This window comes from Azolla caroliniana, unplaced genomic scaffold (genome assembly GCF_043228905.1).
Source record: "Azolla caroliniana isolate FFs.n. ecotype wild unplaced genomic scaffold, voAzoCaro1.0.p SCAF_11, whole genome shotgun sequence".
Classification (NCBI taxonomy): Eukaryota; Viridiplantae; Streptophyta; class Polypodiopsida; order Salviniales; family Salviniaceae; genus Azolla; species Azolla caroliniana.
Genome location: NW_028230446.1, coordinates 13,022,183 through 13,093,111, shown reverse-complemented (window position 1 = coordinate 13,093,111; position 70,929 = coordinate 13,022,183). Strand labels below are relative to the sequence as shown.

Sequence of the window (70,929 nt, the reverse complement as noted above, 5' to 3'; positions counted from 1 at the left end):
CGGCCTAAAGCTTCTCCGATAGGGTAAATGCCGTCGTCTCTTTGGTCGTACTGAAGTAGATGTTCTTGACCAGATGCATTCAAATGGTCGACCTGGCTATTTCCTCCAGTGAACAGCATTGGTCTGTTGCCATCGAGGTTGACTTGTTATTGTGTCGTATTGCCTCAATTTGACGTCGGATTATCAGTACATCTTGCATCATCTCCTTCCATAGGGAAAAGTTTTTGCCGTCGAACTTTTGGATTTCTACTCGAGTGCCGGATGTAGAGGCCATGTTCTTTGGGAATGGGGATTTGTTGACATGGTCCTTCCCTTCAAACGTTTCTTCTCTTCTCAGGTTTGTGCTACTGTTGTTGTTGGATTGCAAGTCACTCTGATACCACTTGATGGAGATAATATGTAGAGATGTTGGTGTGGAAGATGATTAAGGACTTGTCAATGAATCTAGCAAACAACGCAACTAGAGATATGCACAATTACATTGAGAGATAGTGAGAAAGAGAGATGTGCTCAAAAGAAGACTTTGTTACATTAGGTGAGCTTATATAGTCAACCCCTATCTCAAGAACATGTTCACACTTAGGATACAAGCTAGAAGGAGTCAGCCTTTTATGCCAACAGATAGTTGGCAAAGGATGAAGGGAGTAGTGGTTGATCCTAGTTTACGAGAAGCATTGGGCACATCTTCATTGACGAAACACAAGGGAAGCTCCAAATCAAAGGAGGTGTTTTCCTATTGCCCAAATAGGACTCTGAGTTTGGAAGGATGATCAAAAGCCATAGAAAGGATTTTATCTTCTCACCAAAGGAGATAGGGTATGCTAACCATAAAATTGTGGAGCCAATGGTGATTTTCAATATGTTGCACATGCCATGGAACATTAAGTTGATCCTTGTGTAAAGAGCTCACATTCTAAAGTTGATAGAGTATTGGAAGAGAAGATAAACATGGGTATACTTTAGCCATCAAGTGTATCTTACTCTAATCACTGGTTTAGTGCCAAAGAAGAATGGGACTTTGCACTTCATTGAGGATGTGCAACCTTCACGATGCAAGGTGGCACTAACTTTGTACCCCACATGCAATGAACAAGATGCTAAGAGATTGTATCGCACACATCATCGTGCCTTTCCTTGACAATATGCTAATCAAGGGGTGTTCTAAAGAAGACAAAAACGAGACCGTGATCACATTGATGATTGCAACAAAGTTTTACAACAATTAGAAGAAGTTGCAGGAGGACGACCCAAACATAGAGAGCCTAATGAATTGATGTGGGGGGGACAACCACATAAATTCATACAAATGAGTAAATATAAAAAAAGGAGTAAAAAGTTAATGGCCTAATGATTAAGGTTATTGATTACATCAAAAAAGTATAATTGTGGTCAATCTGGATTTAGTAATGCCACTTATATGAACCAATAAGAGAAATAATTACGATAAATGTTAGCAATTACCTATTAATTGATGATAGTGAAAATCATTCTACCTCTCGTGGATCAATTAACTATTGACAATAGGACAATTTTATCAAGAAAGTGAAAATCATTGAACCTCGTGTGGATTAGTTGTTGATCCTTCCTTGAAATTTAATAGGTACATTAATTAATTATCTATAAAGAAACTTCCCATCAAACCACAAAATGTAAGAGCCTCAGGGCTTTGAATACAAGTTGTCTAGACACTACATTACTAAAGACTTAACGTGCACTTTTGTATAGTCAACTTTTGATGATAGAGCTATTCAACCCCACTCTCACACACATGGTATTCCACAGTAGCACCAATAAATAAAAGGAAGGCGCAATTGTAGTTTAATAATGCATCAACCTATCTAGACCATAATTGCAGTCGAATAATGCATCAACCTAGCTAGACGATATTATCGTTGATTGTCTTTCATGAAATGTTTCTTGATCTTCTAAGTCGTTTGAGTGCACCATCCTCACAATTAATGAACTAATCATGAACCCATTTGAAAATCACTAGTTGCACATACAGTAGACATTCGGTTAAGTGTGTGCCCACTTAACTGCACCATTCTATTAAGTGCGTTTTTTATAGAGGTCAAAATCCAAATCAAAAAATTTACATTGTTTCATGACGAAATTACATTAAACCAAATTGAAATTATGTTCAAACATTCAAAAAAAACAAAAGGAGTTTATGTGTGTATGTCTATGTATATGTCTTTGTGTGTGTCATGTGTTCTACGTGTGTGTGTGTGTGTGTGTGTGTGTGTGTGTGTGTGTGTGTGTGTGTGTGTGTGTGTGTGTGTGTGTGTGTGTGTGTGTGTGTGTGTGTGTGTGTGTGTGTTACTATTACAAGTCTATGATTTTGATTCCTGATTAAAGAACATAAGCAAAGAAGGGCAAACAATTCTTGATGATTGTGAATAGTCAAGTTTGTGTAGTGATCGTTCGTGAACGCGAGCTCTCCTTCTCCATGTGCAACAAAACTTCCGTCTATTGTCCTCTTTCTGTGTGTGCTTGTGCCACGTGCATGCGTGCTCTTTTCCTACATGAAGAAAGCCTCTCTCTCTCTCTCTCTCTCTCTCTCTCTCTCTCTCTCTCTTTATGTGCATCTTGTTTGTTGAGAGACAAGCTCAACATCGGCTGGATCGGCTGAAGAAGCCGAGGACCGGATCGGTTAGGCCGAGTGCGTAAACCGGGAGGCCGTTAGGAAAGATATTCCGTGAGGAATATATTTGGGAGTTAGTGTAGGAGCTCTTAATGAGCATTGAAGTACTGTCAGTACTTCGGTCAGTCCTTCTAGGACTTGTATAAAAGTGTTCACTGAAGCACGTCTTATGTACAGATCGAGTATTATTGTTGAACATAGTTTTCTTGTGTTTCTCTCTGTCTCTCCTGCGTATACCGTGTAAGCTCAAGCTCTCCATTAAACCTGAGTTTCCTCTCTTCTATTTGGTCTTCATACTTGCTTCCGCACGCTACTTTCGACATGGTATCAGAGCGCGACGGTTGAGAACCTCTCTACAGTCGGCACAGCTTGACGAAGAAGAACAAGAAGAACGATGGATAGAGGCATGGCGAGCTCGCTTCCAACAGAGAAGCTCGACAGAACCAACTACGCCTCTTGGTCCTACAAGATGCACTAGTACCTGCTCGAGCACGGCTACTGGATTTATGTCGAAGGAGCTAATGACACGGCACCCGAATCGACACACAGAGACTTCCCGTCGTGGGAGCAATCGGCGAGCAGGGTATTATACTACTTCGCGTCGTGTGTGGGCGAACAGCTATTGACCTATATTCGGGATGCAAAGACGCCGAAGGGTGCGTGGGAAAATCTGAAGAAGATTTTCGCCGTGAGCACCACAGCTAGGAAGCTTCAGCTCCGACAGGAGTTGAGCAACCTACGACAACGCGACTTGTCAGTGGCGAACTGTAGAAAATAACGTGCGGAAGCAAGTATGAAGACCGAACAGAAGGAAGAACACTCAGGTTTAATGGAGAGCTTGAGCTTACGCATTATACACAGGAGAGACAGAGAGAGTGAGAGAGAGAGAGAGAGAAAACACAAGAACTATATTCAACAACAACTCAAATCTCTATTCACCACTCTATACACATGTGTGTTCCGTGAACACTTTTATACAAGTCCTCGAAGGGCTGACCGAAGTACTGACGGTACTTCAATGCTCATTAAGAGCTCCTACACTAACTCCCAAACATATTCCTCACGGAATATCTTCCCTAACGGCCTCCCGGTTTACGCACTCGGCCTAACCGATCGGTCCCAACCGATCCGGTCCTCGGCTTCTTCAGCCAATCCGGCCGATGTTGAGCTTGTCTCTCAACACTCCCCCTCAAGCTCAACTCGAGGCTCTTCGGGATCCTTGGGCTCACAGCTCCGGTTCCTCCTGGCTCCACGCCTCGCTCGCGCTCCTCGACCTGTTCGACTCCGTGCGCTTCGACCCTTCCGGTCGGCTTGTCTACACATGTGGCCCTTATCAGTTCTTCTGTTGTTGCGGTGTTGACGCTTCTCCTGCTGCCTTTTCTTCCGCTTGGGCCTCGGTTGATTCAGCGTGTCTGAATCAAACATCTGAACCGACTCGGCTACCTCCGATCGGTTTTCGCTCTCGTTCGAGTTGGCTGTCTCCAACTCGTCTTCGGTCTTCTCGCCCTCGGTGGCGTCATCTTCCCCATGCGTGGTTGGCTTCGGCTCTCTCCTTCGGTTGCTCCCCTTCTGTCCTCTTCCGAACTTTTCCGCGGGTCCACCCTCGGCTTCTTCAGCCGATCCGAAGTCGAACTCGACAACCGAGTCAACCGACTCGGACTCGATGTCGCGGTCTCTGCTCCTTTCCTACTGCCTTGCTTAGTCATTCGGGACTTTCCTCCCCCTCAAGTTTGGCACGTCGAGGTGACGCAATCCGAGCGAACCTGAGAATTGCTGCAACTTGTCCAGACCAAGAGGCTTGGTGAAGATGTCGGCAGTCTGCCGATCCGTCGGAACGTACTGAAGTTCGACTTCACCGGAAAGGACACGCTCACGGACGAAATGGTAATGCACCTCAATGTGCTTGGTCCGTGCGTGGAAAACGGGGTTTTTCGCGAGTTGGATGCTGCTGAGGTTGTCGCAGTAGATCGTCGTCGGATCTAACACCTCCTCCTGCAGGTCCTAAAGTAGCCGCTTCAACCATATGGCTTCGCATGTCACGACAGCCGCTCCTCGGTACTCAGCTTCGGTGCTCGACAGTGCAACTGTCGGCTGCTTCTTACTGCTCCACGCGATCGCGGCACTCCCGAGGGAGAACGCGTATCCGGACGTGGATCGGCGATTGGCAGCGTTGCCAGCCCAATCAACATCGGTGTAGCCGACTAACTGCGCGGCTGCACCGGTCCGATATAGCAATCCCCGGTCCTTAGTGCCGTTGACATACCGAAGTATGCGTTGCGCACACTGAAGGTGCTCCTCGGTAGGTCGCGCCATGAACTGACTGATCACTCCGACCGGATAACTGAGGTCGGGTCGGGTGATGGTCAAGTATATGAGGCTTCCGACAATTTGTCGGAACCTCGTCGGGTCGCATACCTTTCCCGTATCGGGACGAAGCTTGATGGTTCTGTCCAGAGGAGTCGAGACGGACTTACAGTCGGCCATCCCGAATTTGAAGAGCATACTCAACACGTAATGACGTTGGCTGATCAATATGCCTTCGGGGGTACGGATTACTTCGATCCCGAGGAAGTAATGAAGGTCCCCCATATCCTTCATGTCGAACGATGCCGCAAGCTGGAGCTTCACGCGGTCGATTTCACCTAGGTCGGCACCGGTGATGACCAAGTCATCAACATATAGTAGAATACTAACCGGTCCGAGTCAATCTTTCCGGATGAACAGGGAAGAGTCCGATTTTGACGTGACGAAGCCCAACCGACGCAGTTGTTGCGTGATCTTCGCATTCCAGGCACGCGGGGCTTGCTTCAGTCCGTAAAGGGACATCTTGAGTCGGCATACTACCAAGGAGTTCGTTCCGGAGTGAAATCCGGGGGGTTGTACCATGTACACCTGTTCCTCAAGGTCACCTTGCAGGAACGCATTCTTTACATCCATCTGATGTAAGTGCCACCCCTTCACCACAGCTACTGCGAGCAAAACACGGACGATCGTCATCTTCGCGACCAGCGCAAACGTCTCATCGTAGTCGATGCCGTGTTTCTGCGCGTAGCCCTTTGCCACTAGCCGAGCCTTGTACCGGTTGACCGAGCCATCGGTGTTGTACTTGACTTTGTATACCCACCTACACCCGATCAGTTTTACCCCTCTTGGGGCGTCAACCAGGTCCCAGGTCTTGTTCTCCGCCAATGCGTGCATCTCTTCCTCCATCGCGGCACGCCAATTCGCGTCTTTAGCCGCATCTGCGTAGCTCTCCGGCTCACACACTTCCGCTACACGGGTCATGTACGCATAATGATGCGCCATGTACTCGTTGTATCCGAACCGCAAAACAAGATTCTTCTGGCGGGTAGATCGGTGTAATCTCACATTAGCCGATGTCGAGGCCTTCTCGGTCGACGCGGTCTTTATCTTTAAAGACCCGTCACCGGTTCCCTCGGAGTCGAACTCGCGTCGGTCTGACTCGTTCCTATCCGTGCCGGAATCCGACACCTTCTTCTTCCCTTTCTCTTTGCGCGTAAGCCGTCTCCTCGGCTTTCTGCGCAGGGAATGCACGGCCAAGTCTCCACTACTCGCCGGCTCTTCATCGGACTGGTCGTACCGACTCAGTCGTCCAATCGGTCCACTTAACCGGAGTGAAATCGGACTCTCTTCGTGGGTCTCGATTTCGGGCTCATCCGGAGGCATCTCGGCCTCGCTGACCCCATCGTCAGAGCTCGGATTGGAGGCGAGGTTCGTAGTCGGGGGCAGGTACCAGGACGCGGACTCGTCAAACACAACGTCGCGGCTGACATGCGCTTGTTTGGTGTGAGGGTTATAGCACTTATAACCCTTCTGCTCGTCCGAGTAACCGACCAAGATGCATTTCTCGGCCTTTGCGTCCAGCTTCCTCCTTTTCTCCTTCGGTATATGCACATACACAATGCTACCGAACACCCTCAAGTGTCGCAAGTTCGGCTTCGTTCCGAAATATAGCTCGTGCGCCGACACTTTGTCTCCGATCCGGTTCTGGATGTATACCGCGGTCCTTACCGCCTCGGCCCAATAGAACTTGGGCAAGCTCTTCTCCTCCAGCATTGCCCGTGCCGCTTCCACAACTGACCGATTCTTCCTCTCGGCCACGTCATTCTGCTCTGGCGTGTATCTACAACTTAATTCGCGCCGAATTCCCATTTGTTGTAGATAACTGTTGAATTGACCAGAAAAGTACTCTTTCCCGCCATCTGACCGCAGGCACTTGATCTTCCGTCCCGTTTCCGTTTCCACGAACCCTTTGAGGTCACGGAAACAGTCGAAGACTTCGCTCTTCCTCTCAATGAGGTAGATCCACGTGTGCCGCGTGTGGTCGTCGATGAAGGAGACGAAATATCGGCTCCCGCCAAGACTAACGTTTTGTGCCGGCCCCCACACATCGGAGTGTATAAGGTCGAGCTTGTTCCGGCTCCGATTTCGCTCGTTGGGGAAAGGAAGTCGGTGTTGCTTCCTGAGCTGGCAGGCTTCACAAATTTGTGCCTTTCAGCCTCTAAATTTGGGCAATCCGAACACTACCTGTTTCGATTGCAGATCTTGAAGCCGCTAGTAGTTGACGTGGCCTATCCGCTTGTGCCACAAGTCGATGTCCGACTCGGGTTTTTGTCCCTTCGTGAACATTGTGGTGCCACCGTCAGTGGAGTCGAGGATGAACATCCTCCCGTCTCTGCGCCCTTGCGCAATCACACGGCCTTCTTCCTCAATGAAGCACCCGAGGTGTGTAAACCGAACCTCCATCCCTTGGTCGACGATCTGTCCGACCGAGACCAAGTTTTTCGTGATTGTCGAAACGTGCAGCATGTTCATGAGTTTCCCTTTCTGCCCGACATGGCTAAGGGGAACTTCTCCGACATTCGCGATCAGATGCGGAGTGTCGTCTCTTGTTGCGACTACTCCAGGTTGTATCGGTTTTTCCAGGTACGAGAACCACCCCTTATGGCTCGTCATGTGGTTTGACGCGCCGGAGTCTACGTACCACACCTCGTCCGATCTCGGGGTGGTCCGTTTCATTGAGTTTGCTTCGTGTCTCGTCACGAAAGCAGACCCTTCTCCGGCTCTCCCGGAGTCTTCGGCGTAGTGCGATCGCTGTCGATTTCCCTTATCGGTATGTCTGGAGCCGTTTCCGGAACCGGTTCTCTCCGAATCGGCACGCTTCTTCCAGCACTCACTTTCCCTGTGGCCTTTCTTGCCACAGTACCAGCACTCTGCGATGGCCTTCCCTTGCCGGTTCTCATCGCTTCGACTCCCCCTGTTTCCGAAGGGTCCGGAGTTGCTGTCGGCATCACTTCGGTGCCTTCTTCCTTGATCTCGTCGGTCGCCTCCATTGCGTACCGACTCGCCTCGTCCGCCACAACCACGGGGCCTTTCTCCCTCCGTGTACAACATCTTGCTGTCGGTGTGCGTGCTCGTCGATGCACCCGCGTGGTTCTCCTCTACCAGGAGCATCGACTGTAAGTCGAAAAAGGACGGCGTATTCTCCCGGGTACACACAGCCGTTCGGAACGCTCCGAACTTCGACGCCAAACCTCCGAGACAGATCTGGACCATCTCGCTCTCCTCGATATTCACCTCTATGGAGGCGAGGGAGTCGCAGATATCCTTGATCTTCGAGGTATAGTCCGCCACCGACAAGTCGCGTTGTCGTAGGTTGCTCAACTCCTGTCGGAGCTGGAGCTTCCTAGATGTGGTGCTCGCGGCGAAAATCTTCTTCAGATTTTCCCACGCACCCTTCGGCGTCTTTGCATCCTGAACATAGCTCAATAGTTGTTCGCCCACACATGATGCGAAGAAGTATAGTACCCTGCTCGCCGATTGCTCCCACGACGGGAAGTCTCTATGTGTCAATTCGGGTGCCGCGTCATTAGCTCCTTCGACATAACTCCAGTAGTCGTGCCCGAGCAGGTACTGGTGCATCTTGTAGGACCAAGAGGCGTAGTTGGTTCTGTCGAGCTTCTCTGTTGGAAGCGAGCTCGCCATGCCTCTATCCATTGTTCTTCTTGTTCTTCTTCGTCAAACTGTGTCGGCTGCAGAGAGGTTCTCAACCCTCGCGCTCTGATACCTTGTAGAAAATAGCGTGCAGAAGCAAGTATGAAGAGCGAACAGAAGGAAGAACACTCAGGTTTAATGGAGAGCTTGAGCTTACACAGTATACGCAGGAGAGACAGAGAGAGTGAGAGAGAGAGAGAGAGAAAACACAAGAACTATATTCAACAACAACTCAAATCTCTATTCACCACTCTATACACATGTGTGTTCCGTGAACACTTTTATACAAGTCCTCAAAGGACTGACCGAAGTACTGACGGTACTTCAATGCTCATTAAGAGCTCCTACACTAACTCCCAAACATATTCCTCACGGAATATCTTCCCTAACGGCCTCCCGGTTTACGCACTCGGCCTAACCGATCGGTCCCAATTGATCCGGTCCTCGGCTTCTTCAGCCGATACGGCCGATGTTGAGCTTGTCTCTCAACACAGACTATACCTCGAAGATCAAGGAGGCGAGTTGGCGCGCAATGGAGGCGGCCGACGAGATCAAGGAAGAAGGCACCGAAGTGATGCCGACAGCAACTCCGGACCCTCCGGAAACAGGGGGAGTCGAAGCGATGAGAACCGGCAAGGGAAGACCATCGCAGAGTGCTAGTACTATGGCAAGAAAGGCCACAGGGAAAGTGAGTGCTGGAAGAAGCGCGCCGATTCGGAGAGAACCGGTTCCGAAAACGGCTCCGGACATACCGACAAGGGAAATCGGCAGCGATCGCACTACGCCGAAGACTCCGAGAGAGCCGGAGAAGGGTCTGCTTTTGTGATGAGACATGAAGCAAACTCAATGAAACGGACCATGTGCAACAAAACTTCCGTCTATTGTCCTCTTTCTGTGTGTGCTTGTGCCACGTGCATGCGTGCTCTTTTCCTGCATGAAGAAAGACTCTCTCTCTCTCTCTCTCTCTCTTTATGTGCATCTTGTTTGTTGAGAGACAAGCTCAACATCGGCTGGATCGGCTGAAGAAGCCGAGGACCGGATTGGTTAGGCCGAGTGCGTAAACCGGGAGGCCGTTAGGAAAGATATTCCGTGAGGAATATATTTGGGAGTTAGTGTAGGAGCTCTTAATGAGCATTGAAGTACTGTCAGTACGTCGGTCAGTCCTTCTAGGACTTGTATAAAAGTGTTCACTGAAGCACGTCTTATGTACAGATCGAGTATTATTGTTGAACATAGTTTTTTTGTGTTTCTCTCTGTCTCTCCTGCGTATACCGTGTAAGCTCAAGCTCTCCATTAAACCTGAGTTTCCTCTCTTCTATTCGGTCTTCATACTTGCTTCTGCACGCTACTTTCTACATTGTTTATTCTCAAGATGATAGAAGTTGCAGCCTGTGATTTGTCCATTGCTCCTCCACTCTCTTTTCCTATCTCCTCCATCTGCACTTCGATTCCTCAAACCTACCGCCACTAGGAAGAAAACGCAAGAAAAAACTCATCACATCCAAGGAAGTTCATTAGTTTTGATGCGTAATGGATGTATTCCTCAAACGTAGCAAAAAGGCGAAAACTAAAGGTAATCTAGAATCGAGAAAGAAAGTAAAGAGTATGTATGCTGAAACCAGAAACGTTTCAGGTCAATTATATCACGTAAATTGATCACTTTTCTTATCAAGAATTGTATGATTAGAGCACAGAAGGAAAATATTTCAAAAAACCCTAAAAATTTCCAAAAAACCCTAAAATGTTTTAGAAAACCCCTAAGTGCGCAACTCGGTTAAGTGCACACTTCTTCCTTGTGTTCAAAGTGCGCACTTAACAAAATGTCTATTGTATATGCCATTAACATACCTATACATATATACAAGAACTTTTCTAACTAATCTTGCCATTGACAAATGAGGCTAATGTTTTATATACCTTACTTGTTTTTCAGTTTGTTTGTAATGTGCAACACATGTTTTGGCCTACCACAACTTGTTGCAAGTAACCTACTGCAACTTGCAAGTAACCTTCTACAACTTGTTGCATGCAAATGTGAAGTTATGTTTATCACTAGAAAAATCTTTGATGTGCCATATCACAATCGAGCAAGACAAATGTCTCATTAAATTAATTTTATGAATTCCAAGGTTGTGCCGTTTGGATGTATTTTTATGTCAACATGCTTGGTCTATGTTTTATTATATAATGAACTTTATTTAATAAACAATGGATATCTAAAAAATGAACAAAGTATTTGCGTTGAACACCCGAATATGATATAATGGCCTAACTAACCATTTTCAGAAGTAACAATAGATTTTGTATGACAATTTATCAAATATTGGAAGAATATGATATGATTAGAATGATCATCATAGACTTTCATAGTGATCACTGATGAATAAGCATCATCCTAAGAAACACATGGCTCCCGTTATTTTTACACAATAGATGACATAAGCATTGACCAAAGAAATGGAAGGAATTGATATTGATATTGAAAACTAGAAAATCATTTGTTAATTCAATAATGTTTTAGTTTTGCACAAGTATATCCTCTTTATGGAAAAAATCTATGATTCGTAAACGCCTTCTAAAATTGAGACTTTAAATGCACGTGTTTTTCGGTTTATACATAAATGGAATTGTAACCGTGCTAGGAAAAAACACCACCAATTGAGAAAACATGAGGATAGAAAGTCAAATATTATTTTATATGCAATTGAAGGTATCTAAGCATAAAGTTGACTTACAAGTTGTAGAATTCAGTCAAACAAGGAAACACAAAAAGTCCTTCGCAAAAACTAAGCCTTCAATGTCATATGTGCAAACACGTACACAAGTACGCGGAAACATACACACAATAGATATTAGAGACCTCTCTCTCTCTAATCTCACGTGGTAAGTTGACTATATTATATCAGTGAGCAAACTATGTTAAATACATGCACTTGAAACAAATTATACAATTCAAATATAGTTTTACATGCAATCTATTATTTCGCACAGTATTCTCTTATGTGAGACACTCTCTCTTGTATTTCTAAAATGATGCTTATGTTTCAATTTCATCTATTTTAAGTTCATTGCTTTAATGACATAATTAATAATACAATCACTTTATGAATTAATCTTAAGAGGGAGGTAGGCATTTTAACATAATACAATCTCTAGGATGGAACCAAGCCCATGTGGGAATCACATGTGGGTTCTCTCTTGATCACCAAAGACTACCACTATAAACTACTACGCTAACAAATAGATTTTACTATCATCCTCAAATATCAAATATCATCTATAGACCAAAAATGAAACTTTTCATACAATATATGGCACCTCATACTTGGACCCCATAGAGAGAAGCATTGTTGTTACCAATGAGCCAAAGAGGTATTTCTCGAGAACCTAACATTTGATTTCTCCACCATTGTGTATGCTTTCCAATGCATTGTAAGACCCATTTCTCGCTTCTAACATTAATCAATGCATTATTGGACAAAGCTTCAAGCATAAGATCATTGAAGCTTTCAGTGGTTTTAACTATCTAATTTTTGTACACAATGCATGATTATAGAGCTATTGACATTTAGCTTACTATGCATACAAAAGCTTCACAACGCACTCTTAACCTTTTCGACATCCTCTAAAGAACATATAACTATATTCCCAATGGTAACTTTTTTGCCGTCGTCTTTCTTTATAAATGTGTTAACCATTTGTTCTAATTTACCAATGCATAAATGAAACACAGTTAATGATAGTGGGGATCCTTGATTAACTCTAATATTTCCATCGAAGAAATATGAAGTTCCATCTCCTATACATACATGGCAAATTGTCTTCTCATAGTTTCGAGAAATTGCAAGCATATACTCACTCAGTGCCTTGAATTCTTTCATGTGTCTACAAATATGTTCACACAACAGCATATCAAAAACTTTCTTGAAGTCTATCTAAACTGTAATATAATTAGGTTGCCTTTCAAATAACATTCTTGTTGTAATACTTGCTTGAATAGTAACAAGGTGATTGATAATAGTGTGTTAGTGTTTGTAAGCCCTCATAACATTCTTTTCAACCTATTCTATTAACTTAGCTTCCATGATACATCCAAATAGCTTTGCCATAAGAGAGCTAACTATGGTTGTGTAATACTTGTTTACATTTATTTAAATCACCCCCTTTATGTACAAGTTTGTTCCTATTTGTACTCTAATCATGAGGCATACCATGTTGCAATGCACAATTAAACATATTACTTATCCTTAGATTTGCTTCTTTTATAATCCATTTGAGCATTTTGGTGTTTATACTTTAAGGACGCCTACCTTGTGAAAGACCAATGTCTTAAGCCTTGTGCATGCATCCTCCATAATAAAGTAGAAAGGTACGTGTGAAAGAACCATAATACAATATTTTGCCCCCATTTGGTTCATACAAGTTCTTATAGTAGATATAAATGCATACTTAAATTAACGTAATTTTTAAGATGTTTCCTTTGAGGATTTCTCTAATATTTACCACATGTATCTATTATATCTTGGGTGTGGAGAAATTGCCAATGGACTTTCCATATTCTTCTCTTTCATTGAATAAGTCTTTTGTATGTATGTAGTCTTGTGGATACTTTTGGTGGGCTTTCTTATCTAATGGTACCATCGCAAGACTTCTTCTTAACTAAAAAGATATTTGTTCTGTACTAGAAAATGACTTTCTTGAAAGCTTCCTATTTACATTTTATATTGCACTATTTTGAAAAAAAAAAATTTATAACATATACTACACCATCTTGCCATATATGTGTGCTCTTTTAAGGTTTGCGCACAAATATACTTGTCTTGGATGGTGGTTTAACTCCATGGACTCAAATCCTTCCATGCATTTAAGATTAGTTAAGTCCCATGATCTCATTCTATGTTCATGTGAAAATTTATGTGTGTGGTCCAATAACATATATTCATTCAATCACAATGTCTTCGTTATGTTTTCTACATATAAAATCATGTAACAAGCATTTGTAACTATTGGACATTTGCAAAAGTAACTTCAACATTGATCGTAATCGCTTTCACCCATAGAAAAATGACCATAAATGTAATTTTGTGTTATTATTTTAAGCCATATCTAATTTATACTCATCATTTTTCACATATAGAGATGAAGTCTTCCGATCCTCTCTCGATCAAACATGTCAACCTTTTTTGCCTCTTTGTTCTCTCTGATTGTTTCCCCTTATCAAGGAGTGTAGTATATTTCTCCAAACATTAAATGATTTGACTATCATATTCCCAAGTTTCAAGAAGTGTAAAATCTTATTCATATGTTGCAATTCTAAAAACATATTCATAGAACATGAATTAGTCTATAAGTCATGCATCCCTACTTGTTCAAGGACCTTCTTCCCATTTGTCCACAAGAGTTCAAATAAGATCTACGAAATGGGTTTAAGCAAATTCTAGAGGGAGCGATTTTACTCTTGTTCTCGGAATGTGAAATATTTTCACTTAGTATGTGGCACTTGATGCTCAAGAATTTTACTAACTAATGTTGCAATTGAGAGTGCACATTGTGATTGAGAAAAAAATGTGTAGGGTGTGGGCGAATTGGACAACGTGTGGAAAGCAAACTTGAATATGGTTGAAGGAGCATTGTATCAGAGTATGATGCTCAAACTCAAGACTCATTTGGGATAGCAATTTGCATTATCAATGAGTGGTCTCATAAATTCCCCAAATTTTTGCTTTTATATGCCTTTTTAATCTTTTTATTCTCTTCCCATGTGATTCTAAGAAGTCAAAATGAGGGTTCATTTTACCCTTAAGCATGTACTCAACAACCCACTCCATGGCCATGATCTAATGAGAAGTGATCCACTCTTAAGAAGTAGGGGCAAATATCGAGCCCATAGCTACTTGAAAAAACTTGATAAGAAAGTGCTTTTGGATATTTTCAAAGTCTTTCTACGTGGACTTATGTTTTTGCCCATCCATAGAGCATTCAAAGTTTTTATGTTCTCAAAATAAATAGCAAGCCCTAAAAACAAGGATATAACACATTCAATCCTTCTATAGTTGGTGAGGGCCCCAAGGCCAAGTTATTCAAAGTTTCATTGGAACCCCAAGTCATTCCACGTTTCATTCTGTTCCAAAACGGCCCATTATTTTACATAATGCATGCTTTACCCTTTTGAGCCTCCACAAGCATAATGGAAAATTTATCTAATACACTCATAAGTAGAGAGAAATAGAATTTTTATCGTCCATAAAGAGGCCAATTTTGACCTATGGGACCAGAGAGAGAGTGAGAGAGAGAGAGAGAGAGAGAGAGAGAGAGAGAGAGATTTTATCATCATCTTTGGAGGTCAAATATGACAAATGAGACAAAAAAGATAACATTTTCACATAACACATGAAAGTGAGTAGCAATTCTCAATGCTCAAGAACTTCAATAATGAATGTCGCAACCAAGAGTGTACACTGTGATTGTGAGAGAAAATTGTACAAGGATGCAACAACAAGTGTACCTTGTGATTGTGGGAGAAATTTGTGCAAGGATTGGGTTTGGTGGTAGATGTGTGGAAAGCATAGTCTAATGTTATCAAATGCAAGGCCTTGTATCAAAGTGCGATACTCAATATTGTAAACTTGTTTAGGGCAAAACATGCATAGTCAAGTATTCTCATCACTCTTCCTTAATGCCTTGTCTTACATCATAGTGAGTGTGAGCTAAGTCATATAAAAGTAATGGTTTGGATGGCAAACAATGGGATGAGCTCTAACATGTATTAATGTATGTGGTTTCTGCAACATGTGTAATATAATGTGTGAAGCACAAGCCTCCACATTATTTACTCATGATACATTAGCGTTGCAAAAAAGGCTTGTGTGTGTGTGTGTGTGTGTATGAGAGAGAGAGAGAGAGAGAGAGTTCTCATCATTGCGAGTCAAATATGATCTATGGAACCAAAGTGAAACATTGTCACGTAAGATGTGTAGAATATATAATTGATCAAGAATTTCAATAAGTGTTGCAATTAAGAGTGCATTATAACTAAGCAAAGCAAGAAAGGTGTGATCTGGTTGTAAATGCAAAGAAAATAAGCCCACATGTGGTTTGAAGGTGGAGTACGACAATAGTGTGTTTGTGTGAATACGCGGCCTTGCAATCTAGACTTGTAAAAGCTTTTTATAATATGTGCAATAACTTGAGGTAATGCGTACATCTTATTGTAATAGATGTTACATGCAATGCTTGGATATTAAAAAGGTCCAATAAGACACGGCTTTGAAGTATCTATGCAATAGAGAATAATGAGGTAATGATTATATCTAGGTGCGTAGGCATGACATGTTGTCTTTATTCATCGCACTACACGTTATGATTAAGGACTCGTTAATGATTTCCACAAAGGTTGGATTGTGGTGATTTTATTTTTTAGTGGTCGAGAAAAGCCTTACACTCATGGTTTAGTTTTTTGAGTGGTCAGAAAACAAGCATTGCTCGACATGTGTTCCAACAGATACTAAACAATCCGAATTATCTATAATTCCAAGACACAACAAAATGGGCCATGTGTCGAGAGAGAGAGAGAGAGAGAGAGCGCAGATTCCAAATATGTGCGACAAAAGGAATATCGTATTGATATACTCCAATCCTCTAGCAAAAGGAGAACAAGGGTTGTGTGGGCTGCATGGACGCGTCCACACTACACTTTCCCGATTTTCTGCATAACATACTGGTACAAGTATATGTATCAATGGATGGGGTGTAGACCCACCATATACGCATTGCACAAATGGATTTTGCACGCCACGCTCAGGAAACGTAAAAACCCCTTGGTACACGTACCTTGTCCACAACAAAGAGCCCGAGAGGGGGAGGGACAATTTCCAACACCTGAGAGAAACAAAGTATCATGCGTTGTCCAAGGAACACCACAATTTACCGGGATGGCCGGGGTCCGCCAAATGTAGCGGAGGGGCGGGGGCCCTGGGTGTGGAAGTGGAGGAGATGTGTGAGAAGAAGAAGAAGAAGAAGAAGATGGGGCCAGCCATATCATGCAAGGAAGCAACTTCCTCGTCTTCTTCTTCTTCTTCTTCTTCTTCTTGTAGAGGTTGGCAATTATTAGAGTAGGAAGGAAATCTATTCTAACTAACCATTTTTTACTTTTTTGTTAATAATGTGTGTGTGGTGATGATCACTTCCCCTGTTTCCTGTTCATATGATAGATATTATGATATGAATCAGCATCTGCATACGTACATAATACATATACATATACTGTATACATATACATATGCATGTATAATGTATATTCATGGACGGTGGAGGTCCAATCAGGAGTAAGAGGAGGTCCCTTTTCTGTACAATATATGTATATATATATATACAGATGTATATATGTATAAGGAGAGAGAGAGGGAGAAGGAGAACCAGTCAGTCTGGAAAAAAAAAGACAAAAGACAAAACAAATCTCTATATATTTTCAAAGATTTCTGGTTTTTTCTTCCAGACAGAGTCTTAGGGTTTCATGATTCCTTGACGATTAATGAATGGTTCATGATTTTTCTTGTACACCTCTCCATCGAACATTATATACATAGCCATACTAAATTAAGACCAAGAAACCCTTCATCTCTTCTCTCTCTCTCTCTCTCAGAGTTCTCATGATTACAGATTAATCTTCTCTGACCCAAATCCTTAATAGACTAATTAAGCAAGAACATTAAACCAAGCTGCCCTAAAAAACACACATCTCTCTCTGTCTCTCTCTCCGAGTTTTGAAGATTGCGTGAAACCCATTGGTTTCAATTATTTCGGCTCATCATAATATTGATAGATTTGATTCATCCATTCTGATCATACTAAAGTCAATAGAATTATTTCGTTCGAATCAGGTCATCGTAGATTCCATCGATTTGGGGTACTCCTATAGTCAATCGTAGATTTGATCGCCCAAAATTGAAGATTTGAAGCCTGCTCATTTTTCATTCGGTAACGTGGTGCCATCATTTCTTCTTGATGGCGTCTCAAACTATGGCTAACAGTGCAGAGATTGGGAGTTTCATAGACATTATCCCCACCTATGTAAAAGAGCTTATTGCAGGAGGGGCAGCAGGAGGATTTGCAAAAACTGTGGTAGCCCCTCTTGAACGCACAAAAATACTCTATCAGGTTCTCTCTCTCTCTCTCTCTCTCTCTCTCTCTCTCTCTCTCTCTCTCTCTCTCTCTCTCTCTCTCTCTCTCTCTCTGTGTTTCCCTCTGTATCTGTATGTGTATGTGTATGTGTTTCTGTCTAGGTGTGTGTCTGTGTATATGTATTTAATGGCTTATGTCTAACCATGTAGATTAGCCATATTCCTCCATTTAAGGAGGGTGTAACATATCTAATCTATCAGTTTATGTTATGAATGAATGCACAAACACTTTGTTTTTGGGATCTGATATGCCATTTTTGAAATGAATGCATCACATCACCATTATGTCGTTGAAGAAATCTGGTAGCTCTTTTGCACTCCACCATTCACCTTGATAGCAGTTTTACTTGGGAGTTTTTTTCGTATGTTATTGTTTGAAGATGGTCTCGTGTTTGCACACTGGTATTCACCTTTGGTAGCAGTTTTACTAATAGATTTTTTGTATATTATTGTTTAAAGAATATGATCTCATGTCTAATTTGACTCAGAGGCATGTATGCCAGTTAGATTTTTTGGGCTAGTCTCATAACATGCCTGATTTGAAATCTTTGTTTTGCAGACTCAATATGCAAATTTTCGATCGTTGGGACTCATGGAATCAGTGCGCTTAATTTTCCGAAAGGAGGGACTGATTGGCTTTTACAAGTAAAGCATACTTCTGTTTACAGTTTAACGATGAGATTTATCATTTATGTATAATATATATTCTTATATCATTATATCACCGTTTAACATTCTTTGGGATTATTCTCTGAACTTTGACAGAGGGAATGGAGCTAGTGTGATCAGAGTGGTACCATATGCGGCTCTGCATTTCATGACATATGAGCAATATCGAAGATATATCATAGATCATTATCCATCCTCGGCTGCTCCTGGCCCTGTGGTGGATTTGCTTGCCGGATCATTGGCTGGAGGAACTGCTGTTTTAAGCACGTATCCTTTGGATCTTGCTCGAACGACATTAGCATACCAGGTGATAGCATCTCCTCATTGAATAAGACCTTTTGACTCCCTTAGATCTATGAAGGATCAGAGATTAAGGAATACATCATGATGAGACTTGCACTGAACATAACATACTAAGAATGTGTGAAGGCACAAGAGGAAAGCCATGCATATTGATGAATTTAGGAAACATGTGTTAGTCACAAGAATTCCTTGTTAAGATTGTTCACACTTCTTCTTAGACATTGGAGTCAGGGCTTTATTTATTGAGGTTATGTAGAAAAAAGTTGATTGATTATCATATGAAGAGAGTGAGATTTTGTTCTCTTCTGAAGTTTCATTATCATTCATTTTCTTTTTATTTATCAGGTGAAGGATCCAAAGACTGCCATTGTGCCCTACAAAGGCATAGGAGATGTGTTCTCTAAAGTTGTGAAGGCAAGTGGTGTCAGAGGCTTATATCGCGGCCTTGGTATACGATCAACCTCTTATTTTTGAAAGATGGCAATCCAAAATATGCGTTCTGGTGTTAAAGCATTGCGCTGAATAACGTACTGTTTGTGAAATTTTACTAGGTCCTACCCTTTATGGGATGTTGCCTTATGCTGGGCTTAAATTCTATATCTACGAGAGATTGAAAGAATCAATACCGCAAGAGCACCAGAATTCTATTTCAGTAAAGCTTACTTGTGGAGCTACTGCAGGAATAGTTGCACAAACCTTCACTTATCCTCTGGATGTGGTGAGGAGGCAGATGCAGGTAAAACCTTTCGTATTTAACAATCTAAGATCTTGAACTTCTTTCACGCAACAAAGTTAGTAACGTTGGAATTGTTTTCATTAGGTGCAAGCTATCGAGTCTCCCAAGCAGATCTACACAAGCACAATGAATGGGCTTGTTTCTATAGCCCAAACACATGGAACGAGACATTTGTTTGCGGGCTTAAGTATAAACTATATCAAGGTAAAAATTTCAGGTTATCTGATTGAATGAGAAAATACTTCTCCACAAAAATCATATTAAAGTAAAACAAGTCCACCCAATGGTTAGTTGTCATCTCTTGGTCAACTCACAAAGTAACTTTGAAATGTTACATATGTGCAGTTAGTGCCTTCAGTAGCTATTGGATTCGCCACCTACGATGGTTTGAAGACCTTATTGAGAGTTCCACCTCGTCGGAAAAGTACAGAATAGAGGTATATTGAGAAAGCTTTCCAGGAAAATGTTATCAAGAGACTGTTCACTTGATATACAGAATAATGGAATAATGGGTAACAACATTATCTGTAGTATGCCATATACTCTTCCTCTGATCTCTTGATTTGTTACGGCTATGTGATGACAAGCACTTCGATTAGACGAGAGATTTCTCAAAGACCCTGACATTGTTACTGGTCTAACATTTTTTACAGCCCTTTAGAGCATCAAACAGTTTTCTGCGATATTATACACCGCTTTGTATGATCAAATATGATTGATAATTCAGTACACATCCATACAACCCAAATTGATTATTACATCAGGGATACATTTTCTTCCTCCCATCACAGAAAAATTTGAGTTCCTTTGCAGAAATCAGGTTTGGGAAGATGGAGAAGAATAAATTTGAAGAGATACATATTCCCCCTCCACCTTAACAAGACATACATTTTCTCCTTCATGTTAGAGAGAAAGTTGAGTTCCTTTGCAGGAATCAGGTTTGAGAAGATGGACAATGACAAATTTGAAGGGACTCCCTTATAAGGCATGTTTAACATGCACTTGCGAGATTTCATGTTCAGTATCTTGCTAGTTACTTGTTCCGTATCTTGTTACTCCACTTACACTTACATGTTCAGTATCCAGAGAGCCTTAAGATGGCTATACATTCAGTGCTCAGTAAGCATATAATATGCTATATATTCAGTAACCATTCAAGGCATGCTATAACATGCTATGTAATCATATTCGATGACAAACAAAGGAGAGTCCAATTCTGTAATTTGTGCATCCAATGGCAATTAAAAATTCATATTATATTTGTCCATGTTCCTTGAAAAACCTGTTCTTTATGTAATACCCAAATCATTTATGAAGTAGGTTATGCGTGCCCAAATCATTACAATGTTATGCATGTATACCCAAATCATTTACGGAGTATGTATGTATACCCAAATCATTTACGGAGTATGTATGTATACCCAAATCATTTACGGAGTATGTATGTATACCCAAATCATTTACAGAGTATGTATGTATACCCAAATCATTTACGAAGTATGTTATGTAGACCCAAATCATTCAGGGAATAACTTATGCCAAGTTTAAACTTTTCTTATTGTTTTCACATCTCTGTATGTGAATCCATGAACTCCATTGTAAAGAATTCGAATTTTGGGTAAATGCTGCACCATTCACTTTAATCATTAGTGAAGTCATTACTAGGGTAAAAATTATTTTAAACACTGAGATAAATTCATAGCATTTCAAGTACAACTTTTAATCATTCCACTTAATGGCTTCATGGAAAAGCAGTAGGTAAGCACAGATTAAATCATATCACAAGGAAAGTAGGAGATTTATAGTTGATCTGATTCATAAACCATTCAAATATTGAGCAGATTTTAGAACAGCAAAACAAATAATGAATTCACTGTGTGCCACACGCTTCCTCGAAAAGAATTCGAATTTTATCGACGTGTTCCACAGTTTGCTCTAATCATTAATGAAGTTGGACTTGAATAAAAAAATATTTTAAGTATTGAGATAAATTCACAGCAACTGAGATAACTATTCTTCATTCCAACTAATACTCTTAGATGAATCCTATGCACTACCTGTTTAATGTCCAATCATATTCCAACTCAGCAAAACATTGAATTAAATATTTCTAACTATTTAAATTTAATATTCCCTACATTTTATCTAAAGTACAAATGCTAATGAACTATACAGTAAAATATCATATTGTTAAACCCCACAATGGACAAATTTACAAGATTTGACAAGACAAAATTACTTTGATGTAACATTAAAACCACAATATGGAGAAAAATTCTATTTATTTTTAATGATCCTTTGCAACAATGTCTTTCTACTAAGAAAACCAAGATCTGAGATTCTGCCATAACTTGTGTTGCCTTCATAATGCACTTCTTTTTATCAAAAACTCCTTGCTTAGTGTCATCTAAAAGCATCAGAGTGTGCTCTGAATCGTTCTATTCAAGGAGCAATTCAAACTATACAGGATGCTAGTTATCCTGCATTGAGTAATATAGATAAATTTGTGACCAGAAACAACTAGCAGAGTACAGATACCAATTGTCCTGTTTTCAGTGTATTAATCACTTCTTGACCCATCTCTGCACACCCAAGGCACGTCTGCATGAACCACAACAATTGCATGCATAAGCTGAAGGGTTATTGGTATGGGACAAACATTACAAAACAATTATGGAGGTGAACTATCCACAAAAAACTGGTACATGATATTTTGGGGAAACTTTTCGCTATATTTGTCATAAATGATGTTTTTGAACAATTTGCCCACTAAATCTACAAACTTAATTTGTCAAAAACAAGCAAAATCTACGCAAAATTGAAAAACATAATAATTTTGCAAATTACCTTGCCAGTAGACATAATATCCCCTGTACGGAAACCTTTCTCTAAGGTATCCAATACTGCTTTCTCAATCTGCTCTGCAGCTTTTATTTCTCCAAGGCCATATTTCAAAAGCATGGCTACACTTAGAATCATCGCAAGCGGATTTGCCTTATTCTACAATAAAGAAAAAGATAGCATATTCTTAACACTTGGAATTGTTGCGAAGGAAAAACTAGCAGAAACTACTATTATGAACCAGAAGACCAATCATACTTGACCAGCGATATCTGGAGCTGAACCATGAATGGGTTCAAACAATCCTGGTCCCTGCATGTATAAAAATATCAAAATGATCAATATCAAACCTCTGTATATCAACTAAGTGAACAACTAACAACTGTTTCTAAAATGGATTACCGAATCACTTATACTCGCAGAAGGAAGCATCCCAATACTACCAGTCAACATAGATGCTTCATCGGAAAGAATGTCACCAAATATATTGTTGGTCACCATAGTATCAAACTAAAATATATTTAAATAATGAGTTTCTTCATCTTTATAATTTGAAAACCTGTAGAGTTTCTTGAAACATAGGCAACTCTTAAAAACTGCTGTCGTTCTTAAATCACCTGCTTGGGGTTACGGATAAGTTGCATCGCCGCATTATCAACATACATGTGTGAGAGTTCAACGTCTGGATAATCTTTAGACACTTGAATGACCGTCTGTCGCCACAGTTGGGAGGCCTATTAATATTCCAAAGATTAGAACATATTATAATTGGTTCATGTCACATTTGTGGCATAAAGAAAGAAAACAACTTTGTTAACAACTTTGTTTAACAACAATAGACAATTCAGTTATGTCTTGGTGGAATATTAACCATCAAAAAGTATTTTAAGCACCACCCAAAAATCGCACCAAAGATTGAGATAAGCATGAAATGTGTAAAAGGTATAAAATCATAAAGAAGACTAACAAAACCTCAAGAACATTGGCCTTATCAATTGAGCAAAGCTTGCCTCGCCTTTTCCTTGCCACTTCGAAGGCCACACGTGCTATTCGATCAATCTGACACCAAATGCCATATGAGGATCTCTCTCTCTCTCTCTCTCTCTCTCTCTCTCTCTCTCCAGTAAACGATTGTAATCTCCTCAGTATATAGAAATAAACACAGCACAAAATCCCTTTGCAAAGGGGTTACAATAGATCAGACAATAGCAATTTGTCATGCACGTAGGCCCCGTCCTCGTGGACCACAATCTTGCCACCCTTGTCATCGACTGATAAAGCTCATTATATCCCGTAATCGCAGGTGCTTCCCTCACTTTGGAGATCTCTGCATTCTGGATCAACGTAACCACATGTAGTACATGTTGCCCCACAAAATCATTTCATTTCTTCTGTTATTCTCATACATGTTGTAGCTGCTTGCTGGTCTCATACGTCATTTTGTCATGTCGAATACATTAACACCTCTCCCTCTCCCTCTCCCTCTCTAAACACAAATAGAATTTCCTATATCACTTGATGGATGATGAAATGTGGTGTATATATATAAATAAATAAACTAATTACACTATAGCAAAAAAGACAGTGTTGCCTTTGGTATAAAAGATAAACTGCAAATATGGTATCCATTTCATCACACTGATTAAACCATTCTTTTCAAGTATTCATATGAGGCCTCTTGGCTTCCAAAACATTGATGATCTAATCTAGGTGCTGCCATACTCATAACTGAATCTCCAGGTGCGTCTCAGAGTCATATTTATGATAAATCACGATGGTAACATAATACGGCAGTAGTGTTGCACTTAAAATAGTTGATAAAGCTAACACGATGAACACTATCACCAACAATTCCTACAGCACTCACAGCCACACATCCTTCCATGCATCAATTGATCCAAGCTAGATTATTGCTTTCTTTAAAACAAGCACTCAAAAGAGAGCAGAAGTATATGCAAATATCTATACATATGCACGAGATACATCAAACTCAGCTCATTCATGCACCTTCTCAACCTCCTGAAAGCAAACACCTCAATGACACAATGTCGACAGATTTAAAAATTGTGTGAATTATATTGCACATAAAAAATAGACCACCAAAATCACACCACAAACCTCGCTGGTAGAATACACTTCTGTATTGAAAGCTATTTGTTCCCCTTTGCTATTTTTTCCAAATCCTTTTGGTTCCCCAAAGTATATGCCTGAACCATTTCAAGTGAGGAGGTTAAAGATGATTTCACTTTTTCTCTTTCTTTATTTGTCACAACTCCTTACCTCCTGTAAGCTCTCGTACCACCATAATGTCTACTCCCTCAGCCACTTCCGTCTTCAAAGTGGAGGCATCTACAAGCTTGTAGTTTGCAATTCCAAGTTAGATTCAGCTGCATGGTCACTTCTTTAATTCTGTAATAATCCCTCCCCCTTGCATTCCTGTTTTTTCTTTTATTAAAGTTATGGTACCTGTGGGAGCACTACAGCTGGTCTCAAATTTGCGAATACCCCCATTCCTGCTCTGAGCCCGAGAAGACCACGCTCCGGCCGCAAATGTGGTTCATTGTTATCCCATTTGTAACTGCAAAAAGAATCATTCTTCTAATCACATTATGAATAGATATCCCACTCATGAGGCTAGCACCAACTCATCATTCAGATGCATGCTCACTGCAAATCTAGTGGACCAATGTACAAAAAATACTACCCAAAATCTGACACATTTTAGAATAATAAAAAATTTCATTTGAACAAATATGAGTATCAGATTTTGTATTGTTTGCTATATAAAAAAACGTTGAACACTGGAAAACGGAAGGAACCAAAAAGAAAGCATACCCTCCGATAGCAGCAAGAAGTACTGCATCAGACGCCTTGCACGCCTCGAGTGTGTCATCGGGAAGTGGAGTTCCGACAGCATCAATGGCAGCACCACCTACAAGCTTCTCTTGGAATTGAAATTCGATCCCTGATAATAGGAAAAGCTATTTGGTTTTGTGATAAAATCACTTCTAAAATGATGAGATTAACAAGAATTTTACATAAACCAAAATCAATTTTGATGAAATCACCACATGGGCACTGTTGAGGTGATGAAATCAACAAAAAAATAATGAGATAGATTTTTATTTCATTACAAAATAATTTAGCATTAACACATAAAGTTTTAAGGCCCAATTAACATGACGGGGCAAACAGTTCTCAATGTAGCACCAAAAATTCAGCCTTGAATCTTTCATATCAGCTTCCGTTCCTGATATATGTTCACATGCATTTTATATTGACTACAAATTGCTGGTGTGTTAATTCTACGCTTGCACTTTTAAATGCACACCACTAACTCAATGAAATAATTAACAAGTTAAAAAAAAACAATGAGAGTGAAGAATGCAAAAACGTTATTAAAATCATCATAACGCAATGTGCAAGCATTGTGGGGTCAGGTGGCATTCACCTACATGTGCACACAATCTCAAGGTGGTCTCCTAGCTACCCTAGATTGTCCTAGACCAAGGAAACTCTTCAGTGTATGCCAGGTTATGAAAGCTCTCCTCACAAATGCAGCAGCATTCCCTTACTCTGATCAAAGATCTCTTTTCCCAAATGAGGCTATGCCCTTACTTATATAAATCTCAAATAAAGGCGGAATCATAGGATGAGATTACATTATTCAGGGTCTATTCATGAATTCACAACTATCTTGCTAGTTCCCTTCATATTGATTTATTTAAGGTAAAATATCCTGATAATCACTTTACAAAAATGTCTAAGAAAAAATATGAGAAATCTAAAAGTCAGGGCTTGGGCTTGACGAAGTGTATGTTACAGGTTCGACTCTTGTCACCAGCTCTTTCCTTCTTACAAACAAAGACTTTAAGTAGGTTGCAAAACCTTTGGCCCAAAACTGGGTTGTGTCTCCTTGATGTTCATATGATAGCACCATTATGCATATTTTCAGAGGGCAGCAATTTCATTTGTTATGATGATCATGTATACAACTCAAGACACTTAGGTTTAGGAAGCCAGAGTAGGGCAATTGTTTTTATTTTTGACTTTTGCTACTCACATTAATGAGTTAACATAAACAGGTGTAACCTTTGTGAGGTCACATAGAACATTAGGGATTTTTGGTTCCTTTTTCCCATTACGTCCTCTCTACCTTCTTAATGTTCATATGACGCTAGTAGATGTGTTAGGAATTGAACTAAGAAGCAACGTGTGCATCACAATTTGACTTCCTCTCTCAGAAGCTTTCACTCAAGTGCCATGGAAAAAAAAAAAAGTGTTTTGACACATACACTCTGCTTTGACTACAAGATTACCTTCATAGGATTTTACTTTTTTCTCTTCTTCCAATTACCTTCTTGGGAAGAGACATGGTGAAGAACATCAATGGCGACTTTAGTGATCTCCGGACCGATTCCATCCCCAGGAAGAATGGTGAGCTTGTAGCTACGGGGTCGAGGCGGAGGCGGAGACGATGAGAGCGCTCTCACAAGAGGTTTCCTCATCGAGCAGCTCTTCTTGTGGATGTTGGTGGAGAAGAAGGAGGAGGAGGAAGAGGAGCCGTTGGCGCCAGTAGTAGGGGTGGCTTTGGAAGCTGCTGCCAAGGAAGAAGCGTCCATGGCCACACGGAGGGTGCGCAAGGGGAAGGATAAAAGGGAAGGAAAGGGAGGGGGATGATGGCAATCAGGAGCTACAAAGGCGAAACCTGACACAGACACAGACACAATTAGGGTTTTGATTCAGCCTTTTCTTAAGGATAACAAGAAAGAGAAGTGTACCCCATCATCATTATCATCAATCATCCAAGAAAAGATAGAGAAAGAGACACAGAGAATATGTATGAAGGATGGGTAGAGAGAGAGAGAGAGAGAGAGAGAGAGGTCATGGGTTCAAGCCCTACATTCCGCACTGGCTATCTAATAAATCAATTAAGAGATATTATGTATGGAGTACATACATCTACTAGAGAGGTGAGATAATTGGGTTTCGAAACCAAGACAATTGTCCATAATATAGAGACTTCTAGTCTAACAACTTATTTTACTAGGGTAAACTAATTGCGAACAGATGGGCTCGACTGCTTGCCCATCTGTTGGCGTTTCAGACCCCGACATCTGTCTAGCTGCCCACTTTTCGAACCTCAGATCTCGCCAAACTCTAATTACGAACCACTATTGAAATATAAAATCAGATGCCCCTTATCTCAAGTATGAAGCCATGACACTTGAGGATCTTATTGAATCAAATTATGCAATGTTCATATGAGTTTTACACAAAGATACGCCAATCAAACTATAGTTGAGATGGTCGTGTCAATAGATTAGTGCAGACCATGAGAACACTAATTGGATAAATTGGCATCTCATGTAGAGTAGGAGAAGTGTCTAATAGTTCATTTTGATGAATTTAAGGTGTAGGATAAGAGAGTAATTGGTTATGCTAGGACTTGGGAGAACCTATAAGAACATATCATGTAGAAACAATTTTGAGAACCGAAGGAATTCAACTATATAAAGGGGACTACCTATCCCCTTCTACAAAGCATCTCATAGATGTTGTTGAGACAATATTATTAAGGCAAAGTTGTCATATTTCAAATCCATCGTTGGCTAAATTTCAAGGTACACCACAAGGCCATATTGGATGCTATGGGACATCAATAGGATCTTGTATTCATCTCTGGTCCTTTGCTCAAGTGTGGTTGGTGTGGTTAAGCACCTTAATCCACACTTCTTTTCCATCTTTAAATTAATTGCCACAAATAGATGTTAAGGTAACAAATTATTTGAATATACAACGTTTGGGTTCTAAGCCTGATAGGTTACCACTAGTGACTAGACAAACAATTATGAAAAAGAGGAGAGACATATAATCCAAGTGTTTGATCCCCCATTAATTCAAACTCAACAATTGAGAGTGAAGTGCCAACATGCAAATCAGATTGAATCAACAATTTATTGATCATTGGTTGCATTGCAGATTGAAAAAAGAAGCTAAATGTGGTCGATTTTGGGACCAATACATCATAATATAACTAGTGATCAAGGAACCTGTCATGAGGGATACATAGGAGCAATAACATCATAAAATCTTGTACGTTTTTCTCCAAGCCTTAGTAAATATTGCAACCTAATGCGTCAAGATTGCCAAGATATGTCCAGTTTAAGTGCAGTTACATCTGATTCTTACATGATACATAGGCAAATTCAATTGTCAAGGAATAGATTATGGTTTAATTAAGAAATTTCTCTATGCAAATTCACCTTGCTCATGTGCCTCATTTCACATGCTCGAAATAACCATGGAATTGATCGATTACAGTAGAACACACCTTTGTGTCCATAAATGGGGTCTAACATCTGATCCGCAGAGTGTATTGATTAGATTGCAATGTAAATGTGCTTTCTACAACCCGAATATTACAATGTCAAAGGCAAACATAGCAATGCGAAGAGGCATGAGAAACTCTGAATTTTATGCCTCCTTTCTACATATTGAATATTGGAGAATTGAAGTAATCATCAAGACCGGCACAAGCCATGCAAAACCTGGTGAAGCCAGGACTATCAGAGCACCATGTGCACCTACAAGTGCACGAACTTGCTGCAAAACACAAAGAAAAACACTATTATGTATATATTTATCTTAAAAACAAACAATAACGTAGCAAATAAGAACAAATTATCGAGCATGAAAAAAGGTGACAAATTATTTTTACCCTAAAGTGTATAAGTGCAATTAATGCACACAATGCCAGTAGAAGCATGTGAATCCTGTTGCCACTTGTAATCTTCTGGTCATTCTCTAATCGAACTTTGATCGAGCCACCAATGGGTGGGTGTCTCTTGCCACCTAAAACATCGTCAAGTAACATGAGATTCTTCCTTTCATCATCATCATCAACATTGCCATTTTTTTCTCTTTTCTTATATTCACGCGCATCTCTTTGATAGAATTTGCGAACAGCAGCTTCAGCTGATAATGCAAAGATGACGGTATACAAGGGGAGAATAACAAAGAAGAGATATGGAAGAACTACCACCATCAGATCTGGCCAACCTAGACCAGATTGAGGAGTAAACTGTCCGCCCAAATGGATGGTCCAACCCCAAATGGACATGGATCCTTTCGGATGTCCTTCTGGAAGCACTTCACCCCAAAACCAAGGGAAGAAGATCATCCATACTATAGCCATTAGTTGTACACACCACACTGCATTGTTAGCACATCCTTGTACGAAAAACCATATGAATAATCCAATGGCTTTACGAGCAGTTAGTTGTCCTTGGAATAGAGAAAACATCCATCGATTATAGTTTCCGTTCTTGAGGAAATGGAAGATAGCCTTTGGGAAGATGAAAAAGACGAATAGGATTGTAAAGGCTAAACATAAGAGGAAGATGTATGCATGCTCGAATACAATGTCCATTACAATGAACTCTTTCCATGTTTTCTTTAATTCACCGACTCTCTGATTGATAGAAAATGGCCTCAAACTGCTATTGGTATATATGCCTGATGAATCCACAACTGAAATTTGGTATGCATATCGTGTTCCAGATGGATCGATATACTTACCACCATTCCACTCCGAAACATACATATAGGCAGTTTCACCAGCCTTGGATAATACATGCATGTTCATCTCTTCCAAAAGTAGCATTTCACCATTTAATGTATCGAACATTCTGGCAGTAACTGAAATTAGGGGCTGATTAGAAAGAACTAAAGCCCGAATAGAATTCAGTGTTAAGGATGAACTAGGTGGCCTCAAGTGATTCATCTTTTGTGAATCTAGAGGGTAGGTTGGAATCACAAGAGTTGGAAGCCATGTTTTGCTATCTTCATGAGAGCCATTGAGGTTTGAAAGATCAAAATCTGAATAAGATGTGTGGCCCTGGTCAATTGCAATTACACGAATCATTCTGGAGGTTCTCCAATCTCCCATTTCCCATTCCCAGAATTCTCCATCTCGTGATGTCAACTTTGAATGTGGATAAACATGATGCTTAACAAGATTTCGTCCAAAAATCGTATGCAAATGACCACAGATATAAGCTGAGATAGAGTGTTTTGCAAGTAACGGTTCCAATCTCTCTTTTTTCAGAGTACTTGCAGTGAACGACATTGGATAGTGTCCGAACACAACCTTTGTAACCTTCTGAGCACTATGGCTATCCCACTGGCTCAACTCCGAATCTATCTTTGTAAGTAGTTCATCAGTTGGATGGCCAAATAGATGACAAGGCCCTCTTAAACCAACATCCATGGAAGTATCCACTCCCAAAAACAAGTGCTTCCAGCCTCCGTTCTAAACATGATCAGACAAAAACTGGAGATTAATTGCACATCAACAACTGTAATGATATATATATATATATATACTAGAGAAAAAATTCTCATAAAACTATACTAGGTTGAACCTTCTTGAGCACTCTCCTTGTGTTCACGAGGCCATACAAAATTCATTATTACTTTTTACACTCAATATTAAAGATAGATTCATGTGGAGATAAATGATAAAACTAGAGTTTACCGTCAAAGTGACACTCTGGATGGCATTAGTTCTATTTCTTAATGAGCTAATGCTATACTTGGAGAAGTAATCCAAACTGCTTCCGGCCTTTGGCACACCAAATTTGTCATGATTACCACGTAGATCATAGAACACATAAGATGGAAGTCTGCTTTCTTCCATCACTTTATGCATAGTTTGCCTATACTCAACCCACTCAGCTTCATCTTGTCTTCGGCTTAGACGGTCTTTGCTTTTTGCATCTGAGGTTTCGCCACACTGTAAGGATCTTAAGCATCTCTACATCATAATTTTACAAAAAGCTAAAAGTTTCATATGTAGAACGTTTGAATAAAATGTTCCCACAATCTAAACATGATTTATATTTATTTATTTGAATTATAAGACTATTTTGGGATAGAAGCAACATAGTTCTACTCTGCTGCGTCTTCAAGAAAGATCCATACCCTGGTTACAATAGAGAGGGGAAATAGCATGAAGAATTTCAAAAAAAATAAACAATTTAAAAAATGGTCAAATCATAGCTATTAATACTAAATTATGATCAGCAAAAATGACCATCAGCTAATGGCCATGTCTCTGACCCGAATTGACTACATGGGAACCCTATATAAAGAGATTAAACCTAGTTCTGTGTCCAAAAATAGCCAGTGAGACCTATGCAGTATGTTCAGATTGTAACATGGCCAACGAAAATGGCCATCCATGAGCTAATGGACATATCTCTGGCTTCAATTGACTTCATGATTACATGGAGAAGCCTATGTATAGGAGTAGCCATATGTCCAGAAATAGCCATCGATGCTTAGGTAGTATCTCCAAGTCATAGCCAAACAAGATTTACTGCTCACCAAATGCCCTTCCATGAGGTAATGGGCATAGCCTAACTCACTCCATTGATGGATGATTACATAATATCATATATAATAACCCAAAAGAAGGATTTACTGTAAAGTGCAAGAACGCAAAAGAGAGAATTTCACTTATTTATTCCAAAAATCGAAACATGGCACCCATTGAATGTAAAGAACAAAACAAAATTAAAGGAATTCAAAACCTGTAAGGTCCCCTGTAATAAGAACCAGAGAAGGATTGATGAAATTGAGGAGAGGGCCCATAAGCTTCTGCAATGAGATAGATCGATCCATGTGATAGGAACTTATATGAAGGTCAGATATTTGAACTGCCCAAATGACCTCATCAGTGTCGCCGAGTTCGATCATTTCTCTGCCATCTTGCAAAACAGAATGTTTTCTGCAAGAGCAAGAAGAAGCCATAGCCACAGCCACGAGAAACAGAGCGAATGATACACGAACGATCTGCATAGCGATTGGCATCTTCTTTCTTCCGTCTTCTTGCTTCGTTCTTCTTCGATTTCATTCACGTTTGGTCTCTGGGGAGAAGAAAACTACATAAATAAGAGAAAACCCATTTCAACAAAAGGCAGGCAGACATTTTGAAAGTAGTAAGGAACTTATTTTGATGGGCGATTTTGATTATTAGATTAATTAAGCTTGGGGATTGTCCGGTCTATGGTGTCATTGTCTAACTCATTGATCCCTTCATCGAAATACAACGACTTTTTCCTTACATTTCAGATGTCGCTTCAGACCAACGCCCAGTAGATTTCCATGGGCCACAATCGATTCGTAGTCAACAGTTCACAAAGGTTCTTCATACAGCCATATCTCCAAGGCCCATGAGCTTTATCCGAGGTTTATATGCATCTCAGATGCATGTTTCTATGCCCACCGACTGCAAGCCCCATCCCTCGTATGTTTTAAAAGAGTTTTGATTTATTTTCAGTGGTTTACTTCAACATTTCTGTGTGTTTTATTCGTCGTGTGAATTGCTTATTGCTTCTACGTGATCCTACATTATTCCGAACAAACCAAGCCTTAAAGACATTATTTGCTGTATTATATAAAGATCGATTAAATCCCGAACAAGTGATTGATATGCAAATAGATGGATTTCAATCGCACACTAATTCATGGCTCTAATAGAAAATTAGATAACGTAATGTTTTGTTCAATCTTATGTGCATGAAATTACAAGGTTCGATTCATTTCCTTTCGATGGAAATATCTTCTCGCTACAATCATAACAGTGCTACCATTCGTGCCATATTTGCATCGAGATTTGAACTTTCACCAAGCTAACAGCATTATCATGAAGAATAACTTTCACCACCAACAAAGATCTCATAGAGAACTTTGAATCAGACACATAGAGACAGATCATTACTCATAAAATGGTGAATCCAACAGATGCGACGATGACTACAAATGATGAAACAAAAATGGTCCAGCGAAGATGATAATTAAAAATTTTAGATGTGTTCAATGCAAACACTTCCTATGTTGTACTATCTTTTATATTGTAGAATAAACAGTCTTCAGGAAATAGGTATAGAGCCAAAGTTCCTCACTTTGAGGTCACATTTGTTCAATTAAAGAAGTATATCTACATCATCAAAGTCCAAATTTCCTATTTCAGGAAGTATAGATCATCCAAAAGAGGACCAAAGTTCATCTCTTTTGCCCTCTTTTGCAGTCATATTCCATATAACAAGCATAGATCATCAGGAAGAGTTCCAAATTTTGTCTATTTTATGGTTATATTTGATCCAAACAAGTATAGATCATCACAATGAGTAAGGACTAAATCGCCTCTCTTGGGATCATATTCCATCTCAAAAAGGAAAAGATCATCGGGAAGCGGATGAAACATCCATTCTTCTGAGGTCATTTTCCGAATAAAAAAGTATAGATCATTGGGAAGACAACCAAAGCTCATCATCTCTCTTGCAGTCGTATTCCATCTCAACAAGCATAGTTCATCAGGATGAGGACCACAGTTTCTCTTTTGTGGTTATATAATATATTCCATCTCAACAATTATAGATCATCAGAGAAAGGACTGAAGTTGGCCTCTTTTGTGGTCATATTCTATCTTGAGGAAGCATAAATCATCTAGAAAAGAAGCAAAGTTAGTCTCTTTTGCGGATATAGAAGTATAAGATATTGAGGTTGTTTCTGACTTCTATTGTCAATCACAGCATCCAAGATCAGAGGCAAGAGTTGAACTATAGCTTCTATAGAATTAACATGCCTAGCATATCATGCGACTGATGGATAAAGAACGTGTTATGCTTCTCACCTCTTCAACATCTTTGCATTCTCAGAAGCCCGATTGGCAAGTCTCATATCACCCCATTTCTGACAAGCATTGAGCATTGTATTTAGCATGACTGAATCCAAATCAAATGGCATCGCTTCCATTATTTCAAATGCCTCATTTAGCTGGCCAGCACGACCTAAAAGGTCTATTGTACAATTATAGTGCTCGATGCTTAGGTTTACGAAACGATCTAAACTCATAAATTTGAAACATTTGTGACCTTGCATCACTTTTCCTTCATGACTACATACATTAAGGACACCAAGAAATGTAATATCATTTGCTTCTAGGCCTTCATGTTCCATCCTCTCAAGCAAAGAGAAAACCTCTTTAGAATTTCCTTGAGATGAATACCCTAATATCAATGCATTCCAAGAGACCGTGCTTTTATCACACAATCTCTCGAATGTTTGTGATGCTTCAGATAATGCACCACACTTTGCATACCAATCAACCAAAGCATTTGGAATGTACGGGTCATGATCGAATCCTCTCCACATGATTTCCATGTGTATTTCAAAAAGCTTACATAAGGCCCCAACACTACCACAAGCCTTCAAGGTATAAAGATAAGTGATGTCATTTGGCAAGATAGCTTCTTGCCTCATTTGGTCAAAGCATTTTAGTGCCTCTTCATGAACACCATGTTCTACATAGCCTACAATAAGCGCTGTCCACGAAGTATTGCTTCTGAATTTTAGTTCACTGAACACATCCAACGCTTCAATAAATAAGCCACAACTTGCATACATATCTACAAGAGTGTCACAGACAGGAGTATGCCCATCAAAACCCTCTTCAACAATTTGAGCATGTATAGCCAACCCATCATAGAATGCATTTGTATTGGCACAAGCTCTCAAGCCACATAGAAAGGTAACATCATCTATTAGAATGCCTTGGTGCTTCATCTGCTCAAGGCATCTCAGTGCTTTCTCATGGAAACCTAACTTGACGTACCCAGCTATTATTGTTGTCCATGATACAGTGGTTTGTTCGGCCAATTTATCAAATACTTCAAGTGCTTCTACAAGCATGCCACATTTAGCATACATTGATACCAATGCATTGCCAATAGCTGAATCTCCTTCAAATCCACCTTTGGCTATATCAGTGTGTATGTCTCTGCCCCAGGTGATTTGATTTACATCATTGCAAGTCTTCAACATACAGAGAAAAGTGACTGCATTCAGTGATATGCCCATCATTTTCATCTGCTCAAAGCAAAAAAATGCTTCCTTAAGAAGTCCATGTTCCACATACCCTGTTATCAGTGTATTCCATGCTACTACATCTCGGTTTTGAAGGCGATCAAATACATTCTGTGCTTCTTCAAGACAGCCACATTTCACATACATGTCTATGAGATTGACGCATACACTTGGATCAGTTTCTAACCCCTTTTTGCAAATTTCAGAATGGGAATTCTGGCCTCTTAACTGTGTTGTGGCAATGGCACATGCTTTCAATAGACAGACATATGCAAGCACATTTCCAGCCATACCATCTACTAGCATTTGATCCCAATATGTGAGTGCTTCTTCTCCTAACCCATGCTCAGCATACCCTGAGATAAGTGCTGTCCATGCGATGATGTCTCGCACCGGAAGCTCAAAGAATGTTTCTTTTGCTTCAAGGAGTAACCCATGTTTTGAATATTGATCTATCATAGTGCTCATCACACATATATCTGCTTCGAAACCCTCTTTAACAATCTCGCAATGAAACGTTAGGGCCAAATATGTAGAACCTACAATGCCACAAACTTTCAAGCTGCAAACTAACACTGCAGCATCTAAAGCCAAGTTCTTTAATAGCATTTGCTCTAAACACTTGACTGCTTCTTCAGTAAAACTATGATTAGCATAGCCTTCGGCAAGAGCAGCCCATGAAACACCACTCTGAACATGTAGTTCATCGAACAATACTTGTGCTTCAGCAAGCAAGCCACATTTCGCATACATAACAACTAATGAATTTGCAATGAAGACATCTCTGTCAAAAGCATGCAAAACAATCTGTGAGTGTATTTCGTGACCATTTTCTATGTTGCTACATGCTTTCAAGCTACAAGCAAGTGAAATTTCATTAGGAGAAATGCCTTCGATTCGCATTTTATGTAAACAAAGTAAAGACTCCTCCTCGAGTCCATGCTCAGCATAACCTGCCATTAGAGTAGTCCATGCCACCACATCCCGGGACGGAAGCTCATCGAATATTTCTAGTGCTTCTGCAAGCAAACCATGCTTTAGGTAGAAATCAACTAGTGTATTTCCAACTAAAGTGTTGTTTTCAAACCCCTCTCTAACAACTATAAGATGTACTTCTTGGCCATATCTTAATGAATGACTATACTTTAAGGCACAAACAAATGTGATTGCATTGGGACATACACCATCAAGTTGCATCTTCTCTAAAAATTCTAAAACTTTCTCGTAAATACCTGACCGTGCATAACCTGTAATAAGTGCATTCCATGAGACAATATTTTTGGCATCAAAGTCATCAAAAACATCTTGAGATTCATCAACGAATCCAACTTTAGCATACATATCCACTAAAGTACTACCCACAAAAAGATCTGATTCAAACCCTTCTTCAACAACCTTACAATGAATTAATAGGCCTTCGTTCACTGACATTTCCTGAGCACAAGCTTTTATCAAAGTTTGGAATGTGTAAGCAGTTGGTCTCACACACTCATCATTTTGCATACATTTAAACATATCAATGGCAGCTTGAGGCTTACCATAATCAACATATCCTTGCAACATTGACGTCCAACTATACTCTTTTCTATGATCCAACCGAAGGAAAAGTCGATGACCCGAAACCATATCACCACATTCAATAAGTGCCGGCAAGAGATGATTTCCAACCTCATAATGAGTTTCTAGGCCATAACTACACATGAGAACATGCATCTTTTGGGCGTGTATGATGTCTTTCTGTTGCCTACACTGTTGTAAATTGCATACTAACTGAGGCACATCAGGGAAAGGGCATCCTACGAGGGTCTCTTCCATATCCTGAGAAAAGGTGACGCTTACCTGATTAAATTTCTTAATGAGGGCTCCTCCATGATGATGGCTACATGGAAGGAAACCCCCATCCTCTGTGTGAATCACATCCCTGGGGTCTCCTCAAAGATTCACCATAGAAATGGGTATGATTCTATGTCTGTAATGAATTCAAGTTACTTAGTCTGAGAGGATCCAAACAAAAATCATGTAAACCTTAGCATGGCACCTGAATGAAGAGGATCAGGTAGCCCACACCTTGTTTCTTCTTCAATCACAAGTTGCTTCTAGCCTTCTCAATGGGCGGGCAGTGGGTGGTATACATCCGGCCGGTCGTATTTCATACTTGACCGTAACCATTTCACACAATGAAAGCCCGATTCGGTCAGGTTGTTCCGATCTTCGTATCACTGAGAGGGGCTCGAAACTTGAGATGTAGCGTTTCTCATCAGAATTTGGCTTATGTCAACAAAGAAACGCAAGGGTCGAAGAGACGAGCCATACTTGGCGGTATCCGTTTTACACATAAAAGCCCGATTTTTCATTTGGTTTGTGCAATGTTCATATCGCTGAAGTCTGCAGGTAAAAACCTTCAGATGTAGGGATTCTCATCGGAATTTGGCCTATGTCAAGAAAAAAAGGTTCGTAGAGTCATCCATCTATGTTTTCCTATGCCTCAGTTGCATCCATTATTGTATCTTCACCTCACACCTTTTGTGATGATAAATGCCAAGTTGTCTCGTCGCCTTATCACAAGTTCTCGAGTCAAAGACTATTTAAGACTTAAGTATGAGTTATCTCATCGCCTTATCACCGACCTTTGTAGTGTGGGTTTGCTTTAAGTAAAATGAAAGCGACAGTCAACTTATCTAATGTATTAAGCCAAAAAACAAGAAATAACATTCTTGTTAACTACTATGAATTGTTACTTTGCAATGGATGGTCACTTTTTTGCAAGATTTTGATCTTAAGTTATTCAATATACTAATACAACCATGACTTGATTACAATCCCCTACTCCACATCCCATTTGTTGAGAAATAATGAATGAATATTTCTACAAATACCTTCAAGGATATATATGATCAGACAATCAAGAAGGTTGCTTTACTATCTCTAGTGACTTTAGTATCATTGAACAACATAAAGAGATATTAGAATAGAATACAAGGGATGGAAAACATGAAGGAAGGCTTGATAAACATCATGTAACAAATGGGCCTCGATTATTGCAAGAATCACTTGAGGTAACAAACATTACTTCGAGATCTCTACCCAATACATTGCATTATCCGAAGATAAATAGAGAAATACATGACATGTAAAGGACAAAAATGTTAGGATTGCTTATGTATGAGCATACACATAGATACTACACATAAAATGCGCAACTAAGAGCCAAATAAAAAAAGATACGAGATATGCAAGTTAACAATATAGTGTAATCTACTATCACATGTAATCCTGGATAGCTCTGGACATTGGATGTGCACAACTCCTAGGGTCTAGAAAAGGTGCACCACAAACATGGATCGGAGCCGATTATAGGTAATTCTAATTCTCTTATCCTTTGGCAAGGCCTCAAGTATATGTACATAATTAATATAGGGGCATCATAGGGTACCAAGCGAGGCATGTCGATGGATCGATCCGAGTCAAGATCAGTATCAACAAGAACATAGGAGAAAGTCATTTGTTGGGTAATAACCTCTAGAGATGGGTCCTTTTGGTTAGTTACTACTTCATCTTCTCCTCGGTTTGTGAAGAATCTGAGCATGAAAATGTAATAAAAGGTCTATATAGATGCGCATATTGGCCCTCATCTCAACTCATCCCATGAGTTATCCATCCCCTGCTTCTTCAAGCTCAGAAACAGAGCAGGCTGATATAGAGAAGAAAGAAAATCAAGAAAAGACCGAAGAAGAATCCTTCTGAGTTCTTCTTGCAGGTTTTTCTCCTCCTCCTCCTCCTCCTCCTCCTCCTCTCTTTCTTTGTCTCCTAATTTTTTTTCCTTGTAAGATCTGTCTGTTTTTTCTGCTAGATTTCACGGTATAATCAACATTGTATGCAGATTTTTCTTTTTATTTTTTTCTTGTGAAAGTTTTTATGGGTTTCTTCTATGATTGTCGAAGCACATGGGGTTTTTATTCGCACGTAAAATCGGGGATGTGGAGGATTTCATTGTTACCACTTTACCAGTTACATTCCACATATCTTTTATTGTGGCCAAGTTTCTATTGGAAAATATGAAGCGATTGTTGAACTTTCTGGTATTGATCTATTTGAATGTGCCTCTCGTATAAGTTCTAAGAGTGTATGTACATCTCGATACATGCCTGTGTATGTGTAAGTATACATCTATACATTGTGGGGCTGAATTTCATAGATGCTATTCTGAACCCATAAAAACCTTCTTTTTTAAAGACATTGTAATAGTTGGTGGTGGAGATTTTTATCAGTATAGTTGAATTTAAACTGCTTTACTCTATGTTTACTGAAAAATATTTCACCAGAATGTAGTTTTATGAAGAGAAACGTATATGAGTTTCGAGTTTAGATAATGTCAAAGATTTTGGAATGCTAGCGGTTTTATATATTTTTATATCTGGTAAAAGTATAAACTATGCCTCCCATTTCCAATGTGGCAAAATGTGGTTTCTGAAGATTTTATAAATGCATATGTCAATGGAGTACATTTTATAGGTTCATTTCAATTATCTACCTGTTTGTAGCATGCCGAAATGTAGTTATACCAGGGAAAATGTTAATCTACTAGCTCAAGCATATGTTAATCATTTATTCATTCTGTCAGAGAGGATTATTGATATAGCTTTGGCTATTTCAGGCAGACGTCACAAGTTCAAAACCAGGTTCTTCTCAAGTAGCAGTAATATCTGACAAAGAAAAGCATAGACAGAAGATTATATGGTTCCTTATATCAATCTGGCAGTTTATGCAATACTTTCTTTTGTTGTCGGTTTCTTCACAACCTCGCTTCATATATCCTCATGGCTTTTGTATGGTCTCCACTCTTACCTTTGCCCAGATAATTCAGAAGAGAAAACTGGAAATGGCTTGAGAAACATGAGAGGGAAGGATGATTATAACTCTCTAAATTCGTTGAATGCACAAGGAAGATCATCCATGCATGAAGGAGAAAGGCCTTATGTCATACTAAAGGGAAGAGACAAGAAGAAGGAGAAGAATAAGGAGAAATTCAATTGGGAGGAAGCGAATTCACAAATTTATCGCCTCAGTTTAACCTATTCACATCTTGCAGTTCGTCTCTACTTCCATGAGTATGATGAAGTGATTGTTTACACTATGGTTGGTTTTGTAAATTTATTGGCTTATCAATGTCTCTCTTATCTATCATTATCGGGCTTGGAATTATCTGATGAGCAAACAACCCGCTATGATATAGTTCCTTTCTTGATGGCCCTATTTGCAGTATGCAAAATTGTTTGGATCTTGACTAGAGTAAGCTGGCAAAGGCACACCTCGAAAACTTCAGAGTTGATCATGAGCATCATTGTAGGATGTGTTGGATTCATTATAGCCCTTTACATTCTTTTCTTTGCTCCAAAAAGAATACTAGATTTTGGGTTTGAGGAAGTAATTTTGGCTTTCAATTCAAATAATCTGGATTCAAAGCAACAGCTCGGATTCAATCTTATTTCTCCGATGTTTGCAAAGCTCGTGATTGCATTGATTGCAGGAATTGTGGCCGGAATCTTAACAGCTCCTGCTCATCGAAGTGTGAGGGCCTTTTGGTTAGGAACTGACCAACTTGAATGGAACATACCAATGTTGAGTTTGGGTGTATTCATGCAACTTTTGCTCCATTTGGCTATTATTCTCCCACTATTTGCAGCTGTTATTTGGATCAAGCCGATGGGAGAGCTATTTATTGCTTCCAATGCCTCAAAAGGGTTGGAAGAAGGTTCCGAAAACAAGATAACAGGAGTTCTATTCTGGGGGAAGTTAATATTTCCCACACCATCAGCTGATTGGGCACAAGATTTTGGTGTAAGTCAAGAATTTTTTGCATCAGCTCAATTTTGGAGCCTTCTAGTATCAGCCTTGCTTCAGTTATGCCTTTTCCGCGTCAATGCTCAAGTATATCTTAATGAAGCTATAATGGCATGGTATGAAAGCTTACATTGTAGCAAAGTGATGAATCTAGAGCTGATTCGAGCGAAGCTCCTTTTAAATAGCTACTTTCTATGTCGGGTAGCAGTTCAGTTTTTTGTGCCGGGCTCTCTAGTGGTGCTTTTGCTAGGAATGTCGAGGGTATGGGGACATGTGCCTATTTCAAAGCTTGTGAAAACCTCAGTAAGTTCACTATTCTTAAGAACAGTGGCGTTGTTTATGGCTTGGTGGGTTACTTTTACTTGGAATATCTTGATTTGTATAACGCTTGCATTGTATCGAACAGGTTTTCTTTTAGTTTCTTAGCTTATCATGTAACTCTTAGAACGTTTAAAGGTTTTGAGGCACAGCCAAACTGAGGATTCTCTTTTAGTTTATGGGTCTTTCGATGGTTTTCTAACACTGAGGATGCTCTTTCTACTCTTGGCACTTTCTATGGTGTTGAGGAGAGGCTAAACATGTTTTCCATAGATGTAGCGTCACTTTTTGAGTTTGATAAAATAAACTACTGATCAAAGTAGTTTTGTGAAGGGTGATGTGTTGTAAAAGTATAATGGTGTGTATAAAGGAAAATAATAATTTACCCTTTTCTGGTGTGGGGTCTTCTGTAAGCAAAAGACTTCTGATTTGTTGAAACAAATGTACTCTGCTAACAAATTTCAGGTTCTGTGATATATGTTCTCATTACAGAGAAGAATGCTGCATAAGCAATTATTGCATTAAGCCATTATTGAGATCTGAAAGATCTATAAAGCCATAGTCTTTTGTAGCTGTCCACTTAATTTTAAAGTTGATTTTATGTAGAATAGGTGACCTTAAATTAATAAGGATTTGATGAAATGGGGCATTAACCTTTTTTTGCAATAGTTATTGAAAGACCATGCTATGACTGGTGACAACCCTGATTTTGTATGTGATTGATTCTCATAATATACTTTTGTATGTCATTTTCTGTCACTGTGACTGGCAAACCTCCTTAACACTTCATCTTCATTGGATGAATACCTCATATATGTTAACTAATCCTTATAAATGACCTAGTTAGAGCTCACTTGCAAATATTCAGTTTCAGAAGAAGATTCTGTTTTCCCAATGTAATTAGCTATTTTGAAAAAGAGATGAGTCCTTCCATAACCTAGAAAACATCATCTTGCCACATTGTATCACTAGCCAGGAATTAATGTCCTCTGATGATATTGTGGTGTGCATGTACGCCTTTGTGCCACACTTTTAGCACACCCTTTTTAGGATGCATGTACCTAAGCTGACCCACCCTTTTAGCATACCCTTTTAAGCTAAGCCAACCCAAATGGGTACCTTTGTATAAACTATAAATTGAGTAAGAAGTAAGAAGCTAACTAGACTGGTTTTGAGCTCTTATGTGCATTTCACATATTGGTGGAGATGACGGGTACCAGCCCCCACATCCAAGCATCCACCTCTTCCGCTTCGTAGGTAGCATTGCCCTCACCACCATCACCGACACTCTTGTTAGTCTCTTGTAGTAGTATCTCTTCTATTAGCACCGCCTTAGTTCACTAGTTAGGCCTCCTGATATCCACCGCTTCCTCCATCCAAGTCCTTTTTTGGCGATTGCCATCTATACCTCTCTAGCATGTAAGCCCACTACACCTTCACCTTGGACATTCTCACTTTCTCACACCACTTTTATGTCTTGGCCCACCAACTCTTCCCCCTCACCTTAGGTTGCCCACTAACTTCTTGTCCCTTGAGTTTCTCCGATCCCCTCCTACACGATAGCCCTCATGACCCCCACCTCAGCCAAGTCTAAGTGGCCCTTAGACCACAAGAGTGATTGATCTTTCTTTGCCAAATGATCTTTTCCCCGATCCCCCTCTGACACAATAGCCTTGCATCTCCACCAATATGTGAAATGCACATAAAAGATCAAAATCAGTCTAGTTTACTTATTACTTCTTACTCAATTTATAGTTTATACAAAGGTACCCATTTGGGTTGGCTTAGCTTAAAAGGGTATGCTAAAAGGGTGGGTCGGCTTAGGTACATGCATCCTAAAAAGGGTGTGCTAAAAGAGAGGCACAAAGGCGTACATGCACACCACAATATGTTGGTTTAAATTCGTGTCACAAGCCATTCACACATGAATAAAAGATCTCTATGGTGTTACCTAGTAGGAAGCAAGTATAAATGTATTTGCTTTGAGGGGTTCAGAATATGATATTTGACCTCATACCATATACTACCACACTATCTGAGAAAATTATTGGCAAAATGACAAGCAATAACAAATATTTTGATTATTTTCAATTATTAGCATGTGAATGATTTTCAAAATGAGCAACCTATCAAAACATTAGCCTCACTAATTGAAAAATATCAAAATATTAACTGTTTTGTATAGATAGGATAAATTATTAAACAAATGCTTCACATTATCATCTCATTGAGAATCCCCATCTACAAATGAATTGTACAAATGTTCCAATTTGTAAAAAGACATTGAATCTCAGTGTGTATGCCCCTTCTATCCTACACTATTAGTATTGTGGTTCAAGTTCTAAAATAAATAATAAATGAACTAAGCTTGGTTTCATTTCTTGTTCAATTAATCCAACTTTGACAGCACACATGCAACTAATGGAGATAAGAAGAGACAAATCTGCAAACACTCATCAAAGAGTAGTGACTAAATGTATTCCATGAAACTAAGCACCTATGAAACAAATTAATGCAAAGGCAAGATTTTTCATAACCAAAATTCTAAACACATCAACAATAATGGAAACTTATGAATGGTTCAAGGATCCATCTCCAAATGATCACTGCAAACTTTTCTTGGAAGCTTCATTATTTCAAAAAAATGGTCCTCAAAATTCCTCCTAAAGGACTCTTTGATTACAAAGAGGCAGATCGAGCATATACACAAACTCAAAACAACTAAAATACTACAATAATTAATCGAACATGAAGCATACCTATTCGATCACCCCATTTGACCAACACATTAAAACTGGTGCTTGAATTCACTCTTGACCTTTGTTACATATAACTCGTGGAAAATATCTACAAGAAACTTCTTGCTTAGATCAATGATCGGCCAAAAGAGAACCTTTACCTTGGCTTTTGGAATCTCCCTCCCTCTCACCCTTTGTTCTTTGTAATCCAGGATCTCTCTCTGGCATTTGGTTCCTATTCATTACCATCAGTTCTTGCATGACAGTTTTCTGACGCCAAATTATTCCCTTTTGCACCAGTTTGTCTGCTATCAAAATTATTTCTACATGTAGTATCCAGTGAATCCACTTGATTTCCTCCAAAACCAGGAGGGACTTTGCTATACAAATTACCCTGAAGAGCATCTGTCAATAGAATCCCATATTCCAGACTCTCAGCAGTTCTCCACACTCTTAAATCTAGAGGGAAAAGTTTTGTCTTTTCCCATTTTCGTAGCTGCTCCATTGAAAAGGGGCCATGGATCTTTTTAGTGGGATCCTGATAATGCCACATCCTTTGCTTTTCAGCAATTTCATCAAACTCCATCATTGAGAGAACAGAGGCTGTGAAGGCATCTGTCTCTTTTAGATTATGTCGTGTTTTTGAGTTATCAGTATGCATCCCTTCTCTACTCTGTGGTGTACTTTTTCTGTTATTTTTCCAACAACTTTGTTCTGTATGACTAGCATTTGCAGTCTTGCTAATATCATTCAATTTCTTACGTGAACTGTCCTCCTTATTACTCTTTGGAACTGTTGCGTCCTGATTACTCATGCTATCAACAAAGTTCCCCTGGCCCCCACTTTTTCTCTGTTTATCCTTCCAATTCTCATCATCCTGTTCACCAGAATCATGTATTTTCTTACTCTCCCCATTTATGCAATGGGTAATCCCATATGTATTGGATCTCCAACAATCACTCTTTTTAACCGTTATGCTTCTTTTATTTTCCGTGTTATCGTTCACTTTCACCCAATCCCCTTCACTGTCTTTATCTCTTGGAACATCATCCTTGTCATCCTCAGAATTGTGTTGCTTTTTGCCATTTAAACTATTTCTATCAGCCTTTCTATATCTTGCTGAATTGCCGTCCAATTTCTCGTTCTTTTCATTTATCCCAACAATTTCATCCCACCCATTCTCCTTTTTCGCGAGATTCTTCTCATTATTCATGTTGGGTTCTGCATTTACTGCATCATCATCAAATCTCTTGTTTTTCTTTACTGGCTGGCCACTTTTTTCTGAATGTGCTTCCACAAAGTTTCCATTCTGAGATGCTTCCATAGTACCACTCATTTCCCTTAGATTTTGCACGAGACCTTTATCCCAATAACTTTGAATTCCTGCAGAATACACACATAAGTTACAGTTGTCTCATATAGATATACAGAACAACGTGTCACATGCCTGGTCCTAAGATTAGTAAGAAAGATGAGATAAAGATACGGGCATAAACTCAGGCTATATGTCATTACATGGATAACAAGAGGGGAAAGAGGTGCAAATTATTAAATGATATAGATAATTGGTGGAAGAGAAGAAAAGAAATAAAGAAAGATATAATAACATTGACAAGATGCTGAAATTGGCGTATGGGACAAATCATGATTACAAATATGACTACCTTCAGGTTATAGATTCTGAGCAAAATAGAATTTTCAAGTTTCCTAAACATCAATGACAATGATCTCAATGCATGAGGTGGCTTTACTATTGGTAATATTCTTGAGAAAGTTTTACAAGCATAAGAGAGAAACACATGATTACGCAAATGGATATTCAAAATAAATGTGTACAGAAATTCATAAAAGAACCTTTTTTGTTTGTCAGTGAAGTCTTTGGATTATCTGATTCATGATGAGGAATCATATGCGGATCTACATTGATCTCAATTGGTGCCTTCAGTTGTCTCTCTCTTTCTGCCGGGTTGTTCAAGACTTGGATTTTCTTTATACACTCTCTAAGCGTTGAGGATCAAAAGATTGGTTAAGGAAATTAATGTGGAAGGAATGACCTAGGAAGTAAACAAGCCAAATAATTTCTGTTTATTTCAGCTCTCATAATCTACCAGAATTGACATAAAATAAAAGGATATTCCTTCTTACGACCTTTCTCACTAGCTCTGTCCCGAAGATTACTTAGTCGAAGCAGCTCATTTTCAAACCACTGTCAACAATTCAGAGACTACTTTTTTGTTACATGAAAAAAATACTCCAACAGAATGTGCATTAATCATTCAATGAAAAACGCTGGTTAGCTTTATATCACTTTTATTCCATATATAATGTGAATAACAAAATTGTTGTGGGGGTGTTTATGGGAGACAAACAAAGATGTGCTAACATTTACTACAGGTCAAAATGACCAATGAAATCATAAATGTTTTTAGTTCATGTGAGTTTCAATAAACATAGTAGTCAAAGAAGCAAAACCCATCATGATCCTTTGCTTGAAATGTCATTCAGCAAATGTACATTCGTTGTAAATAAACGTTGATAAAGCTTGTTCAATGTTAATAAATGCTCATGATATAGCTCCATATGAAAACATCATGTTAATAAATGCTCAAAAAAAGCTTGCCATTAAAATAAGATGAAAAGACAAACAATCTAATTGTACAAAAGAGTGTACATGTGCCATGACTACTTACATCCTTCATTTTGGCCTCTCTAAGAACTCTAGCCTTTTCCTCGAGCTGACCCTGAAATACATGAACCCATTACATCAAATATTGTAGGAGTACTGCCATGAGGATAAGTTAACTAGATTGTAACTGACCACTGTCATTGCCTTTAAAAGGCCAGAATTCACACATTGCTGTAACTGTAGGCATTCCTCCTGTTTCATTCAGAAACAATTAAGCAGAAAAAGAAAAAATCAAGTACAAACTTAGCAATGATTGACAATGGATGGATGAACGTGAATTTTAAAACCAACTTTGCTTAAATGGGCTAAAACAAAACAAGTACCAAAATAAGAGGATAGTTTTTATTTTTTTAAACCTATTGGGGTACTATTCACGTATCACCCAATATGAATATGGAAGAGTATTTCCAACATGCGCCCAAAATAAGCTGTGAAGACAACTAACAGACCAAACTCTTTTCCTTCACATGACTTAATAAAGGAAACTTGTATTTAATGAGAATGTTTTCTCAATCTTTTTTGAATATTTAATAAGTTTATCTTAATTTTCTAGAACATTTAAATAAGACATTAGTTCATCCAGAAAACAATTATAAAGAGCTTAATGATCTCAAAAAACAAACCAAGTGTTGATAAACACTTTAACCTCTAGAAAACTTTATTATATTGAGAAAAACTATGGAAACATGCTAATTACCTAGCAACTTACGTACACATGGAGATTTCCATGTAAGAAAAGAAGTAGAATATGTTTCATAAATCATTCCCAACTTAGAAATGGTTAACCCTGAAACCTTCAGGAAACTGCATTGTGAAAGATTAAAATAATTTCATTCATAGGGCATTAATCCATTTCACAAATATATGGTTCAGTTGAGCAATTCACTATAAATATCACCACGTGCAAACTCATCTTCCCTGTTATTGTCTAGATGAAGGAATCGGAACCCTTTAAATGCATGGCACATTCCACAATTAGTGTATTAAGATCAAATTTGATCCTACGGCTCCGTCAAAGAGTGTTTGTGCTTACAAAGCCTATAACTGTATGATGACCTGACGAAAGTTGAAGTTAATGTAATAAAACACATACAAAAATACCAAGAATTCAGATACAGAAGAGTTTCGAAGAGAGTGTATGTGGAGAGAACAAGGGGGTTGCAGGGCTGGATAACACCTACCTTGGAAGATATAACAATGGGCACATGATAGCACCCATTGAAAAGATTCAAATCACCCAGATGTGGCACAAGGATTGCCAGAATCACCCCAGAAAATGAGTTGTGCAGAGATCAGTGAGATTGACAACATAGGGAGGGCTATGGGTTCACTGATATTGCTGTAAGATCTAAATTTGCAAGGCAATTCAGGAAAATATGAATCATTTAGAGGCCCTGAAAAAAGTATTTGATATGAAGCTGAATACCTACACACGCTAATGTCTACTGAGATCGTATCAAGAGACAGGAAGTTAGGATACATTAGAGCTAGCTTCACTGTACACTTCCCATGAATGTAACATATCCAATTTAAACATTGAAAGGGGTCTTAAAATGTCTGATTAAGATGGCATAATTTATACTGAGCCATGCCAAGTAGGATAGAGCTAGTAATCCCTCAACGTCAAGTACGTCTGATCATAGATTGGGAATTTTGGTCTTTAAACTATGTTCTTTAAAAAATTAATTACTCAATGATGAGTAGGGTCTATAATTGAGTTTAAATAGTCTGCTTTTGCACATTGCCATTTCATTCTGTTTTGCCAAAACAGGTTTCAAAGTTGTAAGTTTCATGATCAGAAGTATTAACAAGTGGCTAAGTTTCACCATAAATGTGTGCATTTTTGCATGCATGTATGCTTGTGTTGATTGTGCACTATAAAAAATTATTTCTCAACAATGAGTACAATCAAGTATCGAAACCTCAATCAGTTTCGTGAGAATTCCTAACATCCTAAACCTTCAACTAAGACAACTAGGAACAGGAGAGACAATAATAGAAGAAATTGGGTGGAGAGATTATATTTGAAGAGAACCATCTACACATGTATGAATGGAAAAACAATGGGAATAGACATGGTATTATTGGTACAATCAGTTAAAGAACAGGAAACGCACATCAATTTTGATTCCAAGTATCAATTTCATCTCCTCTGAACAATATAATAGAAACCCCTCTAGTTTGACAATCAAGAAAGTAAAAAAACAAAGCTCGTTTGTGAGTGAGATTTTCCTCTTTAGTTACCTACATGTCTGTGGTATTTACTCCTTGTATGATGAGCAAGCATATGTGGAGCTGCAAACTAAAAGCTAAGAAGAGCGTCATAAGCAATTTCACTTGCAAGGGTAAGAAGAAATTCTTACCTCAGTGAAGTCTTGGCTTGAAACAACACCTAGAGTGACTTCTTCACGCTTTTGCAGATTTAAAATTTCTAAAATCACATTTCCCCCCTTTGCAGCATTTTGTATATTCTGAACCTTCTTGATTCCTATCAATATGGCAGGATGAACTTGTAATTTATTTCCAGCTCATTTCCTTGAAAATTCTCAGAATAGAAACCATATCCCTTCTTAAGACTATATAGACAGTTAAGGAAGTCCACCGAAAATAAGAGGTTACATCACATAGTAATACAAACCAAAAAACGCAATGAACACAAAAGCACAATAATATATAGACACAAGCACAAAAAAACCCCTCAAGAAGAGGTTAAGACCCATGAAAATGGCTGTCGTATATGCTCCACCCTGTAGAATCAAATGCAATTGAAAACACACGTTTTCCTCAGGATTTATATAGAAATATGACAGCTAAAGCAGTTAAGCACATATAGACAGACTATTGGTTGGTATATGTGCATGGTGTAGTCCTCTTTGCAAACAAAAAGAAAATTTAGCCTTTCGGAATGGCATTCTAAATGCGGCATGCTAGATCAAGATTCAACACTAAGGGATTTGCAATGTTGAGTATTCAATAATGAATTGTTCAAAGACTACTATCATAGTGTGCATTGCATCATATATATTGAAGTCATATTGAAGAACTTTAAGAGCCCTTGCATTAAGATTCCCTCTAGTATCATTTTATTTGATCCTTTTCATAAATTTCAGTGGTCATATGTCAGGCCGCAGTTCTCAAAGGGGGTTCAGGCACTCCATCTTGTTGTTCTATCTTCCAAGTCAGAACCAAATCATATACCCTGCTCTCATATTCTTATTATTTTTTCAATAGGGATTCTGTCAAGCATAATATTCTGTTGCCCCTATTCCAATATATTTACCAAGATCAAGTGTTGATTACATCACTCTTCTATTTGATTCTTAGGGGGATTTCCAATCAAATATTCTACTCTCCTAAAGAAAATGAAGGTTGTTCTCATGAATGTACTCTCAAGGGTCATGTTAGCCCAACTAGATCTAAGTGAACCCGCAAGATAGGTTGGATGTCCTGTTATGCACATACAAGGGTTGATTTCAGAAAGCTGCTCCACTTATATACTTTGAGATATTGTCTCTTGTTAGGAGGACACTGCTATCTTGTATGTTCAGTGATCCATATATAAGGGCATGTGGTCTTTCATAGATGATATATACAACTTCCTTTCTCTCTCATTGCCCCAAACCCCAGAACCATGTGTCAGCACTGCCAGTGTATGAACGCTAAGCTGCATGCTTGCACCCTCAGCACTGTTGCTAAATGCAGCTAGCCTATTCTTGTTTTTCCCCAAACCTTTTTTTCATTTCTGTTTATCATAAATATTACAAAAGAAGATTTAATACACCTTCTCGCCTGCCCTTCTATTCAGTCTCATACACACATAAATGTACCATAACATGTACAAAGAAATCACCTGTGACTTGAACAAGCCGATAACATGCGTCGTTCTTGTTTGTGCTTGCAGGGATACGTATTCTAACAAATGCCCCCAGCACTTTGCTCTCAAAATTGGGATCTTCACACAGAACTTCCAGCAAATGCCGTTTCAGATATATCAAATTTATATTCTTAACATCTATGGCTGCATAATATGAACTATTTGGCTCCAGTTTCTTCTCTAGATTTTTCTTTGATTTCCACAGTTTTTGCACCTTATCATTGTAATTATGCAGCTCTACAATGTCAACATTTCCTTGATTCATCTCCTTTGCAACCATTCTCTTTTTTGAAGCAAGATGGCGACTTAACAATTTTGTCATCTCGACCTTCTGCACATATTTCTTCTGAAAGAGGATTTGTAGCTTGTCATCACATCTTACTCGGCCACAATGTTCAGGGGCAAGTTTGTTAGTCTCTACATAACTCCATAAGAGCTTCTTCGCAGCATTTATTGATAGTGTCCTTTCTGAATCTTCTCCAATTTCCTGGAGAAAGTTAATTAACTCCTTAGATGCACAACCTACAAATTGACGAACTTTTTTTCTACCTCTTTTAGATTTATTTTCTTCGTCATCATCATCATCATCATCATCATCATCTTCTTCTTCTTCTTCTTCTTCTTCTTCTTCTTCTTCTTCTTCTTCTTCTTCTTCTTCTTCCTCTTCCTCTTCCTCTTCCTCTTCCTCTTCTCCTTCTCCTCCTTCTCCTCCTTCTCCTTTTTCTTTTTCTTTATCATTGTGCACTTCATATTCGTTGTTGCTCGTATCTTCTAAAATGGCATCCCCCATTTTCAATTTCTTCTTTGTCTTCAAGTGTTGCAATTGTCCCATATCAGAGATCTGTCCATTGTCCTCATCTAGAGAAGCACCATTGTCAACATTTTTGAGTTGCCAGCCTGTATCTATTGACTTGCATGCTTGTACAATCTCTGTCCATGTAATTGAGATTTTTTGTTTGAGACCCTCCCAATAGTCCTTGAAGAGACATTCATATGTACCTCCATCATTAAAATTTACCTCAGTCTGACAAAAGGGAAGAATTTTAGATGTATTTTCTTATGCTTATAACCAAGAGAAAGCCTAAAACTCCATTCATGTTTTCCAGGACAGACATAATAATCATTGGAACATGACACTTTAAGAATAATAATAAAAGAGATACTTTTAAGAAGCTTACTCCATCTGAATCGATTGTCAAATTCTGTTCAATCATGGTGATAAGTGGGATACAATATTGACATAATCCTTTTCCTTTCCTTAAAGGGATAAATTTGGTTTTCCCAATACAACTGCTGCAAAAAGAATTTGGGCAAGTATAGCATTGTATGACAGTCTTCTTTGTGCATGATGCACAAACATGCCAGCCTGTCATATATAAATCACAGAAATTTGAATTACTACTTATAAATGACATGTTAAATTTTGCGCATATGCCTTGATATGTACATACCACAATGCCATTTCCCTTTTTTGAGGAAATATTCAGACCCTCTTCCTGTACAGGCAGCATGATACACTTTTGGACAATTTCTGCGAGAAGTTAACCAAGGATTATCATGACTAGGATGTTAACAAAATTACTTTGATACAACAACAAAATTTTGGGTTTTGCCCCCAGGGCTTTTAGCCAAATTTAGGGATGTTGAGTTTGAGAATGTTAGAATCTATATATGGCAAAAAAAACTTAGAAAGTATAAAAAGAATAATGGTTTCAAATGCTTCAAGGCTATTGTCATTTGTAAATCTGAAACTGGCATGTGAAACTTCCAAAGGTGGTAAAACACCAGTTCAGATTTTCAAACCACTAAAATTTAAATAAAACCTGCATTCAGAGCTTCCAAGGTACTCTTCACTGAGCATAATAAAAAGAGATCAAAATCAGATATGACAGTTGCATATTGCAGCACTCTAAAACGACTCTCCACTAGCCCTAAAGCTGAATTTCGAGCTATCCATCAAAATATTTCCGTTTCAATAAGACAAATCTTGCTCATGCTGTCATGTGTCACCTCTTCGAAAAGTTAGCTCAGCTGACTCATTTATAAATTCTAAGTGACTTTATGGAGGGCAAAATCTAAACTGCCTTTTTAAGGCACAACTTCTCGTATATTTGAGTCCACTGCTTATTGGACTGACCACATGCTGATATAGGGGCCAACTGGCCTCAGCTCCTCTGATCTAGGAACCATTGGCCATTTGCGCACTGGTCCATGCAATTTCCTATTGTCCTAATTTCGAGGGTTCACGGGGGTGGAGCAAGTACAGAAAAAATTGTTACACATAAAGTCATAAAACACCACCTCATGGTCACAAGCCACCATCCTTATTCATCTTGTCTTAAAACATTAATATTGTTGTTATTAGCTGAGTTGTTTGGACAACTTGTTATGGGCATGGCCATAGTTTATCACATGGTAGTTTGTAATGTAGTATTCTACACACGAGGATAAAGTGTGAGGGTTAACCGAGAGTGTAAAGAAATCCTAGGAAATGAGACATCCCATAAGGGCCAAGTGTGAACTTTCCTAGTGAACTTAGGGTTGGCTATAAATGTGAGGCCTAACTACCCTCATGACACACATTATTCGACTACGTCGAGACTATGACCTTGTGGTGAATAGACTCTTGTGGTGAGCGACCGCCAATACCAAGTACGACTCGATGCCATGGCGGTGATATGGGGTGCCGATCAAGGCTCGAGTGTGTTTCCATCCCTTCACCCGGAGGTGTCGGGGGGATTGGATTCCTTCTTTCTTTCTTTCTTTCTTTCTTTCTTTTGGTAAAAGCACACAATTATATTAATTGTATGTAAAATCCACTTAGTTACAACACTTCTTAGTTTACTCTACCTATCATATGCCTGTAGGGAGAGGGACGTCCTGTAATTGCCATTAAAAAACTTGAATATGCATTTGAGGAAATGATCCCCACATGCTCTAACATCCAAAAATTCCACATGTACCTTTCAGCTTCTTTATATAGGCTTACACCCTATGTCTATTATCAAACATGAATGCATTTTACATAGTCCAATTGTGTTGTAGTTCCCAATAACATAAAAATTTGAACCATTTTGAACATATTGAGAAAAAACCCATTGTTGAGGTCTCAAATAACAACGAGTAGCACCCTTCTTTCTCTCTTTTCCTCTTTATCATCTATCATTGAATTCCTTGTCTTATGCTTACATTTAGGAATAATCTCAAGCACAACTATTGAGTAAGGTTTAATTCCCACAATACGTTTACAATGTATCAAACAACCATGCTTGCACAGGTCCATCTTGCTGTTTCCTAATTTGAGCACAAATGTTAAAATCTAAATATTTTGCAGTGTACCAGTCATATATGCTTTACGGTTCACAATTCACCAGCTCCAATAAATATAGAGTTATTACGTATAGATATTAGAAATCTATTTATCAATAACATGGTATCACTGCATGATAGTGTAGAAACAAAAAAAAATTGACAGGGTCATTAAACACCAATCAAAACTTCACGAATAGAGCTCCTGATGGGAGTATCTATGTATAAAGTTGATATAGCCATGCACATACAAATTCATTACATATATTACTTGTATATACGTGTGTGCATAAATCTATGTTTTTCGTACTAGTTTATTAAAGACATGAATGTATGTGGACCAAGCAACTAACCTCATATCGCAGAGGATTAAGTCACCTCCATCAAAACAAACAAAGCAAACATCTTCTTCTTCCTCCTTCTCCTCCTCCTCCTCCTCCTCCTCTTCTTCTTCATGATAACTTATCGAACGTTTCCTACCTCTTTTCGACTTAGGGTTGAGAAAAATGGAATTCTGAGCGTCAAAAGTCTCTACATCCCTCTCACTTTCAGCATCGTTTTCTGATGTGCTCCTCCTCCCACGCTTCTTCGAGATAGCCTCACCTGGAATAAGCGTCGGGATTTTGCGGGAACCTTCACCTTTTTCTGTTTCTGTCATAAAGCAACAACGGTGTTGATGAGGATCAGAGGTTTCCATGGATACCACATTACCATGGGAATTGTTCTCTTGTAAAATCGATGCTGGAGCACTCTGTTCTCATATGGGTTGATTCAAAAATCAGGGTTTTACTGATACTCTGTGCCAGAGAGAGAAAGAGAGATTGAGATTTTAACTATTAAGAAGTAGAAGAAAGCTAAAGTAAGCTAAAGTTAGAGTGATAGCGAAAAACAGAGGAGTAAAGGCTATAACAAGAGTATATATATACATAGTCTATCGATATGTATGTATGTATGTATGTATGTATCATGTATGTACGTGTATATAGATAGATACTAGATAGATAGATATGTATGTATGCATGCATGCTCGTGTCTAACGACTACCAAATATTAAAGAGGCTAAATGAGGGAATCGCGGACACGGACTGTGCAGGTCGCTCAATTGGGGGCACATGCAATCTACATCATCTAATGTGGATAAAAAGCTGACGACGTCTGTCACCAGGAGCTTGACTTTTTGACAGCCTCTATCACTAGGAGCCCAACTGTATGACAACCTCTGTCATGAGGAGCCCGACTCAAAGCTTGTCATGACTAACTTTAAAAAATTAAAAGTAGTAAAGTGAATAATAATATTATTAAAAGTGAATGGCCTACTAGTTAGAGTTACCCTTAGAATGTGATGGGTGTATAGTTTAAAACTTTCTCATTGACTTTTCTTTTCTTCTTCAACTTCTTTCTTTTTAGTTTTCTTCTTCTTCGACTTCTTTCTTTTTTAGCGTTTCGACATTTATTTTTAGGGTATGTAGTCACTTTACAATTCATTTACATTTAAGGGTCCCTAATAGTGGTATTGAATATTTATCACCTTAATTATTAAATGTGTTCATTCTTTACATCACAAGTTTGTAGTTGTAGGCACACAAGTTACACCTCATGTATTCACTTGCCACTCTTAACTCTTAGAGAAGGCTCGATACTATACTTACAAATTACTAAAGTTTCTCATATAAATTTAATGGAAGTTTTTCTTCATCTATTCACATGAACTAAATTGTTTTTGCATTATATATAAGGAACTACACATGGATGGATTTGACCTTGCTAATGAATTATATAGACAATTGAAGCCTATTGTAGATGAGGTGCCCTAATAGTCCATGTAAAGATTAACGTGTGGAAGCTAAATAGAACACAACCAACTCAGTCGAACAATAACAGAAGACAAAACTTAAGAAAACACAGAGATACTACTCAGAGAATAGGAGAGACAAAGAGAGCAAAAGACCGAAAAAACTCAATTCAGAATAATACGCTTTCTTCATACAAATTGGCTCAGAGAGTACTTTTTATACAAGCCCTGATTGTGGGCTGACACAAGTACTATTAGTACTTTAATGCACGTGAATGAACCTGACACTAACTCGGCCCATAATATTCCTATTTACTAGCATAGGAATGTAGGCCCCTAACACTATAACTACCTACTAAACTAGGTGCGTAGGCCTTTAACGGCCTGCTGGCTCTCCAACCCATGTTGAGCTTGCTTCTCAACTCTCACCCTCGAGCTCAACTTGAGGTTCCTCCTGCTCTGCCGGTTCCTCACCTCGCCTCCTCCTGCTAGCTTGTCTCCTAGCACACACTTCTCGACCTATATGGTTTCGGGCTCTTCGGCCTCCTTTGTTTCGGTATCAACTTTGGTCGCCCTCTCGTTTGCCTGGTCTTCATGCAATTCGGCTCGTCCGAATCAAACCACTTGACCAAATTGGTTGTCTCTGATTCGTTCCCGCTCTTGTCCGAATTGATTGTCTCTAATTCGTCCTCCTCCGTCAAGCCCTTGACCACATCCGACCATGTCTTGATCCTAACCTTTTTCTTCCAATTGGCTCTGTCCTTCTTGACTCTACCACCTCCACTGGATGTTTTGACTCCTTCAGTCGATCCGGCATCTTCTTCAACTCTCTCCTTACCTTCGGTGACCCGTAAGTCCCGCAACCTGTAAGTCTTGCAACAACCGTGATAGTGGCTCCTCGATACTCAGCCTCGATGCCCGACAGGACCACTGTCGGTTGCGTCTTGTTGCTCTAGGCTACAACCATGCTTCTGAGAGAGAACATGAACCCTGATGTCGACCGTTGATCTGTGACGTCTCCGGCCCAATTAGCGTTAGTATAGCCGATTAACTGTCCGACTACGTCGTATTGGTACAGTAGTCCTCGATTCTTCATGCCGCTCACATATCGCAATATTTGATGTGTGTATTGAAGGTGCTCGATTGTCAGTCTCTGCATGACTTGATTTATCACGTTGACTAGATAGCTAAGGTCAAGTTGAGTGACCGTTAAGTATATCAGGCTTCTGACAATTTGCCGGAACCGTTTCTCATCGTAGGCCGTGTTTGAGTCAGGATGAAGCTTCATGTTTTTGTCAAGAGGAGTGGAGATGGATTGACAATCTGTCATCCCTAACTTGTACAACATATTCAAGACATAATGTCGTTGAGCGAGCAATATGTCGTCGAGGGTGTGGATCACTTCGATCATGAGGAAGTAGTGAAGGTCCCCCAGGTCCTTCATTTCAAAGGCATCTAATAGCTGGGACTTTACTTGGCTAATCTAGGCAAGGTCAGGGCCGGTGATGACCAGGTCATCCACATACAACAATATGCCCATTGGACCATTCAGACCTTTCCAAAGGAACAAAGAAGAGTCGGAATTGGAGATCTCAAACCCCATCTTACACAACCGTTGCGTGATTTTGGAGTTCCAAGCTTGTGGGGCGTGTTTGAGACCAGAAAGCAACTTCTTTAGCCAGAATATTGCCAACTTGTTCAACTCCAACTGAAATCGAGAGGGTTGGACCATAGTGTTCAGAAGGCTACTTTTACATAATTGTATTCTTCATTTCTATTCCTTCGGTTTCCGAAGGAAGCTTGTAGAACCGTATATGATCCGGCCTTGTTGCCAGATTCCGAAAGATGAGCTCACGGGCTCACAAGCTCAAGTAGGTATGCGCAAAACAAAGGAGGAAAGAGACAACACCTTCTCAGACGCAAAAGACAGAGAGAGGATTGTGAACACAACCAAATAGACAAGAATAAAGTCACACACACACACAGCACACCAGACACAACAATACCGAGTAATCGATTAAATACTATGAAAGAACACAAGGTTGGCCTTAGGCTGGAAAAATAGAGCTTTGAGCTCAACAAACACTCCGATTGGTGAGCTTCTAGTCGGGAGCACACGAGCTTCCTTCGCGAACAGAGGCCTCACACCCACTAATCGGCTGAGTAGAATAGGAAACCTCTAGTACTCAAGAACCCAATTCGGCAACACCTTCCCCTCCTAAAACGACGATCCTCAAAACAGTCTCCCTCCCCTCCTTTTATAACTCAAGGAGGGTCGGTTACAAAAATAGTTATGACAGTCGTTTCTATCAGCGATCCTCCCATGATTTTCTGCCATCAAATCCTATCATTCCTCCCTCTTTCCGTGGGCCCATGAGTACTTATTAACTACACTGTCTTGTACTTATTAATATTCTCTTATTTACACTTGTTTTATACAAAGATTCCTTTCGTGTGCATCTTTGCACACCCTTGTTCACACGCATGTGATAGACTTTTCCCCTAGTGGTTGTGTAAAGAAAATGAGGAGCAAGAGTGGTTGAGATGCAGTGGAAGGAGAGCAAGAGTTGTTGAGCACTCTCGTACCTTTTTATGGAACTCCTCGTCATGGTGGTCGTGTTTTCCACAATACCCGCATTCGATCAGGCTGTTACGATTGCTTGGTCCGGTGTGATGACTCCCCCTTTTGCCGAACTCTCTGGGACCGTTCCTGTCTGCTTGCCATTGGTGGAAGTTACGCTCTTGAGTCTACCGACCATTACGGCCTTGTTCGAATCGACCTCTATTTCCACGACCGAAATTTCTTCTATCATCCGACTGGGAGTAGAGCATATGACTCTCTGGTGCGTTGCTCCTTTGTCGAGCATGATTTTCCTCAACCAACAATATTGATTGGAGATCGAAAAATGAAGGAGGGTTCTCCCTTGCAAGGATGGCCGATCTAATTGAGCCAAATCGAGGTGCTACGCCACCGAGGCATATTTGCACCATCTCGTCATCGTCGATTACGACATTAATCGAACCGAGGGCATTGCACAACTCCTTGATCTTTAAGGTATAGCCTGTGATTGACATGTCCCTCTGTTGCATGTTGTTTAGCTCCTGTCGAAGTTGGAGCTTTCGTGCAACCGTGTTGGCCGCAAAAATCTTCTTGAGGTTTCCCCAAGCTTCTTTCAGTGTTTTTGAATCTCGAATATAGCCAAGCATATGATCATGAACGCATGATGCAAGGCAATACAACACACAGCTTGCGGCCTGCTCCCAAGTGGGATAGTCGGTGCGTGTTGGGTTGGGTTGAGTTTCGTGAGCTCCTTCAATGTAGCTCCAGTAATCTTGTCCGACAAGGTATTGATGCATCTTGTATTCCCAAGATGCGAAGTTCGTTTTGTCAAGCTTCTCGGTAGGAAGAGCGCTTCCCATCTTAGTGTTCATTATGTCGATTTCTTCTCTGTTGATGAGCCGGTTCTGTTGATCGTCGACGTGTACCACAACACAGTTGTATAGATTCAATTAATCAACCACACACTTTGATACCATGTAAAGAAAATGAGGAGTAAGAGTGGCTGAGATGCAGCGGAAGGACTATGTGTGTGTGTGTACGCACGTAAGGCAAAACACACAGAGAGAGAGAGAGAGAGAGAGAAAGAGAGAGAGCTTAAGATAGAGATAAAAGACTGTATATTACATTAACCAAAATACGTCCAATAGTAACTAAGTTACAAGGGGTTGGTTTAAATACCAACTAAGCTACGGTAAGTGCCCTTTCTACTATTTACAACACTAGCTTGGTATGTCCATGAGCTAGTGTGAAACCTATTACTATGAGAAGTTGAGTTCGACTCTCAACAGGCCGGAATCCTCCACGACATCGTTCTTAACATCCATCTAGTGGAGATGCCACCCCCTTGCCGTTGTTGCCGCCATCACCACACGGATTGTCGCCATCTTCACCACTGGTATGAAGGTCTCATCATAGTTGATGTCGTGGGTCTACGCGTAGCCGTTGGTCAACAATCAGGCTTTATACCGGTTGATTGAACCGTCTGTGTTGTACTTTACTTTGTACACCCATTTGCATCTAATTGGTTTGTAAACCAAGTCCCATGTCTTGTTGGCATCAAGTGCCTACATTTCTTCCTCCATGGCCGATCGCCATTTGGCATCCTGTGATGCCTCCGCATAGCTCTCCAACTTGCGGACTTCTGCCACTTTCTGTTGGCAAACCGGTCCCTCTGGACGGGATCCGGATGAGCCGGATAGGACGAGTCGAAGGAATGAGCTGGATCGGATGGATTCAGAAGGTATCCAGTCGGACATATTAGTAAATATGTTCCGATGTGACTATTGAGGTCATATTTGTAAATAGCCCCCAAAGTTATATAAGTATAAATATAACTAGGGCAATACTGTTATACTGAGTAGTTGGTATTATTGTTGTTGTTGTATAGTGAGAGACAGAGACAAAGAGAGAGTGAGATACAGAAAGTCATTTCTGTTGTAACCACCGTTTGACAAAGATACAGAGCTTGAAGTCGTTGCCTCTGAGCCTCGCTTTGTAGTACCTCTTTCTATAATGATCCTGTTCGGAGTTTGTGAACTCCCATGGTTTTTTTCTTGATTGGGGTTTCACACTAATATTTGGTGTCCCCTCGTTTGATTGTGTAAGTGCATTCTAATTTTTCTGTTTAATCTTCCATTTGCATTGTGGAACCCTAAACCCTCCACAAGTAGAGGAAGTCAAATTGGAGCCGGAAACCGGCAATTGAAGACCAATATGAAATGTTGGTACTGTGGCAAGAAAGGCCACCGAGAAAGCGAGTGCTAGAAGAAGCGTGCCGATTTGGATAAATCCTGATCCGGCAAAACCAGACAAGGAAACCGGCAAAGCTCGCACTACGCAGAAGGATCGGAAGGATCTGGAACCGAGAAGACCGGAAAAGGGCTAGCCTTCGTGATGAAGCACAAGGCGAACTCGATGAAGAAGACCACTTCCAGATCGGAGGAAGTATGCTACGTTGATTTTGGAGCGTCCAACCACATGACAAGCCATGAAGAGTGGTTCTCTTTTTTGGAGAAGCCGGAACAACCGGGGATTGTCGAAACCGGAGACGACACCCCTCACCCGATTGTGCATGTCAGAGAAGTCCCTTTAAGCCATGTCGAACAAAAGGGAAAGATGATGAACGTACTACACGTTCCGACTATCACAAAGAACCTAGTGTCGGTTGGACAAATCGTCGACCATGGGATGCAGGTGCGGTTTACGCACCTCGGATGCTTCATTGAGGAAGAAGGCCGGATAATTGCACAAGGACATAGAGAAGGGAGGATGTTCATCCTCAACACTAATGACGTCAACACCGCTATGTTTGCAAAAGGACAGAAGATTGAATCAGACATCGATCTTTGGCATAAGCGGATTGGCCACGTCAATTACTGAAGGCTTCAGGACCTGCAATCGAAACATGTTGTGTTCGGTTTGCCAAAATTCAATGGTCGGAAGGCCCAAATATCTGAAGCCTGCCAACTCGGGAAGCAACACCGGCTTCCATTCCCCACCGAACGAAACCGAACCCATAACAAGCTCGATCTAATCCATTCGGATGTATGGGGACCGACACAAAACGTTAGTCTTGGCGGGAGTCGGTATTTTGGCTCCTTCATCGACAACTATAGCCGACACACATGGATTTACCTCATTGAGAGGAAGAGCGAAGTCTTCAAATGTTTCTGGAACCTTCAAAGCTTAGTTGAACGGGAAACGGAGAGGAAGATCAAGTGCCTGCGGTCGGATGGCAAAAATTCGACGATTTTATACAATTGATCGAATTTTCTCAGAGTGATGAGAACCACTATCTCTATTAGAAGAATGCACAAGAAGGGTCACCCATCTTCCTCATCCTCTACGTGAATGATATGTTGCTCTCCGGCCAAAATGCCAAACAACTTGCCGAACTCGTTCGGCAACTATGATTGAAGTTTGCTATGAAGGACTTGGGTCTTGCGAGACATATTCTCCGAATGAAGATTAGTTGGCATAGTGCTCATAAATAGTTGTTCCTATCTCAGGTTGACTACATCCAAAGAATTCTGGAGGGATTCAACATGCAGTCGGCTCGATCTGCTTTGACCCCACTACCTGCCAATCTTCAGTTGTCTTAGAGTGACTGCCCGACATCCTGTCCGGAGGGGGATCACATGAAGTCGGTACCGTATGCACCGGTTTTTGGCTCTTTAATGTATGCTATGGTCGCGACATGACCAGACATAGTGCATGCGGTAGGAGTCATAAGCAGATTCATGCACAATCCCGGTCGAACACACTAGAATGCAATAAAGCATAACTTCAAATATCTAGTTTGCACAAAAGACTTTGGCATCCACTTTGGACCGAACAAACCTTTAGGCTTAGTTGGATATACCGAATCAGACTTTATCAACTGTTTGGAGAGTTGAAAGTTGACATCATCCAAATACCTCTTCCGATTCGGGCATGGAGTTATCTCATGGAGGTCAAAACTTTAGGAGGGTACGACTACCTTGACAACAAAGCTACATATGTAGTTGTGTATGACGCGACTAAAGGAGCCCTATGTATCATAAATGGTAATATTTCCATCCCCATAATAAATTATATGTATCTTTAAGATTTTCTCACTAAAAATTAGCTATAAAAAAATACTTAACTGTGGTCATTTTAGCTACATGTTAGCTATAATAGTGTTTCCATTCACATGCTTTCACCCTTCATTGTTTCATATCCATCAAACTATTGTCTATTAGCATACAATGTGGTGTTGCAGATCCTTCCACTCACGACCCCATTTCCAACAGTACCATTAATCTTTCCTCAATAACTACATTTTTCATAGTATCACTTAAAACTCTAAGAGATCTTCCATATCTCATCTTTTGAATCATTTTTTATGTCAATTACCCAACCAGATGAGAGAATTTTTCTTTTGTGATTCTTTTGTAGTTTACATCCAACGGTCCAAGCAAGATGTGGTAATCTATGATTTGGCAAATTCTTGACGTTTGTAATGTATTTATATGCTCTCTATAGCATTAATATCTCTATTGATCAAACACATTTTTCCAAGACCATAACTTGATAGGAGGTGGTGGGTTTAGCTCCCAATTGCTTCCTTAAAAACATCTTTTGAATCTTCTCAATCTCATTCCATGCATTAAGAGAGATAGTGCCTCTCCACATTTCTACTCCATAAAGAAAATTTTGTATTACCATGACATTAAATAACAATAGTTTCGCTTACCATCCATGAGTATCACTCAAGTTGCATTGATTTTCCAACATATAATAACATTTCTAGCTAACTTGAAGTCTAGACTCAAAACATAACACTCATATGGGAGGAGCCGATTGCTCAGGCCGAACGCCGATAGTCGAAGACAAGAAGGAGCCAACTAGTCGGACCAAGAGCTGACACTCAAAGACAAGGAGGAGTCGATTGGTCGGGCTGATAGCCGACAATCGATGACAAGGGGGAGTCAACATGGAGAGTCGACAATATACAAAGTGATCCAGGTCGAAGACACGACCAACTAGTCGGGTTGACCGGATGGTCGAAGACAAGGCCGAGTAGTTGGGCCAACTGGACAGTCGACGCACAAGTAGGCTAGTCGAATCGACTAGTCGATCTGTCGATTGATTAATTGTTACTACTATTAGTTTAATAATAGCAATGAAAGTAGTAGAGGCTACATTTGTAAATAGCCCATTTAGTGTATAAGTATAAATACACTTAGGGTAGAAATGTAGAACAGGGAGAACAAAAACAATAGAGAGAGTGAGAAACGTTGTAGAGATTGAGTGAGAGAGAGAGAGAGAGTAGCGCCATAGCTGTGTGAGATTAGACGCCAAGAGCCTGTTGGGAGACAGGTCCCTCCGGATGGGAAGGGAGAAGAACAGTGCTGATGAACAAACTCGGCCAAGGCCGATGGGCCGAGGCCGAAACTGGATGAGGAGTACCCGGCTACAGAGAGTTGGATGGTGCAGGCCCGATGAGAACCGGATGAGGAGTACCCGGCTACGGAGAGCCGGACGGTGTAGACCCGGTGAGAACTAGATGAGGAGTACCCGACTACGGAGAGCCGGATGGTGCAGACCTGGTGAGAACCGGATGAGGAGTACCCGGCTACGAAGAGCCGGATGGTGCAGACCCGGTGAGAATCGGATGAAGAGACATATTCGTAAATATGTTTCTGAGAGTCCATCATGACTATATTTGTAAATAGCCGAAAAAGTCATATTAGTATAAATATGAGTTCTAGACCGTGAGGTCAATACAAGGAGTGCGAACGGTATACAATCGGTGGGTGAATGTGAGATTAAGAGTGAGAATTATAGAGAGAGAGAGAGAGAGAGAGAGATACACAAAGAATTGTGAGTTCTAGACCGTGAGGTCAATACAAGGAGTGCGAACGGTATACAATTGGTGGGTGAATGTGAGATTAAGAGTGAGAATTATAGAGAGAGAGAGAGAGAGAGAGAGAGATGTACAAAGTTTAGAGAGAGAGAAATAGACTAAAGACTAATTCATATTAAGAAACTTAAAAAGTAATACAAAGAAATGGTCGATGTGGCAAACTAGTTTCGCTCCTACGGAGCTCATCAGTGCACAAGACCATTTAGAATTGGAGGGGTTTATATAGGGAAGATAAGGATGTGTGTGTGTGTGTGTGTGTGCGTGAGAGAGAGAGAGAGAGAGAGAGAGAGAGAGGGAGATAGTGTGTGTGTGTGTGTGTGTGTGTGTTCAAATTTGATGATGTAGGAGATATGGGGTTTGATATATTTGGTGTGGGATAGAAGATTTTTTGGGGTTATTTGAAAAACATGTAGGGGAGTGTGAGAGAGAAAGAGAGAGGAAGGGTAAGAGAGAAGTGTGTGAGGTGGGAGTTAGGGATGGTGAAGTACGTTAGAATGTATGGAGATCTTTGAAAAAAGGAGGGGGGTAGGAAGAATTGGAGGGTATATTGGAAATTAAAGTGGAGGAGGAAAGGGTAGAGTGAGATTAAGAAAAATGAAAGGGGGAGGGGTACGAGAAATTTACTAAAAGAGGGAGGGGTATGAATGTAATTCTGGAAAAAAGGAAGGGGGAAAGGGGTAGATTGAAATTAGTGAACGAGACAGGGGTAGAGTAAATTGACAAAGTGGGAATGAAGTGAAAAGATCACCAAGAACGATTCAAGCGCACCCAAATCGTTTCATATACTTGGCGTGAGTTAGGGAAAGGTAGGGGTAAAGTTAGAGTGGCAATGAAAAAGTAAAGGGAGGGGTAGAAGATCAAATTAGGAAAAATAAGGGGGAGGTGATGGTTAGAAAAAATAAAATAAAATAAAATTTGGAAACAATAAAAGGTGAGGGGAGGGGTAGGATTAGAAAATAGGAAAAAGGAGAATGAGGGGAAGAGGCTAAAAATTAAGAGGTGAGGGGTAGAATTGGAAAATAGGAGAAACTGAATTAGGGGAGGATGCTAAAAGTTAAAATGTGAGGGGTAGAGTTAAAGATAAGGAAAAGTAAGGGGAGGGTATAGTGAAAATATTGAAAAGTTAGGGAAGGGGTAGAGTTAAAGATAAGGAAAAGTAAGGGGGAGGGTATAGTGAAAATATGGAAAAGTTAGGGAAGGGGTAGAGTTAAAGATAAGGAAAAGTAAGGGGGAGGGAGGGTATAGTGAAAATATTGAAAAGTTTGGGAAGGGGTAGAGTTAAAGATAAGGAAAAATAAGGGGGAGGATATAGTGAAAAATTATATGGAAAGGTTTGGGAAGGGGTAGAGTTAAAGATAAGGGAAAGTAAGGAGGAGGGTATAGTGAAAATATGGAAAAGTTAGGGGAGGGGTAGAGTTAAAGATAAGGAAAAGTAAGGGGGAGGGTATAGTGGAAATATCGAAAAGTTAGGGAAGGGGTAGAGTTGAAAATAGGTAAGGGTATGTTGAGAATTAGGTAAAGATAAAAGAGGGGTAAAGTTAATATAGAGAGAGACTATGGGGGAAGGATATCATGCAAGAGAAAGTGAGTGGGAGGGAGAGTGATGCAAGGTATATTGGTTACAACGGAAGGGTAGAACATATGTTGAATACAAATGCTGGCTACAATGTAATCCCGTGCATTGGAAAGGAAAGGAAATACTAAGATTATGCAAAATGCCAACTATTGAAAGTAGTCCATATGCACACATACTAAAAGAGACAAAAGGGATTGCATGGCTACCGAATGTAGTCCCATGCTTACAATGAAAAGATGTAAGGAAGTGAGAGATAATATGTTGAAGGCATGTTGGGATGCCGATGATGCCGTTGCAAATGCCTTCCACTTGAAATGAGGGAACTCGACACGAAGTGGATACTCGAAGGGCGTCGATCATATGCCATCGTGGGTTCACGTCTCTGTGGATTGGTCCTCCATAGAAATTACTACAAATTGTGAGTTCTAGACCGTGAGGTCAATACAAGGAGTGCGAACGGTATACAATCGGTGGGTGAATGTGAGATTAAGAGTGAGAATTATAGAGAGAGAGAGAGAGAGAGATACACAAAGAATTGTGAGTTCTAGACCGTGAGGTCAATACAAGGAGTGCGAACGGTATACAATCGGTGGGTGAATGTGAGATTAAGAGTGAGAATTATAGAGAGAGAGAGAGAGAGAGAGATACACAAAGAATTGTGAGTTCTAGACCGTGAGGTCAATACAAGGAGTGCGAACGGTATACAATTGGTGGGTGAATGTGAGATTAAGAGTGAGAATTATAGAGAGAGAGAGAGAGAGAGAGAGAGAGAGAGATGTACAAAGTTTAGAGAGAGAGAAATAGACTAAAGACTAATTCATATTAAGAAACTTAAAAAGTAATACAAAGAAATGGTCGATGTGGCAAACTAGTTTCGCTCCTACGGAGCTCATCAGTGCACAAGACCATTTAGAATTGGAGGGGTTTATATAGGGAAGATAAGGATGTGTGTGTGTGTGTGTGTGTGCGTGAGAGAGAGAGAGAGAGAGAGAGAGAGAGAGGGAGATAGTGTGTGTGTGTGTGTGTGTGTGTGTTCAAATTTGATGATGTAGGAGATATGGGGTTTGATATATTTGGTGTGGGATAGAAGATTTTTTGGGGTTATTTGAAAAACATGTAGGGGAGTGTGAGAGAGAAAGAGAGAGGAAGGGTAAGAGAGAAGTGTGTGAGGTGGGAGTTAGGGATGGTGAAGTACGTTAGAATGTATGGAGATCTTTGAAAAAAGGAGGGGGGTAGGAAGAATTGGAGGGTATATTGGAAATTAAAGTGGAGGAGGAAAGGGTAGAGTGAGATTAAGAAAAATGAAAGGGGGAGGGGTACGAGAAATTTACTAAAAGAGGGAGGGGTATGAATGTAATTCTGGAAAAAAGGAAGGGGGAAAGGGGTAGATTGAAATTAGTGAACGAGACAGGGGTAGAGTAAATTGACAAAGTGGGAATGAAGTGAAAAGATCACCAAGAACGATTCAAGCGCACCCAAATCGTTTCATATACTTGGTGTGAGTTAGGGAAAGGTAGGGGTAAAGTTAGAGTGGCAATGAAAAAGTAAAGGGAGGGGTAGAAGATCAAATTAGGAAAAATAAGGGGGAGGTGATGGTTAGAAAAAATAAAATAAAATAAAATTTGGAAACAATAAAAGGTGAGGGGAGGGGTAGGATTAGAAAATAGGAAAAAGGAGAATGAGGGGAAGAGGCTAAAAATTAAGAGGTGAGGGGTAGAATTGGAAAATAGGAGAAACTGAATTAGGGGAGGATGCTAAAAGTTATCTTTTAGAGCGTGTAACTGTGTACAGAGAGAGAGAGAGAGAGAGTGAGAGGAAGAGGTCGTTGCCTCTGTTGTAACCGCCACCTGTGGCGAAGATCGTGAGCACGAGGTCGTTGCCTCCGTGAACTCACTGTTGTACATTCTAGCATAGTGATAGTTTGCAGCCTGTGGGCTGCCGTGGTTTTTCCCTAGTTTGGGTTTTCCACGTAAACATCCTGTGTACTCTTCTCTTCTTTGTGTCGTGCGTTTTATTTCCCGTTTTCTGTGTATGATTCTAAGCTCGGTTGTGGCCGAGCGTTGCGTAGAAGGAGCGTACAGTTCCCGTCAAGTGGTATCAGAGCGAAACGACACAGAAAATGGACGATTCGTTGGGAGGCATGTTCAAGCTCACCAGCTCCAACTATTCAGTGTGGAAGTCGAAGATGAGGGACATGCTTGGGGATAAAGACCTCTGGTTGCCGGTTCAGTTCGGGGACAAGAGACCGGACAAAATTGACGCCGCGATTTGGGAGGTGATGCACATGAAGACAACGACGTACATACAGTGCTTCATCGACATGAGCCTGTACAACAACTTCAATGAAGAGAGCAAGGCTCATGAGCTCTGGGAGAAGATCGACATAATGTTTCAAAACAAAAATGTTGTTAATCAGGTTTCGGTATTCCGGAAGCTAGTAAGACTCCGGTACCAAGATGGCTCCAGCATGGCGGAGCACATGAATGCCTTCCAGGGGCTGATCCACCAGGCAACTTCATTAGAAGTACCTCTCGCCGATGAGGTACTAGCGCTACTCCTGCTCGGTTCCCTCCCGGATAACTGGGAGACGCTGGTTGTCACTTTGGGCAACGCCGGGCCGGAAGGAAAGCGGTTATCCCTAGCAAGAGTAAAGTCGAGCTTGCTAGATGAGGAGGCGCGTCGGAAAGATAAAGATACGAGCTCCGACTCCAAAGCGCTCCTGACCGAATCGGAACGCGGAAGACAAAGAAACCGTAGTCCCCAGAACCGGGAAAAGTCGGGGACACGGTCAAAGTCAAGGGGGAGGCCTACTTGCTTCTATTGCGGCAAGCCGGGACACTTCCAGAAGAACTGTCGGCATTTCCGAAAGGACAAGGAAACCGATGGTACCGATTCGAAGCAGATACCGGACCGGAACGGTAAAGACGGGAGGGGAACGGACCGGAAGGGGACGACGACAATCGCGGCAAGTGAAGAAGAGTTGATGCTCATCACCGAGGAGAGTGAGATAAACCTTGTCGGCGACGAGATGACCTGGGTGGTCGACTCCGGAGCGTCGTTCCACCTTACCCCGGACCGGAAATGCTTCTCTTCCTACTCAGCCGGTGATCACGGCTGTGTCCGGATGGGGAATGAAGGTACATGCCGAATTGTCGGCATAGGAGACGTGTGGCTGTCAACACCAACCGGATGCAAGTTGCTGCTGAAGGATGTCTGTTGAGAGACAAGCTCAACATCGGCCGGACCGGATCGGTTGGGACCGATCGGTTAGGCTGAGTGCGTAAACCGGGAGGTCGTTAGGAAAGATATTCCGTGAGGAATATATTTGGGAGTTAGTGTAGGAGCTCTTAATGAGCATTGAAGTACTGTCAGTACTTCGGTCAGTCCTTCCAGGACTTGTATAAAAGTGCTCACTGAGCACGTCTTATGTACAGACTGAGTATTATTGTTAAATATAGTTTTTTGTGTCTACTCTCTCTGTCTCTCCTGCGTATACTGTTGTCGTGAAGAAAACCGTCCACAAGCGTACATCAAGTCCCTGGACCCGGAAATACGGCACATTTCCGGAAAGGACAACGCCATGGCCGACATGCTTTCGAGGGCGAGGTTTGATAACGAGGGCGGCATGGTTTCGGAGGACGAAGAAGTCGGCGTGGACTTCTTCGAGGCGGCGTATGTGACGACCGATGGGACGAGCACTCCGGCACTTAACGACTTCGACGAGAGCAAGTACGACGGCGAGTGGCTCCAGATCGGTGGATTTTTTAGGACGATGACGCCGGATGCGTCATGGACGAAGGATGAGGCCAACCGGATCTGGAAGAAAGCTTACCGATTCTTTCTCCGGGACGGATACTTATGGAAGCACCCGAAGAAGAGGAGCGGCGTCCTGCTCCGGGTGGTGGCGATGAAGGAAGAACAGGAGGAGCTGTTGACGGCCTACCACGACAGCCCTTGGGCTGGACACCGTGGAACGTGGGCCACGTTCGAGAAGATAAAGGGGAAGTACTGGTGGCCGGGACTGTACCGGGACGTGCATCGGTTCGTGACAACTTGCGAGAGCTGCCAGATGCACTCCATGGTCCGGCATCGGGACGAGCTTCACCCTACGTACCCTCCGACCATCCACTTCAAATGGATGGTAGATCTGGTGACGATGCCGATGGGCGTAGGACAGATGCGGTATCTGGTCCTGGCTCGGGAAGATCTGACAAATCAGGTGGAAGGCCGAGCCCTTCAAAACAAAACGACCGCGGCCGTATGTCGGTTCCTGATTGAGGACGTGATATGTCGGTACGGGTGCGTCGGGAAGATCGTGGCTGATCGCGGGGAGTTGGACGCCGAAGAGGCCGAGGAGTTGTTCGTTCGGCTAGGAGTCAAGCTCTCGCTCACCACTGCATACAATCCGGAGGCGAATGGGAAGGTGGAGCGCGGACACGGACCGATCGTCAAGGCGTTAGTTCGGGCATGCGGAGGTCAAGTCGGGAACTGGCCGCGGCTATTGCCTTACGCGTTGTGGGCGGACCGAACTACGCACAGTTCGGTAACCGGATTCATGCCGGCAGAGCTCATGTTTGGGCAGAAGCCGATCATGCCGATGGAACGTACGATCTCCTCATGGGCAACCGTGGACTGGAGAGACGAGATAAGCCGGGAGGAACTGTTGACGGCGCGCATACGGCAGCTCGAGCGAAGACCGGAGGACGTGGAGCAGGCTGCGGAAAAGCTTCGGGTGGCAAGGACGAGGAACAAAGCCCGGTTCGACCGGACGCACCGGCTCCGACCGAAGAAGATCGAGGAAGGCGACTGGGTGCTAGTCTACGACAGCAGCCTCGACAACCAGCACCGAGCGACACGGAAGTTCGCAAGAAGGTGGTTCGGGCCTTACGTTGTACAAAGCGCCAACGACAACGGGACGTACCATCTGGCGGAACTCAACGACACGAGAATGGCGATACCGGTAGCTGGGAAACGGATCAAAGCGTTCAAGAAGCGTCACGACGACGAGCCGGATCCGGTTAACCT

At 40.5% G+C, this 70,929-nt stretch overlaps 6 protein-coding genes across 10 annotated transcripts; 2 read left to right on the top strand and 4 right to left on the bottom strand.

Moving 5' to 3' along the window:
* The first annotated feature begins 17,138 nt into the window (after window positions 1-17,138).
* LOC147857840 (mitochondrial carrier protein CoAc1-like) lies at window positions 17,139-20,807 on the top strand. Its single transcript, XM_087326663.1, has 7 exons — window positions 17,139-17,815; window positions 18,398-18,483; window positions 18,604-18,814; window positions 19,156-19,258; window positions 19,362-19,546; window positions 19,631-19,750; window positions 19,892-20,807. The coding sequence occupies exons 1-7, from the start codon at window positions 17,663-17,665 to the stop codon at window positions 19,979-19,981; spliced, it is 948 nt and encodes a 315-aa protein (XP_087182789.1). The 5' UTR covers window positions 17,139-17,662; the 3' UTR covers window positions 19,982-20,807.
* A 1,004-nt stretch (window positions 20,808-21,811) lies between these two features.
* On the bottom strand, window positions 21,812-27,039 carry LOC147857839 (uncharacterized). Its single transcript, XM_087326662.1, has 11 exons — window positions 26,745-27,039; window positions 25,223-25,352; window positions 24,854-24,965; window positions 24,668-24,743; window positions 24,506-24,594; window positions 23,360-23,446; window positions 23,005-23,121; window positions 22,790-22,897; window positions 22,646-22,699; window positions 22,394-22,546; window positions 21,812-22,147 (listed from the first exon to the last, which is right to left on the bottom strand). The coding sequence occupies exons 1-11, from the start codon at window positions 27,007-27,009 to the stop codon at window positions 22,067-22,069; spliced, it is 1,272 nt and encodes a 423-aa protein (XP_087182788.1). The 5' UTR covers window positions 27,010-27,039; the 3' UTR covers window positions 21,812-22,066.
* Window positions 27,040-28,370: 1,331 nt separating this feature from the next.
* Window positions 28,371-32,325, bottom strand: LOC147857838 (putative metallophosphoesterase At3g03305). Of its 3 annotated transcripts, none has more exons than XM_087327313.1 (4): window positions 31,984-32,325; window positions 30,927-31,168; window positions 29,109-30,701; window positions 28,371-28,993 (listed from the first exon to the last, which is right to left on the bottom strand). In XM_087327313.1, the coding sequence occupies exons 1-4, from the start codon at window positions 32,261-32,263 to the stop codon at window positions 28,865-28,867; spliced, it is 2,244 nt and encodes a 747-aa protein (XP_087183439.1). In that variant the 5' UTR covers window positions 32,264-32,325; the 3' UTR covers window positions 28,371-28,864. The 3 variants fall into 3 exon arrangements, with proteins under 3 accessions (XP_087183439.1, XP_087183440.1, XP_087183441.1); XM_087327314.1 differs by having other exon boundaries at window positions 30,927-31,184; window positions 31,984-32,324; XM_087327315.1 differs by having other exon boundaries at window positions 30,927-31,205; window positions 31,984-32,118.
* Window positions 32,326-33,243: 918 nt separating this feature from the next.
* Window positions 33,244-37,261, bottom strand: LOC147857837 (pentatricopeptide repeat-containing protein At4g13650-like). 2 transcript variants are annotated; one of them, XM_087327232.1, is made up of 2 exons: window positions 36,859-37,261; window positions 33,244-36,339 (listed from the first exon to the last, which is right to left on the bottom strand). In XM_087327232.1, the coding sequence occupies exons 1-2, from the start codon at window positions 37,133-37,135 to the stop codon at window positions 34,085-34,087; spliced, it is 2,532 nt and encodes an 843-aa protein (XP_087183358.1). In that variant the 5' UTR covers window positions 37,136-37,261; the 3' UTR covers window positions 33,244-34,084. The 2 variants fall into 2 exon arrangements, with proteins under 2 accessions (XP_087183358.1, XP_087183357.1); XM_087327231.1 differs by having other exon boundaries at window positions 33,244-37,261.
* A 1,698-nt stretch (window positions 37,262-38,959) lies between these two features.
* Window positions 38,960-41,811, top strand: LOC147857836 (transmembrane protein 161AB protein). 2 transcript variants are annotated; one of them, XM_087327511.1, is made up of 2 exons: window positions 38,960-39,077; window positions 39,942-41,811. In XM_087327511.1, the coding sequence occupies exon 2, from the start codon at window positions 40,055-40,057 to the stop codon at window positions 41,585-41,587; it is 1,533 nt and encodes a 510-aa protein (XP_087183637.1). In that variant the 5' UTR covers window positions 38,960-39,077; window positions 39,942-40,054; the 3' UTR covers window positions 41,588-41,811. The 2 variants fall into 2 exon arrangements, with proteins under 2 accessions (XP_087183637.1, XP_087183639.1); XM_087327513.1 differs by having other exon boundaries at window positions 38,965-39,077; window positions 39,979-41,811.
* Window positions 41,812-44,082: 2,271 nt separating this feature from the next.
* Window positions 44,083-54,924, bottom strand: LOC147857835 (uncharacterized). Its single transcript, XM_087326649.1, has 10 exons — window positions 54,440-54,924; window positions 52,229-52,308; window positions 51,956-52,143; window positions 50,754-51,801; window positions 49,267-49,391; window positions 47,036-47,095; window positions 46,908-46,958; window positions 46,353-46,423; window positions 46,072-46,223; window positions 44,083-45,600 (listed from the first exon to the last, which is right to left on the bottom strand). The coding sequence occupies exons 1-10, from the start codon at window positions 54,781-54,783 to the stop codon at window positions 44,453-44,455; spliced, it is 3,267 nt and encodes a 1,088-aa protein (XP_087182775.1). The 5' UTR covers window positions 54,784-54,924; the 3' UTR covers window positions 44,083-44,452.
* Window positions 54,925-70,929: the final 16,005 nt, after the last annotated feature.

Bases quoted from the DNA above. Each gene is read 5' to 3' on its own strand.
- LOC147857840 (XM_087326663.1), top strand. From the start codon at position 17,663: ATGGCGTCTCAAACTATGGCTAACAGTGCAGAGATTGGGAGTTTCATA. The intron at 19,547-19,630 runs GTAAAACCTTTC...TGTTTTCATTAG, and splicing joins TGGTGAGGAGGCAGATGCAG to GTGCAAGCTATCGAGTCTCC. The intron at 19,751-19,891 runs GTAAAAATTTCA...ACATATGTGCAG, and splicing joins TAAGTATAAACTATATCAAG to TTAGTGCCTTCAGTAGCTAT.
- LOC147857839 (XM_087326662.1), bottom strand. From the start codon at position 27,009: ATGGACGCTTCTTCCTTGGCAGCAGCTTCCAAAGCCACCCCTACTACT. The intron at 24,966-25,222 runs GTATGCTTTCTT...TTCTTTTTGCAG, and splicing joins CTTCTTGCTGCTATCGGAGG to TTACAAATGGGATAACAATG. The intron at 22,898-23,004 runs GTGATTTAAGAA...AATATATTTTAG, and splicing joins TTATCCGTAACCCCAAGCAG to TTTGATACTATGGTGACCAA.
- LOC147857838 (XM_087327313.1), bottom strand. From the start codon at position 32,263: ATGCCAATCGCTATGCAGATCGTTCGTGTATCATTCGCTCTGTTTCTC. The intron at 30,702-30,926 runs GTAAACTCTAGT...GATCATGTTTAG, and splicing joins TCCAGAGTGTCACTTTGACG to AACGGAGGCTGGAAGCACTT. The intron at 28,994-29,108 runs GTAAAAATAATT...TGTGTTTTGCAG, and splicing joins TTGCACTTATACACTTTAGG to CAAGTTCGTGCACTTGTAGG.
- LOC147857837 (XM_087327231.1), bottom strand. From the start codon at position 37,135: ATGGAAGAGACCCTCGTAGGATGCCCTTTCCCTGATGTGCCTCAGTTA.
- LOC147857836 (XM_087327511.1), top strand. From the start codon at position 40,055: ATGGTTCCTTATATCAATCTGGCAGTTTATGCAATACTTTCTTTTGTT.
- LOC147857835 (XM_087326649.1), bottom strand. From the start codon at position 54,783: ATGGAAACCTCTGATCCTCATCAACACCGTTGTTGCTTTATGACAGAA. The intron at 51,802-51,955 runs GTAAGCTTCTTA...CCCTTTTGTCAG, and splicing joins TGACAATCGATTCAGATGGA to ACTGAGGTAAATTTTAATGA. The intron at 49,392-50,753 runs GTGATTTCTTTG...CCATATTGATAG, and splicing joins TCGGCTTGTTCAAGTCACAG to GAATCAAGAAGGTTCAGAAT.